This window comes from Parus major, chromosome 2, assembly GCF_001522545.3.
Source record: "Parus major isolate Abel chromosome 2, Parus_major1.1, whole genome shotgun sequence".
NCBI lineage: Eukaryota > Metazoa > Chordata > Aves > Passeriformes > Paridae > Parus > Parus major.
In genome coordinates, this window is record NC_031769.1 from 13,911,276 (window position 1) to 13,983,364 (window position 72,089).

General features: G+C 39.1%; 1 protein-coding gene across 2 annotated transcripts; it reads left to right on the forward strand.

Annotated features, from left to right (window-relative positions):
* The first annotated feature begins 7,580 nt into the window (after positions 1-7,580).
* ITGB1 (integrin subunit beta 1) lies at positions 7,581-50,385 on the forward strand. Of its 2 annotated transcripts, none has more exons than XM_015619051.3 (16): positions 7,581-7,793; positions 27,237-27,306; positions 27,566-27,651; positions 29,143-29,365; positions 31,329-31,499; positions 31,814-32,052; positions 33,250-33,405; positions 34,409-34,504; positions 35,335-35,424; positions 36,063-36,203; positions 36,323-36,525; positions 37,517-37,755; positions 39,195-39,417; positions 40,171-40,403; positions 42,038-42,204; positions 49,116-50,385. In XM_015619051.3, the coding sequence occupies exons 1-16, from the start codon at positions 7,785-7,787 to the stop codon at positions 49,179-49,181; spliced, it is 2,412 nt and encodes an 803-aa protein (XP_015474537.1). In that variant the 5' UTR covers positions 7,581-7,784; the 3' UTR covers positions 49,182-50,385. The 2 variants fall into 2 exon arrangements, with proteins under 2 accessions (XP_015474537.1, XP_033376475.1); XM_033520584.1 differs by lacking the exon at positions 7,581-7,793 and adding an exon at positions 27,031-27,048.
* The last annotated feature ends 21,704 nt before the right edge of the window (positions 50,386-72,089 follow it).

A 72,089-nucleotide genomic window follows, 5' to 3' on the forward strand; every position in this document is an offset into this window, starting at 1 on the left:
TCACTTTGCCCATGGAAAGTTAAGTGACAAGTATGAACTGGTTGTTACACTCAAGGGAGAGAGATGCAAGACTTTTCAGGCACTCATCTTCAGGCAGCATGAATCACTCTGTCCACTGGCTGGTATCAGCCTAGAATCCAAGGAGCTGCCTCTGGCTGAGACAGATCTCAGGGAAGGTTTGGTGCTGGCTGATTGCAGGATGGATCGCGGGGTTCCTGGTCAAGCTGCCGATAGTGATGGGGCCAGTGGAGCTGTGGAAACGAGCAGAGGTGAAGAGCTGCCCTTGTCTTTACCAAGCTGAGAATCCACTGGCCTGAGTACACCAGATCTGTTCTTCAGGATGCCTTGCAGAATAGTTTTATAGTCCACAAATAGATATTTACACCAGTATAACATTTCTGCTTTGGTATTTGAAAAATAATAAAAGAAAGTAAATTAATTTAAAATAAGGTGTTAGCTTTTCATGATGTTTTCACAAAGAAAAAAACTAAAAGGAAGGGGGTTGGGACAAAAATGCCACAACTTTTTTTTTTTAAGGACTTATGCTGTCAAAAGACAAACTATCAAAGTGGATATGTTTCAAAGCTAATTTAATATATGCTATTAATAATGGCTTTTAAACTTACTCTGTCAGATCTGCTTAGACAATGAAATGACACAACACAGACCAATTTTAATTTGGGATTTACAGGTTATCTCACAGGTATGTCACCTAAGAGAATATTTAAATTGAACAGCATATTCTTTTTCATTTTACAGCCTTTTACAAATCTCAGTTCTAGGAAATTCATTAATATGACTTCAGCAATGTCTCTGCAAATGTACAAAACTAGTGTGTAAGTATTACTGCCTTCAGTCAAGGCCAAATTTCTGTTTATAACCCCATTTTACCTATTACACAGCTTTTCTATATTCATACATCTGGCTGAAGGCATCTGAGTAAATTCTCCTGTAGTTGTGTGTTTTCCTTTGGAAAGTAAAAGCCTGCCACTTTCAATAAGGTAAAACTGAGATACAAAAAATGAAGTTAAAATAATTCCTGCAACCTCCCATCCTCAGGGCAAAGGTTTTAAAACCATTAGAGACATCCCTGGCCTTTCTTATGACAGCTTTGTAAATCAGGCTGCTTTATGAGACTGGACACATAAATTTGATAGAAACTAGAAATTGACATTTTCCAAAGTTCTGTTTATAGCATGCAGACTCCAGTCTGGAAAGCAGCTTGGTGGAGTTTTCTTGGAACCTGCAGGTTCATTTTCAGAGGACACTGTGTGTCTCAACAGCTCTTGGAATTCATCTTTTCTGAATGGGACCAGGGACAGATCAGGGCAGCAGGAATGTGTAAGCATGAGATTGTACATGCCACTGGCAAAAGGAGCAGCCCAGAGCCCACAATGTAGACCAAAAAAGAGGACTGTTCAAAGCAGGTGAGGAAATCTGAAGGATCACAGATGAAAATGGGAAGAATAAAAACGAAGGACAGGGTAAGATAGAGGATGGATCATATAGGGTATAAGATCTTTTGTGATACAGATACCAGACAAGCAAAAAGAATTAAGATTTATGTTTACTAGTCTGAAGACAGTTTAATTTTAGCTAAACCTCAGCTACAGCAGAAAGCTGATGCCACATACTCAAATATGTGGTTACAGGAAATACCACAAATCCCAAGTAAGCTGTGAAGCAAAAGGCTGAAAGCCAAATGCCTTTCTACCACCTGAGCAATGGGACATCCAGGATGGCCTACATGTGCATTAGAATCATAGTAACTTTAAAATACATTTTAACCTCTACTAAAGTGATCAATTCACCTCTTTGCAATGTTCAACTTTCTTCTTTGTGAGCTTTTCTCAAAATTGCTTGTGAATCTCTGTTGTACATAAGTTCATCAACAACTATCTTTTCACTTTCATTCCTTTTTGGTTCATTACACCCAGCTAAAATCAGAACTTTGCATTTTTAAATATATCAGCTGTGGCCAGAGTATCCTACTGCCAAGGATACTAGCAAACTACAACACTCCCTACTTGCTGATGAATTTCATTTAAGAGCCTGCACCTGTAGACTGAGAAACTAAGTTCTTTGCTTGATGGGTCCAGTGAGTTACACAGCTTACTGCTGCAAAATTACTGCAACTGCTGTCAGAATCATAAAGAAGGCAATAAAAGCTGGGTGAATAGAAAACAGAAAGTCAGAATTGCTTTGTACAGACTCTGCTTAGATGACAAGGTAGTGGGATAAATCAATATTCAAGCAAAACTGCTATTAACATCCACGCATAACCTCTTAAGAAAAAGAATATTGATGACACTTGTTCTAGAAAGATGACATCGTATGGGGATCATTGAGAGTGCACAAGTGAGAGATTCTGGGTGTAAATCTCTGGCATCTTCATCCAAATATCATTACTGCCAAAGCATTTTAGATATGAGCCTTAAAAAAAAAAAAAACTTTTTTAAAAAGTCAATGAAATTATTTGAAGAAACACAATCATGAAAATAACTTTAGGTGTGTAATAACTGGGAGGATAATATGAGGGTTTCAAAACAATCTCAATATAGGACTCTTCTACTTGACAGAAATAGTATTAGAAAAATATTCTGTTCTGCATTTTTGCCATTGTTTTTTACTGCAACAGCCAATCACCTTTTACAATAGTAATTCTATTTGCCCAAATCTCTTTTCCCAGTGGTACCATTAGTATCTATTTCCTTCAGACTATTTCTGTCTTTATTCTTGCCTACTAATCTTGCTTAAAATATTCTGTTTTCCACATGGCTCCTCTTTCTCCAATATATCAATGAAGATGAAATCTGTCCTTACTCCTGCTCTCACGACAGACTCTCAGTACTAACCGACTGCTACCATCTCCTACTTTTCCTGCAGCTGATGATACCAAAATCTTTCTTTCTTTCTCATTTCTATCCTTCCTCTCCTCTGCAAAAATCTAAATTTCAGTAATTTTATGCACTAATAACTACTGCATTGAGCTTAAAATATTGCAGGATGTCCCTCTGGGCAAAACCAAAGCAGAAGAATTCTTCAAGGAAAGCTCTTGTAATCATCCTTGTTCATTTCTTTGGGAGCAATGGAATTCATTTTTCCCCTGAATGAGCATGAGCTGCTTGTCTAAACAGTGGGAATCCCCTGAGAAGGAGGGAACAGAATATGTAGGCATTTGATCTCAGAGTCTCGCAGAATAAAAGCAGCACATGGTAAGAATTAGCTAACTGCTGAATCTCAGAAATTTACTGTGCATTCAGAATTATCATCCTTTGGGGATATTTTTAATCTCCCATAGGCATCTTTTCTTGGGTAATTAAACACTAAAATATCTTCAAGCCCTAAGTTTTTAAATCTAGTTCTCTAGAAAACATGCTTCATTTCAAGCAACAAAAGGAGTTGGTGCAGAAGTTCTCTGCCCTGTGTTATCATGAGTATGATTGCTTGAACACAAATCTCAAAGACTCTTCACTTAACTCCTGCTCACTTCTTTACTTTGGAACACAGGAGGCATCCTTAGGCATGTGGTTCATGCCTAAGGATGAAAAAGGATTCCTGCCTTGCTTATTGAAGATATCTTACAGAATTTCTGCATAAAACAAACAATCTTCACAATGACCTAGGAATCCCACAAAAGTGCTTTGGAAGATATAAGTCCATGTAACAAACAAAAAGGAATGTGTGTACTAATGGCAGCAGGGATTTTAACAGTGACAGCTCAGCCTACCCAAACATACGCACAGAGGGGAGAGACGCTCTTCACTGAAGGAAGTACAGAAAACGAGTCAGAGGAAGGATCAGAAGGCACAGTGCAGCTGTAACAAAAGCTGTCCCCCAGCCCTTCTACTCCAACAGCCTGCTCTGTGCCAGCAAGGGCACAGTCCCACCAGAAGGGCCATGTGCCCTGGTGACCTCTCCTTTCTTCTTGCCTGACAGCCTCAAGTTGCTTTTTAAATGCTGGAGAGCTGAAGGAAGGGCTGGGTGGACTCTGACCTTTTCAGGCTCCTGTTAAACACAGGACTGTCAACTGAACAAAGCAGAGATCTAAACATTGATCATAAACCCGGTGTTAATATATCAGCGTTATTGCACCTAAGTGCTGCCCATTGCTCCCGTGAGCAACAGGGAGACAGCCTTGCACAGCAAACCTTTGCCCGCAGGATACAAACTATGGCAATCTCCTGGCTGAATATTTGTGACTCACTTCACTCCTTGTGTGGGGCAGGAGAACATGGCTCCAGTGTAAACACAGCATTCCATATCCTGGGCACGCTGTACATGGCTGACAGGCTGCCAGACTTGCTCCCTGCCTGCCTCAGAGAAGTGTTGCTCGCTCCTCACGAGGAGTCAAAAAGAGGCTGTTATCAAAAGCAATGACCACAAACACTTAGCACCATCACTTCCTGTACTGAGTGACCCTTCTAATAATACTTTCTCTATGAATCTTGTGTCCAAGCCCTAACACCTCCTCCATCCTCCACACTGGAAGCCAGAGCCCAGTGCTGACCAGCTGCCAGCGAGGTCTCAGTGCTCACTGTGCCCCTTGGTGACTGCACAGCAGCTGCAGCTGCAATAAAACAGCAGCTGCAGCTGCTGCTGCTCTGCTCCAAGGTCAGGCCAGGAAAACTGGGTGCTCCCGCAGCCAGCTCAGCCCAGGTGGCTGCAGTCTGATGCGTTCCCAGAAGACCTGCTTTCTTCTCCTGGCTAAATTGCTATCCTTGGCAAAATGACTTTGACTTTCTGTTTTCTCTCCCACCCTTTACTTATCTTTTGTGATTAGAGCATGACTTTTTTACCATAGGTTTATAATCTGGTCTTCTTTAGTTTGGAAAGAAAAAAATACTTTAAGTAGGGCAGGAGCATTTTGAAAAGTCAGGGAAGGAAAAGAAAGTGGAAAGGGAAAAAACTCAGTAACAAAGTTTGTTGGGAAAGTGGAGCAGTACAGATAAATTATCACTCCCTGGGGCAGAGGTGAGCAAGATATCTAATACAGTATGAAGAAGTAAAGGTGGAAGTGTTAGTGGCTGGTGAGATTATGAAGTTGCCTAATGGGTGCCCTTGATGGGAGGCATTTGCTTTTAGGTATTAATGTGTACTTAACCATGGCACTCCTGTGCTTGTTATCACTGAGGCCCCAGTTGAAAAATATCTCCCTTTAAACCCTTTGGAAGCTGCAGAAGTGGAGTAGATGACAAAGAACAAGGTGACAGCTCCCTGGCTGTGTGGGCTTTAGTAAGACAGAGTTCAGTGGCTTGGCAGCAACATGTGGCAAACTGGAAACTGCAGCCAAGGAAATACCCTGGTAAGTGGTTAGGAGCTGCTGCAGCTTCTCCTCCCACCCAGTTCCTGCTTCTCTGGAGGCAGTGGCTCCCGAGGCACCCAAGTGACCCCTCACCCCAGAGGTTCCCAGCCAGGTCCTGGGAAGGATTGCAGTAGAGCTGCCTGGCATAGGGATACTCAGCTCCAGCCCTGGAGTTGCAGCTGGGCACCCCTGATTTACAGAGCTGGCTTTTTTACTAAGGCAGCACTGGACACACCAAAACCTGGTTTGGGATTCATGTTTGTGTAAAAGTTATAATAAAATCTGTATCTGCAAGATAAGTTAACAGTGAACCGAACACTTCCCAGCTTCCCACTCTATCAATGAAAACCCATCTTTTCTTGAGCCCTCCTGTGCAAAACTGTTCACTCACTCTCCCAGATGTCATGTACACTGCAGTACAGAGATGCTACATTAAACATTTTGACATCACCTACAATTGTGTCTCCTGGCTCAGACTCCTCCAGCACTTTTTTTTTTTTTTCTCCTGACATCTTTAGTACTTCAGAAGTGTTGGAAAAAAACAAATTATTTTCATACCCATCTGTGCTCTCCAAAGGAGTCCAGAAAGCAGCCAAATAATTCAGTGATTTTTTTTTTCACATTTTTTTTGGTGAGACTTTTTCCTGTCAATTTCCTATTGCTCAGCACAGACAGCCACTGGCTATTTGACACAATAAGATCTGAGCTGAGCATTTGGTAGCACTTGAACCAGTCTGTTGAGCAGTTTTATTTACTCCTCAGAGCCCCAGTGATCTTGGTAACACATTTTTGCCACCACTTCTTTGTGGTACACTATAGTGGGCAGCTGCTCACTGTTTGCATATTCTAGCAGAATCACAGAATATTCTGAGTTAGAGGGAACCCACAAGGATCATTGACTCCATCTTTTAAGTAAATGGCCCATACAAGGATCAAAATCTGCAACCTTGCTGTAACTAGCACCACATGTGCTTTTTTCCCCTGCAATAAAGTAGCAGAGAAGAATACCTTGGATAAAAGTAATTTTTATCTTCCAATAATTAAATTTCTCACATTTTTGGCAGATCGCTATCCCTCCACCATTTGCTTTTACTTTGCATGGCATTAATTTTTACCATTTCTAAAACTTTGGCTTTGGCTTTCTTCTTTCCTGGTAGTACTAATATTATATATTGATTTACCTATTAAAACATATAGTCTCTGCTGTCCTTATCCCTGAATGCAAAAGTTATTTATCTACCATTTCATTTGTCCAGTGTTTGCTTTTGATGGAACTGCTAGGAGCAGCAGTCTGTCATTTCAATCTCTTTTTCCAACACCCCTAAAACAGTTTTGCAATTACAGCTGTACCAGCATTAAAAGCTTCTGCTAAAACAGCTGTTACGAGCCTGCACCCTAAACCACCGCACTGCCCAAGTGGAACACAGGGCTCAATCACAGGACACACTTAGTAAAGCAGAAACATAATTCCTTTCTTATTTCCGAATGCAGCTAGAAAGCAAGCAGTAGAAAAGTGATTTAAACTGTGAACAAGCTGCAGCACTGCTGGTTAAGTTAAGCATATAGAAACATGAAGTGACACAAGCTCCAGTAGCCACAAATAGAGGCACAGTGCTTCGAGCTCTAAGCTGCGAGTTCATAGCTTGAGTTTCCCAACGCCTTACTTTCAAAAAGGTGTTGAATGGCACCGTTTTAAATTTTTTTAATCGGTAATTTCCCAAGTACCTACTTTAAGGGGCACTTCAAAATACCAAGGGCGTGCTCCGAACACCAGCAGGCTCCGGCCGTGGGACTTGGAGAAAACCACTTTTTAGCTCGGAGCATGTGTTAGCATCAGACAAGCCCACTTATTGCTTAGTGACTTCCACATCCATCATTCACTTAGTGACTGCTTTTGGAAACAGCTGCCAGCGAGAGGGACAGCGATTCCCCTTCGCCCAGATCGCCCGCTGTCTCCACGCGTAGAGCCAGGCAGGGAGGGGAGCAGGAGACCTCAGGAGAAGGGCTGGGGTAGATCAGCCTTTCAACACCGGCGGGGGCAGCCCCAGCCCCGTCCGCAGGCACCGGCCCAGCCCAGGGGCTGCAGCGCTGGGGCCGGGCCGCTGGCAGACCCCGCCAAATAAGGCGCTGGCGGGCGGCACGGATGGGAGCGGGAAGGAAGCGGGCATCGAGCCCCGCCTCAAGCACGGCTCTCCCGTCCCTGCTCGCCGCGCCGCAGACGCCTCCCCGGCCCGCTTGACGGCAGCGGGGAGGAATGTGTTTCCGGGGCGGGTAAAGCGGAGTGCGGACCTCCCCTCCCCTCCCCCGCGGGCCGGGCTCCCGCAGCAGCTCGGAGCAGGCGGCGGCGGGCAGCCAGCGAGGAGCGAGCCCGGGCGTCCCGCCGCGCCCAGCCCAGCCCTGCCCAGCCCAGCCCAGGACGCCGGGGCACAGAGAGCCGCAGCGAGCCGGGCGGGCCGGAGCGCGCCCGCTGCCCAGAGCCATGGCCGAGGTAACGGGAGGACGGGCGGGGGTCGCAGCCGGCCGGGAGCGAGAGGAGCGGTGCCTGTGGCCGCCCCGGGGCTCAGCGCCTCGGGCGAGCTGCGGCGGGCGGCGCTGGACTGCGAGCGCCGCTTCCCGCGCCGGGAGCCGCCGCCGCCCCGTGTGCGGGTCGCTCGGCGCCGGTCCCGGGCGGAGGACGGGGCGCCGCCTCCCGCCGTGCCCGCCCGGCGCTGTGGGCGGGAAGGTGTCGGGCCCAGCCTGCGGCTTCCTGTGGCGGCGGGACGGCGGCCTCGGGCCTCCCGTGCCGCCGGGGCCGGCCGGGCCTTTGTCCGCTCGGCGCCGGCCCTACCCTGGCAGCGCCCCGAACCCCGCTCTCCCAGAGGGACGGAGCCCCTACCCTGTGCCGTAGCCTGTGCCTGCCGCCGCCTCCCGCCGGTGGTGCCCGGGAAACGGGCAGCACTCGGCTGGGAAAGTTTCGGGCGGCTTCCCGGCAGTGCGGGCGAGGGCGGGTGTCCGGAGGGGGAAGGTGCCTTCCGCGGGAAGCGGGCGCTGGAGGAACAGGAATGGGAACGAAAGGAGTGAGGCACTGTAGGACCTTGAGCACCCAGGGTTTTGACCTGCCCGTATCTGCAGAAGGCGAGCGCTGAGAGCGGGCTGTGTGCAGTTTGAATGACGGGATGGTCGCACTGCAGCGTTTGGCTGCTCCATCCGTCCAGACTGGCTCTTAGCCTCTATAGCTTGCTATAAACTTGTGTCGGGATGTGAGGCCTCTATGCCAGTCCCCCATGGGGATTTCTGAAAAATCTTACAGAAGGAGCGCAGTGCTTTCTCTCCTATTGCCTTTATTTACTGGTGGTAAAAAAAGTGATGAGAAATTAATTCTGACTCACTGTTTAGGCCCATGTCAGACGTCTTTATGTTATGGAATAAGTATCTGACTGCCTGTTAAACTCAGTAGGTAGTCTTTGTGACTGTTTATGAAAAAACGTTGATCAGCATTCATGTTTGCTTCTTCATTTGTCCTTGATAGAATACAACAGTCCATTCATGCCAGCACATGTGCACATACTTGTTGGGTGAAAATGTTGATTTTTCTGGTAGATTTGCCATTGCTGCTACAGTCCCGTTCATGCCAAGATACACAAAACTTTAGGAGTAAGGATTGTCTCCATTTAGATTAGTGGAACCACTCACGGCTAATGCTACTTGTGTGCTAAGGTGTTGAAATGAAGCAGGATTTTATGTTTGTGTAAACAGATTTAAATAACTTGTATTCCTGGCACACAGATAATTTGGTAGGTGATGGTAGTGTGAGAGAAATTAGTTTTGAGAAATGTGACAGCTTGGTAGCAGTGAGGACTTTGTAGTTCCTGGTTGTATGTAGGGTTTTTAAGTAGTATTACACTACTAGAAAGATGTAAGTTAGGCTAAATTAAACAAGACTAAGAATAGCAAAGACATTCATTGTCCACATCCATCTCAGCGACGAAACCAATGATTCATTCTCCTGTCACAAAAAATATTACTCGCCTCTGGGGAATGATTAAGTAGCATTTTGCAAGCTTGCCTAAGGCTCTATTTATAAGGGTTGCAAAAACAGTGAGCCATTGGCAATAGGTTGGCAAGACAAGACAAGTTTAAGATGTGAACACCTTCAACTTTTGTCCTTTTCGAAGATATTTCAGCTGAAAGGTGAAAAGCTGACAGGCATGCATAATATTACCTGAATCAAAGTTGGATCTGGTAAGTGCTGTATCTGTTTGCCAGCCACATGATAAATGAGCCATATTTATTTCAAAATTAAATGTCAGCAGTTAAAACTGGTGTTCTTTGTGGGTGCAGCCAGGGAGTTCATGCTGCACTCTGTATTCAGGAGTCTGCTGTCCATGTCCCTAGTAATGCCCACCCTTGTGAAAGACTGATTTGGAGGGATGCTTGTTTCTCTGAGAATATGCATGCATTTCTGATGGGAGTGCAGAATTTTGTCTTGAGTGTTTTAAATGACTCAAGTGGTTAGCCTTACACCACTTCCTTTGGGAAGTGATTCCCAAAGCTGAAAAAAAACTCTCTGAGAACTTTTCCTGCTGTTCTTTCTTCCTGATTCATTATTTCATTCCTCTCTCTAAACCATCCTCTCTATAACTCTCATTGGGTAGTTATGCTGTAGGTCAGATTTGAAAAAAGCTTGTTTGCTATAGCAGCAGCTCAGGAACTAGATAACTTGGGTAGCAGAAAGGCAAACTTGGGGAGAGCCATGCACACATGGGCTGGGCACGTGCTGTGGTCTCCCTTGCCCTGAATGTAATTCCCTTGCTGCTGCTGGTATGAGTGCCCATCAGTTGTTTGTAAATAGTTGTCATGCCTACCTTTCCACCCAGTCTCGATTTAGTTGAGTGATGCACACTTAGCTTGTGGCTCTCCCAGCTTCTCATCTGCTACAGGCTTCGTGCTTGGCTATGGCTCTTGGTACTGAAACAAGGTACAGCAGCTGTGATGGCTCAGCAGGCTGTTAAGTACCTTCTCTTGCTGGGACCCTTTTAGTAAGCAAAGGCTCTAGTTCTGCATCGGGCTCCCTTTCCTTCTAGTGGACAGCCATGCAGAGTCCCTGTTGTTCCCCTCCTGCACGGGGTCCAGGAGCTTGGGTTTCTTCATTGTGGACCTGCTCATGATGCCTGGTGCAGCCTTTGCTCATGTCACCTGTCACTGCTGCACAGGACGAGGATGTGTGAGCTGTGCTGCTTTCTCTGGTAATTTCTCACGTGGTGTGGGGGGTGGGTTTTGTGGAGGAAGGCTGGATGGAACTTGGTGGCCATTGGTATACCTGACCTTCCTCCTCATTCCTTTACAGATGTGTTTGGTACCCCTTCCATGTAAGACAGATTATTGTAATCCATGAGACATTGCACAAATGAGGTTCAATCAGTATTAATCACTAGCTTTAAGGTTGCTCATGCCACCTCATCTGACACTTGGAAAAGACATTGATTTGACAGACCCAGAAAAAGACAGAATCCATACTTTACAAGAGCAGAGCCTATTCTGCCTCCTTTGGTTTTTTTAGAACATCATGTGATTTATTTTTTCCAACTTTTGTTTTGGATGGCCAATCCCCTTGGCATCCTTTTAATTCTTGGGAGCTGCCGTCAGCCCTCTGAGAGGGAATCCTTGTTGTGAGTGCCTTTTTTCTACTTTTTTTTTTGCTTTGCCTTTTAAGCTGCTTCTATTGGTAGAGCTCATAAAGCAATTACATAAATTAAATCAATCCCAAAAATGTAATTAAGGCAATATGTAGTTAGATTTATTTTGGAAGTGTCATTAAAAAGTACTTGCCAGTATATGTACTGTTCCCCCATGACTAGATTTTTAAGTCAGCTGCTATATTCTGTGCCCAGTAGAAAATTTCCGGTCTCCCCACAGCAGAAAACTCAGAGTTCAGTCTGTGTTTTCCTGCTTCTCATCTCCCATCTGTCTTTATATTGCTGATTCTACAAATTGTTTCACTTGCCCCACTCACCTTGCTTTGAAATAATGTTCTAATAGCAGCATTCTCACTGCCAGTTCTAACATTGCTGGTTTGATACTCAAGGCTTTTTACTCTGGTGTAGGAGTGCAGGGACGTTTTTTAGACAAAACACATCTCAAAGCTGTACATGACAATAAGTTTTTTTTGTAGGGGAGCAATAGCTGTTTTTTTTTCTGAAGAGGAAGTTTGTTTGCTTTTCAAGAGGGAGGGGGTATCACAGATTTGATGAACAAATTCTGCAGTTCTGTCTCCTGGATTGATACTGGCAATATCTGTGTCTGATTTAATGCTCCTTTTGTGTTAGAAAATTTAAATCTGTTGGGTAGTTCTAATGCTGCTGAATATTGTAATTTATGGTGGCAAATATGTTCTCCTTTTTTCTGTGTAGTTCCTCCTTGCTCTGCTCTGTGGTGTATTGTGTTGCAAATTTTCTAAAAAGGATGCTGTTCCTTGTCATGCGGTAACCAGAGGGGACCACAGTATTGACCAGTATCTGTCAGTTGTTGTGGTTATGGCATTTCTGGGGTAGCCTACAAAGCCATTTTTGTGTTTACCCACAAATGGGAAGACAAATTCTATTTTTTTTTTTCTTTTCTAACTTGTCCTGCGTAGGTGTGGTCCAGTAACCTGAACTCCTAAAATTGCAAGTCAGAATAAATTTATGAGAAGACTTTTTCTCTGAACTTTTTTCTCTCCCACCAAGTGAATTATTAGTGTATGTACCAGTAAAAAGTATATGCAGCTTCATTGTAAGAAATTGTCCTGTGCTTTAGCTGTGTGAGTTTCTAGCCCAGTTTAAGACATGTAAGTTTGCTGAAAAGATTATCTTGGGAATATTACACAGAAAACGAAAATTCTAACTTCCTTTGAATGAAAAATGAGACACTAGGAACTTCGTTATACATCACTAAATAACATGATTGTCTTTTTCAGTACTCAAGGTGCTCTCTTTAGCAGAATGTTGTTATTAAACATCTTGTATTTTTGTAATAACCCCCTTCTCTTACTTACTTTTCTATTCGTAAACTAATCAGAGTGGTTAGTGGACTTCCTGGGCTGTTGTATTCTCTCATTAATGGATTGGATATGTTCAGAGAGATGGTAGAGTCTCTAATCTATAACAAAATTTGCATATAACCAAGCACATGGTAGGGCAATTAGCCTGATGAGTTTATAATATTAATGTTTGCTTTTGCAAAAGGTAAACTCCTACTTGGATGTCACTGAGCAGAGGCTCTTTAATATATCAGTGATTTTTTTTTGCTATATCTTTCTCATTTCTCTTTACAGTCAGCTGCAAAATGGGTTATGAAACATGCTTTCTATCTTAAAAGCAGTTTCATGTGTTTTTTTTCTTTTCCAACAGCAGCAACAAAATGCCACTATTATTCTTGTGGTTTTATTAGAGGGGAAAGTTTTGAGTAACAAAGCTGAGGCTGGAATCTTAACTTTGTTATTGCTCGTAAGAACTAAGAAGATACTGATCTTCTCTCACCGTCCTTTTCATTCCTTTATATCACAGAAAAATATTTTGAGAATATTTGTTAAATTAATGCAGTTCTCACATTTTGTCAGCAAATCATTAGACTATAAAAGTTGCTTTCTCAAATATTCTAATCAGTAAGACCATGTTTAAGTGCAGACTCCTCTTTATAATGCTCATAAACTGCAGCATATACAATATCTAATCCCAGTATTTCTGCCCCCAAAATGATTGTCATCGTATTTGTAGTTCTCTTATTTCTGCTTTGTGTTTTGTATGAGATCACTTACTTATACTTGACTTAGTCCTAGTTTTGACTTACTTCGTTTTAACTTCTGCTCTTGATATATTCTAGTGCAAAAGCAGGAAAAAGGGGTGTTTATGTAAATTCTTGTTGTTTTAAACTATAAATTTCTCTGTAGCATTTATACTACAAAGAAGTATTTACATGTAGTTAATTTTCTGTTATAGCTATTAATATTTTTTTTAACCTCATGGATAGACAAGTAAAAGCATTTTTTATATGGAAGCTAAACAGAGAAAGAGAAATCTTTCTTTTCTCATCCTTTGTGGTAGAATGAAAAACAGTAATTATATATTGGGCTGAACTGAAACACTGAACTTACTCTCATTCAAAGATGAGTGATTTGTGGTTATTTAGAAGAGAAGAAAAATAATTATATTAGATTAATTTAGAAAGAGTCGGTATTTCACTTAGGAAATGGTGATGAGTCAAAGGTGGTATTTTGAATATCGGTGCATACTTGGTCTCTGGAAAACAAACCTGAGACTGGGATGTGTAGTTTGGCATAATCTTGCCCTTGAAGTAAGTATTGAGATAAGGATGTGCCCATTCTGCAGGGGGAAAAGGGAGATAAGCTGTCATTCTGGTGTTTAATTTTTGTTGGCAAAATTGTATTTTAATTTGTCTTAACGTGTGCTAACCTTGGGCAATGGCACCAAGAGTCACATCTTCCCCCTGTGCAGGAAGCTGCTCTGCAAAGCTTGACCTGTCCATCTGGTCTGTCCTCATCTGCTCTGGGTCCTTGTAGGCTGGCAAGACCTGCTGGGAATGATCTTCCACAAAGCAGAGGATGCTCTCCCAGTGAGCAGCGGAGTAACCAGAGCATCCTGGTGACCATGGGAGGTCATTTGAAAGACCTGTCATTCTAGTAGCTTGGCCAGCACTCTCCAGAAATCCAGTTGCTTAAGTATTAAATTGGCAACATCCAGTTCTGGCTAGACCCTCAGCTGTCTGGTTTTCCACCTCCTGGGTAAAGAGGTTTTATAATGATGAGTTCACCTAAAAGGAAGGCCTATTTCTGAGGTGGAGATAAATATGAAAGAACATAATATTTTTTATGTTAAAGCACTCTTCCAGGTGTCAAAAGATGACACGCATTTTAGTAGTTCATTATCGATAAATTTGGAATAAATTTTGTATCGGGATGATTTCTAATATTGCTAACACATCTTTGGATACATTAACAATATTATGTGAGAATGAAGTGGCTGAAGGCTTGTCCAGTCAGCAAGTGAAATGCTCCCTCTTCTGTTAATGAAAAGGAGAAATGAGGAAATCTTTGCTATCATTATCTGCAAGGTTGGCTAGGGTGAGCATGGTTGATGTGCTGCCAGTGAGTTCTGGCTGGTCTTTTTTCTTATTACACTAATGTTTTATTTTCTTGTGTATTAGGAAATTAGTTTTAGTGAGCTGAAGATAAAGTCAAGAATTACCTTCTCAGAGGTTCCTTTTGCACTTCTGCAAGGTTGTATTTAGTATGTATAATTGTGATGCCAGGTGGAGATTGTCCCAAAGCTGAAAGGCATGCTATGTCCCATCTGCATAAAATACAAGGTTTGACAGTTCTTGAATTGTCAATTTGCTGCTTTTGTGTCAGAACAGATTAAAAATCTGTCTTTCAGTCACAAATGAATATAATTTATGTGCATTCCCAAAACATCTGAAAGTATAACATTTTAGAAAATAACACTTGTTCTTTGCTTTTACTGTGCAGTTCAAAAATGGGGAGTGATTTTCTGTGTTGTTTTGTCCCTTCTATGCAAATACAAATCAGCGTGAGAAATTAATGTACAAGAACTTCAGTGTAATTTTTTTCTGGGTGTGGACTTGAGCATAAGAAAGGAAACAGCAAATTTCCTTTTTTGGAAGAACATGCTGTACATATCAGCTATAGGTTGTTAAATATGCATCATAAAATCATTAAACAGCAATAAACAGTTTTTTCCTATGTATGTGATAACTCCCTCCACTACACATGTTGTTGACATAATTTTTCAAAGGCTAGACTAAAATGTTACACAGCCATGTTACAGATATCTCACTTCAGTGAAAAACAACTTCAGCTTTAAGGAGTAACCATACTGTGTAAGATTGCTGCCAGCATTTTTACCATTGCCAGCTGTCCAGTTTGGGTAGTAATAAAAGAGTTTGCACAGATACTCTTGCTTTTTGGTGCATAATTCACAATGCAGTTTCACTTTCTAAATGAATATATGTATTTAATATGATTAACATTTGCTTGTAGCTGGAAGCAATTTTAATGCTATGTCTCTGCAGAATTAAAAAAAAAACCAAGAGCTCACTCATTAGTAACTCAAAACTCTGCAGCAGACAATTGGTTTTCAAATTTACCTGAATTTCATCGTTTGTAAAATGTTCCAGTGGCTTTTGAACCATGAATTTAGCTAAAATTGTGTTTAATTTTCACAGGAATGTGGTTCTGTAGCAATTTCTACCAGCTGTAGGTCTCACCGGTCCCTCCTCCCTGTAGCTGTGCAGTTTTGCCATCTTGCTTGCATCAGCCATGGAAGTTACAGTGCTATACATTTAATTATTAAAATAACTGTTCTGGTTGAAAAATTGTTTGGCAAAAAATTAATTTTCAGTTAGATCAGCTGTTGCATCTGGAAGACCACATGCATTGCAACAGATGTGCTTCAGAGTCTGGGCAAGAACGGGAAAACCTGCAACTCATAGCGAGAGCGTGTGGCACTGTGCCACTCCAGAGATAGGTTGGCATAAACTGCTGTGGAACCTCTACACATCTGCTCGTGCCTGCTTCAGTGCTCTTCTGACTTGAGTAATCCATCTTAACTTGCGAGATCAGGTGAGAAATCACTCAGCAGGCTGTTATTGCTCAGCTTGTTCCACTGACACAGCTAAGAGGTGAAAGTACCATCCACAGTTGGCACCAGAGAGATAAAGGGTGCAAAGTGGGGAATTTTAGGGTCTGGAGGAGTAGAGCTGTTTCCTGGGTTTCACTAGTAGCAAACTGGTAGATGTACTTGGCTACTATAAGAAGCCACATCTTTTATTATCTTTTGCAGTGCTCTTATAAGCAGCTTGTGGACTCCAGGCTTAAAATCCTGCTCTGGAAAGCAGCAGAAGTGTATGAATAGGCAGATTGTTCAGGCCAGGACTGCTTTTTATGAAATACTTTCTGACGTGTCTGGGTGGTTTTGGTTTTGATTATTTTTATTAAAAAGTCTTTTAAGGTTGAAGTTATCTTTTTCCTGAGATTGATGAGCTTTTTTGCAAGTGTTCAAATTTGCATCAAAATCTGGATGAAGTCCACTGTTTGTTTCAGTTTGTGCTTCTGCCTAGTTATTACTGCCATTGAATTAATAGTCATTGTTAGTTATGTACACAAAAATACATAACATATGTACGAAAAATTAAATATATATACAGAATCAACTTATATTCAGAATCTCACAGATGCAGATTGTTAAGGCTGTATGTAGTTCTGTGGGATGACCAGTTTATTATTTCTGCATAATCATTTTTCTGGACACTTACCTGGCATTAAAAGAATGCTGATGACAAGAGTTGTTTCAGTAGAAGTCTCATTCTGAATTGTGTTTGAATAGTGAATATGTAGAGAATGTTTTAAAAACTTGATGTTAAATATTTGAATATTATCTGTAAATATTATTTTATGTTTCTGCTGTTCAAATTCTGAACTAAAATATGAACAAGCAACTACAACAAACCTAAAATCCTTCAGTATTTTGCTCTTTGCTTGTGTTAATTTCTTCAGCCAACTAATATATTCTGAAAGCATGTAAAAATAAAATCAGAATAGTTCCCCAAACTGGCTGGCTGTGTTACAGAACATTTATAGACAGTTCATCTGAGATCAGCTTAGGATGGTTGGCCTGTGACATCCTGAATTTAGGCTGGTTTAGCAGCAGAGAGCCCAGTGTCATTTTAAAGGGCAGTCAGTCTGACAGCCACCTGCCCCTTCTTACAAGGTGCTTCCTCAGCACTCCTCTGTCCATGTGGAGGTCTGGTTTTCAGTGAGGCTTACAGAAAATGGCTTTTGACATGGAGAGGAAAGGGATGGCTCAAGATCCTGGCTTGGGATAAAGGTGAGGGAGGTCCCAGAGTGCTAGTGCAAGGTCAGAGGTTGCCGTTTTGGTGATGCTGCAGCACTGCTGGTTCTTTCAGGTGCAGTTAGCTTTCATCTAGGTTTTGGCTGCTGAAACTGTACCCTGTGTTAATGATAGCTCCTGGTGGGTGAGCTCTGCCATGTAACGACAGATGCGTTTCCGCTGAGTTTGCTGTGTGCCAGCTGCTGGCTTCCTGCAGTACCCGCAGCAACAGCCGACAACACATTTGCAATTGTTTTTTCTTAAAGAAATAGATGAGTGAGATGTTGCATTAACTGAAATTCTCTAGCTTTTTACTTAAGAACAGACTTCCTCTGTTCTGCTTTTCCTTTAACAAAAAAGCCTGGATTAAAGTAAAGTTAGCCAGATGTTGTGACAGTCATGAAGGCAGTACAGCCTCGGAAGCATCAGTTACAGTCAGCTGTGTAAGAGCTATATTTATATGCTTAACTAAACTTTTCGTTTCCCCTTGTGGATAAATGTGAGGTTTAAGTTGCACAAAATTAAATAGTATCTTTATGGGAGTAGTAAGCAGTGCAGAGTGTGCAGGAATTTAATACTGCAACACAAAACAGACCCCCATGTTTTCTACTAGAATGGATTAAATCATTATATGGCATTCCTAATTGTAATCTGTCTGTGATGGAAGTGCTAAACTTAGCCAAGAACTCTTGTAGGCTGGAAAAAACTATGTAATCAAGCTAAATATCCAGTTCACACTTTCTCCCACCGAAAAATGATGTTACATTTAGACTAGAGAAGAAATTAAGTTATTATGGCAAAAACAACTCGGGATTCTAAAAGCATTTGAAAAGTATTGAAACAACAGATTCTTGAAATTGTTTTAATCACAGTCGTGTGAAGAGATGCTTGGAATAATAAAAATCCTGAAATATTTGTTACTGAAAAATGCCTACTCATAACAGCAAGATTGAGTATGGTGATAATTAAAAACTTCTGAAGAAAACGTGCTTTGAGTCAGTAAGGTTGTGATGAGCTCTTAGAAGCTTGTTTGGAAGAGTATGGAAAAGGTATATTTTTGACAGTGACAGTTGTAAGGGGGGAAAAAATTACATATTTTTGTTATTGGAACATGTCCACATTGTATATTTTTCCTTAAACAGGAAGATTTCTAGGTGTGCATATATGGGGGTGTTGTAGATGCAGCAAACACTTTCAACCACAGTATTGATAGCAGTGGGCTTGGTGTGTTTTAGTGGTTTAGGCTTGGAGAGGTGCTGCCTTTGCAGGGTGCTTGCATGTCAGCATAAGCAGCACAGGAACAGGTTCTATTGTTTTGTCCTTTCCTAAAATTCAAAGAGCTTCATCGTATCTTCGTAGGAATCCCTGGGTTCTGTGGGCAGGATGCACCAACATGGGATTTCATAAGCACAACAGTTTGAGACGTATAGAGCAAGATGTAGTTGCAAACTGGATTGTCAGAGATGTAAATGTTATAGCTTAAATTGGATATAAGCCACTGGTAATCAACACATAAACACATTGCTGATCTTTTAATGAGGTGTAGCTGCAAGTCTCTGCGTGCTCTGATGGAGAACATGCAGAGTTGTATTTCTCTCCTAATTTAGTGTTGAACATTAAGCATAATACACCTGTTTGTTAGTCTCGTTTTCCAAAATACAGCTGTCAGAGTGCTGTAAATTGCAGTTTGTGGATAACTGCCTGGTAAAAAAATATTTAAATAGAAAGCAACATGTTCATGAGAAAGAGTACCTGACTTGAAAAGTTTGGTATATGTGGTCATCATGCACAGGTTGCTTGTTCTTGTGAGCTGTGTCTATCTTTCAAGCATTGAGATGCTTTCCAAAGCAGCTCCTGAACTGTGGAATCTTAGCTTCAAATTATGATTCAATACGTCAAGAAAGTGTTATACAAATACCCTCTTCATGTACATAAAAACCAAGCCAGGGACAAGGATGGTTAATGCAGCAAAGTAGTGTTCTTAAATTGGTAATGATTTGTGGCATGGTAGTACTGGGAAAAGCTTGTCAGGAATTACAAGCTGTCTGTGCATGGCAGTGTGTACACATGCTGTTTGAAAAAAAAGTCCTTCCTTCAAACATGATGCTGACTAACCAGTGTTAATCCTGCCTGCACTGCAGTGCTCTCCAAAAAGCCTGAGAACAAAGGGAAGAGATCAAGGTTGCACTTGGGGTTTGCTGACTAAAAAAGAAAGATGAAGTCTCTTTGTCAGTTGCTGGATCTTCAAGTTGCCCTATGCATCTTTTTCCAATTATTTTAGCTTCTGTCACCATCATCAGCATGAAATTTGGACATATGTGGGTTCTGAAATAGAAATATTTCTGGAAAAGACAAATCATGATGTGATTCTTGGGACTGTCCTGTGCAGGGTCAAGAGTTGGACTTCAGTCATCTTTGTGTGTCCCTTTCATCTCAGAATATTCTGTGAATAAATTGAGTGGGCTTTAGTAGCAGTAGTCTTTTTTACAATTTGCTATGGCATTTGTTTTTCTTGTGATGAGTATTACTTAGGTGTGGAGCCAATCACAGGAGTTTTTCATTTAGAGAAATTATCAATAGATTTTGCTAGTGAAAACACAGAAATACAGTGCAACACACATAGAAATAAAATTAAATCAGGCATGGTGTGTAATTTACCCTGTCTTAATAGTTTTACTATGTTCCATAAAAGTCTATGTACTGTTGTTTTTTCTGTCTTTCCAGAAACTGCCTTTCGCTCATTTTGCTTTTAACTTAAGTCCCTAGACAAGTCTATACAGTTTGGATTGGCCAGGTCTGCAAGTAAAGAGGGATTTCAGCCCAGTGTGCACTGGTCAGAGTGGTCATCCCCAGCACACGAGGTTTGCAGTTGAGGCTCTCTTATGTGTCTGTATATGAACATACATCTGTTTCCCTTCAGTTTCCTTCAGGGTAGAGCATTTGGTGAGAAAGAAATAAGGTTCATACTCCAAATTATGAACCCAAATCTCTGGTTTTTGTCATGGACAATATGTGTGAGTCTGTAAATATTACAGGGGACAGTAACTAGAACCCCACTTACACCTTTTTATCTACCTCCTGTTATATAAGCCCTTCAGTAGGTAAACTATCGACAAAACTATCAGCTCGTTTTTGTCTCTGTGTCTTTTCTTATGTGTAGCAGCTTTGGTTTAATTAAAGCTCTTACTAGTGTGTCATGTAGGATGATAGAGCATTCCCAGGAAATGGGAATGCAAACCCTTTGGGGCTGAGGAGGGGCTGGAGCCCAGTTACCTTACTTCCTCTGTATACCACAGTACTGTAAAATATCTGGCATCAATTACCACCTTCTGTCATGTCCCAACTGGATCTACTGCATTTTATCTTTCTCATTGTAGAGAGATGTCAGATACCAGAAAACTATCATTTTCAGTTGTTTTGAAACCCAGTATTTGTATTTTTTCTGATTATAGAGGAAATTTATGTCTTCCATTAAGAAAAATCTTCCCCACTGTAATTCGCTGCAGCCAGACACCTATCTTGGGCAGATTGGTTTCCACTCCATAATTCAAATCAAAACCAAAAAATACTTTGCATAGAAATGCCCAGTTGCTTTTCATTCCATTATTTAGAGCCATCAGAAAGTTGAGACCTCCTGTGAAACCTAGAAACAAATACCAGCAAATTCTATGCAAAAGCAATAATCTGGTCAAACCATGTGAGTGCTTGTGAAGTTAGTGTTTCAGTCTTGAAGCAGCTGTGTCCAGCATAGTCCTATATAAACTAACAAACACCCCATACTCTGGGGACAAGATGATACCATGAATGGCCTTCTAGCTCTGTTCTCATGAGCTGTGGCCTCAGCCTGCTCGTAGTTGTACATGACCATTTTCATTTATTCTGCAGAAGAGGCCATGTGATGTGAGTGCCCATGCTGGGATTTCAGCAAAAGACACAAAGTTATTTTAGAATCTAACACCTACTGATTTTTCCCACTGCATTCACTCTTTTGGTGAATTTCAAGCTGCGTGATTTTGTGGGAAAATTTTTAGAGCTGTATGAATCAACTGTGGATAGTAATGTAGTGTAACTCAGAGTTAGTTGAGTTAGACTCTAGACTTAAAAAGCAGTTGCCGTTCTCTTCATGTTTGTCTGGCACAGGAGCAGGGCACAGTAGTTCCGATGTCAAACTTGCAGAATTGTGATATCTTTTCTCATGGTTTGGGCATGCAGAAATGTGTATTTTCATTTGTATTGGAATCCCATCCCAGCAGGAGAATCTCCTGAACTGACAGTGACACACTAATTGTGGCAAGTGACCTTATAGGACCAAACTAGAATGGAGGAGCTAGTCTCCCTAACCTAAGCAGAAAATGAGTTTTCTATAGATTTTAACTCTTGTTGAAACTTAAGTCATAACTGGTTTATTATATATTATTTTAATATATGATGCCCTGCTAAAACAGTGTATATGGAAGTGATTCTCACGAGTATTTGGAGACTTGTTTTATTCCATTAACTTAGAAATAGCTGACAGAAGTTAAGTCCAATGTGAAATACTGTCGATTCTTTTTTGCTGTAGGATCACGGTAGCTGAAGTGGTTATGCCTTTAACTTTTCTCAGGAGACATTTTGAGTAACAGTCCTGATGTGCTGAACTTTTTTGTGTAAAAGTTATTTCAGTGCTAAAGAATTTTTTATTTTGCACTTCAGTCTGGGATAACATCCCATTCTTTCCATATTACTGCAAGCAGTTCAAAACCTGCTGTGTTCATGTCTGAAGTTACCAGGGGCAGAAGGAACACTGTGGCCTTGAGCCGTGCTGTTAGGCTGGTAGATAGATAGGCTGTTGAAGGAAGGCTTACTTCTAGCATTCCCATTTGTTCCTGCTCTTGGGACTGCACTTCTGTTGTCCATCTTGACTTTTCCCTACATGGGGATGCTCTGCTAGCTCATCCCTGATGGTGCAAGGTCAGGAGCTGGGCCTCTGTGAAGGGCAGCCATCACAGGGCTGTTCTGCATCCAGGGAACAAATAGTGTTACAGGCTGAGTTTAGGATTGGGTTCTTTGATTAAAATTGCTGGCAGTTCAAGCAGCAGTGTTTACCCCAAATCTCTGCTTGTTTAATGAAGAATGCAGCACGTAGTTTCTTAATGGTGGTCCTGGAACTTACTGTGCAGTGTATTCCAAGTATACTCCAGTATCACAGTAACACTGATTTGGTAAATACGATAGCTGTGAAGGTCATAAATGAAGAATTACCAATTTAAGATTGGTGGGGAAATCTGTACCACAGGCTTGAAAGCTTTTATCAAAAGTAGCTCCTTCATGTAAAACCACTTTTTTTTTTTTTTTTTTTTTTTTTTTTTTTTTTTGGTGCCTTACTCAGCAATATGCTTCTCTCAGAACAGAACAGCAAGATACCATTTTACTGCTTTCTTTTATAGTAAATTGCTTCTCTACAGTGAATAGTTGTACAAGCAGATATGTTTGAGTTGTTTCATGCGCAGGTAACTTGAGGATTGTAATTATTGACATCTGTTGTGGGAGTTCTGCTTTCAAGAGTATTTGCAGGTCATTGCTAGAGGTTTGTAGTGTCTGTGTAAGTGCTGTCCCATGTCACTAAGGTTGTTTGGTTCTTCAGTTCCTTCTTTTACCCCCCCGCTTTTTTTTTCAGAAATGTCAGTGGGATCCATTCTGCCAGTCAGTAAAATTCAGACTGAAAAGTATGGCCCTCAGCTAATGCCAGGAGCCCTTCTGGAGGGAGGGAAGAAGGAACTATTTTAGCAGGGTAGCCATCAAGTTCTGAAACAGGCATCTCCAGAGACTATTTCATTCTGCTTATTTTAGAAAAGTGTCTCTTCCTGCTCCTTTTTTAACTGGAGCCTTCATGCCTGGGGGTGGGGGCTTGGCTGTGTGACCAGTGTAGTCCAGCACGCAATCACAGGCTCTGGCTGAGCAGCAGGAGCCTTTACTTACCCACCCACCCCAAGTTTTCTTTTTCTTCGTCCTCATCTCGCCACTTCTGCCACACCAGGATAAGTGGGTTTTGTACCCAGGTGGAGGAAACAAGACACTTTCTTTGTTGGATTAGTTTCAGACAGATCTTTTCTTGCTCCAGCCCTCCTGTCGGCCACAGTAATGCTGGCACTGAACAAAAAGGAAAGCAGTAAGAATAATCAGCAAGGAGGCTGATTAACAAGACTGAATAATCAACAAGGAGGATGGGGCAGCTCTCTTAAGTGACTTTCCATCCTTGGACTACGTGAAAGTGGCTGTAAACATAACATCATCTCTGGGAGGAATTAATTCTGTGCAGCATTTCTGAACCAGGATTTAAACCCATGAAAATACTGCTCATGCTAAGAAGTGTTAGGCTGCGGGAGGCATGAAAGCGAGTCCAAAAGTGTGAGTTGTGTATTCATTTCTAGGTTTATAAATGCAATTAGAGCAGGGTGTGGGGATATAAATTGACTTTGTGGATACTGCCTCAAAAAGGTGGCATCTGCACGAGGGCTCAGCTCTTACTGCAGACTGAAATGTTTCCCCTGTGGTCTGGTTGCGTGTTTCAATGGAAAGCTTTGCAGTAAGGCACAGTTCAGAATACAGCAGGGGCAGATGTCATGAGTTGTTTTCCTGTGTTTGCCATCAGCTTGGTGGGTACTGTGTTACTGGGTGAGATGAGGAGCAGCTTAGTTGAGGGGAATAATACTGCAGGAACCTAACATGTTGTTAATATTGCCTTAATATCTGTATAAACTGTGGCAGTGCTGAGCTGGAGAGTGATGAGAGGAGAGCAGCATAGCCATCAGTACTTAATTTCAAAGGAATAAATGTGTGTATAACTCTTACGTTTCTTCCTCAATACCATTTGCCCTGTTAATTTTCTGCAGGGATGCTATTGCCATTCTAATAAATAAATTTAAAAAGGCTTCAGTACTGTGGAGTGGTTAATTTCTAAATGTCTTGATGATTAACAGAATGTAAAAGTTCTAAATACTTAATTTACAAATTCAAAGTTCTATGGTGAAATAATCCTTCCTTGTTTCTATTGTCACTCAGTGAGTCTCTCATTTCAAATTAAAAGCTCCAGAAATTTCCATCAAAGCTGATTTTATAAATTAAAAATTTTCTTCAAGCATTGCTGTTTGTCAAGAAAGCAACTTGGAAAGTATTGGATCTAAACATTTAAGGTTGTGTCCATGTTTGTTTTCCTAAAATATTTAACAAACATAGATTATGGTTCACAAATGTGGAGAAATAATTTTAAAATCAGTTTTTCAACAGCACAGCATTTGCAGCCTTTTAAAAAGGATCCAAGTGGTGATACAGTTATTAAAGAGATTTCAATCTCTTGGCTTTGAGTTGCTTTTTTTCAGGGAAGAAAAAGACCCCACTTTTTCAAGAATTCTGGAATATTTTTCAAGGATTTAGAAAGGGGAGAACAAGTATAATAGAAAATAGTTAAATGTTGTATCAAATATGAATTTATTTCTTGTAACGATTGGGGTTTTTTTTCTGTGTTCAGTAACCTGTGGTCGAATACTGACACAACATTTTGTTGTAGCTCCACACCAAGGGTTTCCAAAGGCTTCCTTTGGCCATTCAGTGTACTCAGGAGTTATTTGTTTGGATTTATTCCCTCAGTGGAAAAATCTGCAAGAGGGCAGTTCCCGGTGCTGACTGGGGACTTGCAGGGGAGTGCATTTGACGCTGCAGCTGCGGCAGGAGGGTGGGAGGATGGGGGTGTGCATGGCTTTGCCTGCATGGGACAGCAGTCAGAACTGAATCCAAAACAGCCGATCTCTGCTGGTGTTTTCCCAGCACTTGGCAGCTGGAAAAGCCATTAAGCTGTGGAGGTAAAGGAAGCGAGCTGTGTGCGTCGCTCCGGGAGAGGCATTGGCGCAGCCATATATGGAAAAGGACATTTTCCTTCTTAACTTCACCGGGACTCTGTGCCCAGAACTGCATTCATCATGCAGATGCATTTCCACTGGAACGGTTCTCTTCCAAATGGTCTTAATCATAGCTTTAGCACTGTGTCAGATCTTTGCTGACTTATTTATACAGTCTGTGTGGACTTGCTGTGCACCCACTCGTAGTGTGCCCTAAAAAGGTGAACTGTTTATAGTTTTCATGTCTAGGCTGACAGAAAAGATGGTACTCAGCTGGTGCCAGCAAGCTTACCTTTTGTCTTACTGAAAAGCCCAGCCCATTCTGGGCTGTACTAAAAGCAAAACTTCTCAAATAACAAAATATCCTTTCACTTGTGGGAAGCAAGATTTGCTGGCTACAACAACATACCTACCATAAAACCAGGAAAGAAGAACGTAAAAGTTGAGCAACCTGGTAAAGACTTGCTGTCCAGACTCCTGCTCTGGTAGGTGAGCTCCTAACCATTGTAACCACTGTCTTTCCAAGCTTTGGTTTAGTCCCTTCATCTGTCTTCCACCTGCTCACATTCTTTGGGTCACCATTCCCTTCTGATCTAGGTTTGTGGTTGCACACGTTGAATTTGGGTGATTGCTTATACAGGGACTTAATAAAAGAGTGTTCTTGGCTGAAAGTTTTTGTGAATGAAGGACTGGGCACTTGCAGCAATGTGCAGAGAGAAATTCTAGTTGCATATATACGGTCAGTAGTGTTCAAAAGTTAAGTAAGACGTAATTCACAGTTCAGTTTTATCCTCTTTTTTGAACCAGTAATTTATTTTGTGCTTATAATATCTATCAAAGTAGTTCAACAGGATATTCTCTTAATTCTCCTGTGTCTAAACTCCACTGCCTGTCCTCTCACCATAGCATCCACCGAAAAGCAAGCCAAAATGATTTATCAGAAAAATATGAGCCATCTAATACTGTTGTTGGATACAATTTGTCAGCAAAGGGTTGGCTTCTGTTTGAAACTTTCCCCATCAGATTTTGGAGCAGCCATCCCTTCTCTGATAGGTCTGGATGGATGTGCAAAGTAACAACTGTGTTTCAGCATGCAAAAACCAAAGCTCAGCTGCTGTGCTAATTTGAGCATTGCTTACTTCATTGCTAATTTGTACGAAAAATAGTACATCTTCTAGAAAAAGTACATGTTCAGTTTAGGAGATTCTGCCAAATTCACTTTCCCTTGGCTGTACTGCAAGATATTTTTTAGAACAAAAAGTTATTAAGAATACTTTTGTTTCCAGGATGACTGGAGAGGCTTTAATTAGCAACAACTTCTTAGGGTGTTCAAAGAAACGCCGTTATCATCTAAGTTCTCAGAACTCTTATAACAAATAAAAGATAAATGGAATTTAAAATAGTATCAAAATTAAAAAAAACAACTGACCCTGGCTAACTACCTGCTATTAAGGTAGAAAAAAAAATGAAAGGCTAATATTTAGCTTTTCATTAATACTTACAGCACTGAATAAAGTGTTTTTTCGTTTATATAGGTGGTATCCATTAAATTTCTGTTGTCTAAAGAAGAAAAAATGGGTAGAGTTTATGTCAGGGATGCTTTATGGTGCATGTTTTGAAAGGAAATTTCTAGTTTGTTGTACTAAGTGCAAAGTTAATCTGTAAAATGCCCTTTGAAGATTCCTAAGAAAATGTTTTGTAAAGGGCATTGGTGTTTATCTTGAAACAGAGATGCGAGTATAGAAGCTCTGTTTCCGTCCTGTATTGATGTGGTAGTTTTATTTAGACATCTCTCTGTGATAATACTCAGAGCATAAATATTTTTTTATAAGGTGTTAAAAGATTGGTCTGGGTTCTTCCCCTCAAGTGAACAGTGTTTTCAAATTTCTCATTGCTTTCTGGTTTACCTAGCAGAAGAGCATTTCATAATGATTTAAGAAGCTACCCTGTTTGATGTCTTCTAAATACAGTGTAGACCACAAATATGGTTTGTATCAGGGCAAAACTGTCTAGCTGGTACAACTAACATAATTAGATTTGCATTTGTTCTGTGTTCCTTGTCTCCTCTCAAACAGTTACATGTCCGCAGCTTTGTGGGGGTTTTTTTTGTTTTTTTGTTGGTTTTTTTCTCATTACAGTAAATCATCCAGTTTGATTTCTGGTTTTGTCTTCCAGACTAATTTCAAATTATTCACATGTGCTGGTGTCCTCTGTTGCTTGATATGGAATGGATTTGCCCAGCAAGGTAAGGCACTTGATTGCACTGCAGTAGTTAATTGCTACTTTAGAACTGTATCTGTTTAGCAGTTATTTATGTGGATAAATACATCCTCACTATGGTAATAGTGAGACAAATGTTAATGGCAGTAGGTCAGTCATATCTCATGTTAATAACCTCTTTGTAGTTGGAACTTAGCTTACAAAGCTAGAGCGAGCCAAAGTGAAATGCTGTTGTTGTGAACACCTTTCTATGAGTGAAGTGACGGATTTGTGCTCCTCACTAGGTGGAAGTGACTGCATAAAAGCTAATGCAAAGTCATGTGGGGAATGTATACAAGCAGGACCAAACTGTGGCTGGTGTAAAAAAACAGTAAGTGTTGCAAAAATCTCTTTATGGTTTGATTTTTTCCCTTGGTTTCAAACTTTAGTGAATACCCATTTAGAAATGTCTGTTTTCATTAATAGTAATTTCCTCTACTTCTTCAATTCAGTACTTATTTGTACTTAAAAAATCAAATACTATAATTTTTCTGATTTAAATATAAATGTTTTTTACAATGTGTTTAGTTCTACTTTTCTAAATCCTAAGTGTATACAGACCCTATAGGCTATCTCATAGTTATTTAAAATTGTTCCAATGTGGACTCAGTCTGAGTATGCTAATTATATTCTTCCAGTGACATTAGAGTAAGAGCTAATTTTATACAGATGTAGGTGGAGCAGGGAAAGAGATTGAAAGGGGTTTTTTTCTTTTGAAAATTCAAAAAAATTTTTCAAATTTTTGTTTTCTGTTGTTGGTAGACTTGAGGAGTAGGAGATAGGTTTCTGGGGGTGGGTAGTTTGTTTCATTATGAAACAAAAAGGGTATGTTCTTAGATTAAGAAAAAATTAAGTCAGGAAACTACAAAATATAAGATATGTCAGTGTATGCTGGCATATCATCTTCAGGTTAGAAACAGAAGAAAATGTTTTCTATAGCTCTTCTTTGGTTTGCTAATGGATACTGACAAATTTTCCTGTTTCTTGCTAGGAGATAATAATTCATCTTTATTTCTATATATTGCCTACTTACTATTCCCCAAACCAGTTTATAAATTTGCAACATTTAATTAAACTGACTGATTTTGTAATTTAGCCTTGATCTATCAGATTTCCTGTAGGTCTGTGTCATCAAAAACTGACAGGTTTTAATATATATTTATTTATATGCATATTTTGGGGACGGAGGCAGAATCAGAATTGCCAAGTTTCTCAATTAGAAGCTTTATTTATTTATATTTGAGGTTAGAGCTTTTTTAAGGTTTGAAGTAATGATAATTTGTTGTTCAGAACAAAGTTAAGGATTGGTTTTGCTTATGGGTATTACTTTCTGGCTGAATTTCCCAAAAATAAAGATTTGTCTGTCTTTGCCCTGCTCTGTTAGCATATAGCTGTTACTTTGTTGTGGAATACCAAGGTATACTTATACAATCTTAATTAAAAAGGAAAGAACGTTAAAAGCATGCTGTATAAGTAGGTTCACATTATTGGTAACTGTGTGAAAATTTTTCTACTTGCAGTCAGTTTTAGAGTAGCCACTTTAAAGAGATGTCCCACTTCTGATGGAGGTGACATTGGGCTTTTTTTTTTTCTCATACTTGCATCTTATACACAAATAAGTATTAGTAGAGGCAAACTCCTGGAGTAAATAGTAGTCACTGAATGTATGTAGTATCATTTAATATATTTCAAGACCATGTGTTTTATCACTGAACTTTGAGGAAAAAAAAGATGTGATCATTGTAGAGAGAGCATTTGTGGGTAGAATATAACAACTTTCATATAGCTGTGAACTTGATACTCTTTTGCCTGTGTTTTCTAGGACTTTTTGCAAGAAGGAGAGCCAACATCTGCCCGGTGTGATGACTTAGCAGCACTGAAGAGTAAAGGCTGCCCTCTGGAAGATATAGAAAATCCCAGAGGCAACAAACAGCTGCTCGAAAATAGAGAAGTAACAAATCGTAAGAAAGGTGCTGCAGAGAAGCTGAGACCAGAAGCCATTACACAAATTCAGCCACAGAAATTATCACTGCTTCTAAGAGTTGGTAAGCACAGTTTCGTTCCAGTTTTGGGATGATTTTTCTGTCCCCACCACATCTGCATTTTTTTATTTGTGTGTGTAACCATTTTGTTTCAGAAATTACTATTTTTCAGATAACGTGAATGATAGCAGAGCCATTCAATTCAGCTCCAGGTGTTTGGGTACTCCAAATACTCTTTTATTTTTAAGAAAGATTAGATGCTATCACTTGTTCTATTTTCCCAATAGAACTTAGGAGAAAATTGATACAACATGGATTGTTAGATGAATCAGAAAGGTAAAATTGTTTTGTTTTCAGTATTTTGTAGTTGATTTTCTACAGTGTGTAGGATGAAAGAGGAGTCAGCAAAAACTTTTACGTTATGAGAGTGTTTCCTTTTGCTTGAAGTGCTGCTTTTGCCTGAAAGTCTGTGTGTCTGAACAAAGTGGTTTTGTAGTTAGGCAGCACAGTTTTTGGATTGCTAGGTAAAGCACTTCCAGAGACTAAAGATGTGGACATAAAACCACAGTAATGAGAAAACAAAGTAGTTGTGCACCATTTCTAGCCCCTAAAGAGAACTATGACATTCAAATGAGGGGACAGGGAGAAACAGGACTGTGGCTCACTTGAGCACAATGGAGGTTGTCTTCAAGGAGAGTTCTTAGGTACTGTAGACACATTGAACAGCTGCCTTGTATTTTCCTGGAAGAGCTTGTACTTGGGGTCAGCTGCTTTTTGGTAGTTGCAATAATAATTGGAAGGTGATGTGAAGCAGGCTCAGCATGAGGTAGAGAGGGAAGTAATCAAAATTATTTTGCAATTTTGGTATGGCTCCTTTGTGAACTTTTTTGCTTCAAACCCAATTATTGTTCCTCTGTTGACACAGAAGTTTCTTCATCAGAACAAAGCAGGGACCTGGGCAACCAGAATCTAATTACCCAGAAGATGTTTGTAAGCACTTCCATTGGTATAAGTCCTCTGAGGGACTGTGTACTTGCAGAGGGGGATACTTGCTTTCTGTGCAGGTTTTTTTAAATATTAGCTGAGGAAAATTTAAATATATTTTTGTGCCGGGTTTTTTTGTGTTACGGGTTTTTTTCCCCTTTGTTTTGTTGTTTGGAGGTCTTTTTGTGAAAACTGTGTTATATACCTGTGTGATCCATGTGCTATTTAACTTGCCCATATAATGTTTTTCTCATTTATACTAATTTTGCTGATGTTTAGCAAATGTTTCCTAATTATTAAACCAACTTGAGTAGCAGGAATATTACCATTTAAGCTCAATGACCAAGGGGAGCAGGAAATGTTATTGCTTTAATTCCTTATTTCATAAATACAGGCTAAATAATACAGTTCCAGTTTCTGGGAAAGGGAGTGTGTGGTATGTGTGTGTAATCCTTCTGTCTTTCAGCATCAGTGTGAGACTACATTCTTCTGTAGGTAAAATGCAGGGTTTGGGCTTAAAATCACAGCAAATACTAACTTGCTATTCTCTCACTGCCATTTCTATGCTCTGAGCTTGGTAATTTCAAAGTAACCTGCAATATTCCATCCAGAACACATTTTACTTTTATAAACCTATTTAAAAAATGTGGTTTTATAACTTTTGAGAATTACTGAAGTCATCTTGGATGAAAATAGATGTTGAAAAATTGTGTTATTAGGTCTTACAGGAATATTGTTAGAATGATTGCAAGTGTGAAGATCTGAAACTGCAGCAAGTACAAGAAGCTTGGGTTTTGGCATGCTGATTTTTCTGTGGGGAGATAAACTACCTTGGAAATATGAAGCTGAACATTTGAAACACTTGTTGACATTTTTTTCATCATAATTTGATGTTAAGCATTTCAGTCAACAGGAGAAAAGAATCACCTGTAATTCAAAACCCTCGTAAGGATTTTCCAGCCTTTCCTTAGAAAGGCATTTTTCTTGCCAGTGCAGTTATGGAATTTTTAATGGCTTGTTTGTTATTTAATCTCTGAAACAGGGGAACCCCAGACATTTTCATTAAAATTCAAGAGAGCTGAAGACTACCCCATTGACCTTTATTATCTTATGGACCTCTCCTACTCTATGAAAGATGATTTAGAGAATGTGAAAAGTCTCGGAACCGCTCTGATGTTAGAGATGGAAAAAATAACTTCAGACTTTCGGATTGGTAAGAAAGATTTGCCTATTCAAAAAAAGAAAAATTAAACCCCCCCAGGTTTCCTTCCTGATGTTTTTCACATGATTGTATATGAAAAGTATTTTTTTTTTTTTGCAATTTAGCAGTATTATGGCAGATGTTCTAATACATAGGACCTGTTGAACAGCATAAAAGTATTTGGCATTGGCGGAGAAGATGGGACATAAATATAAGAACTATTTCTGATGTTGGTTAAGTAATAATGCATTTGAATTCTGTTGTGTGATAATAGAAATGAGACTTCCATTCTTCAACTTACAGGGATTTTATTGTTCTTTTCTTAGGCTTTGGCTCTTTTGTGGAGAAAACTGTGATGCCTTATATAAGTACAACCCCAGCCAAACTCAGAAATCCTTGCACAGGGGACCAGAACTGTACAAGTCCATTTAGCTATAAAAATGTACTCAGCCTTACCAGTGAAGGAAACAAATTCAATGAACTTGTAGGTAAACAGCACATTTCTGGGAACTTAGATTCTCCTGAAGGTGGATTTGATGCAATAATGCAGGTTGCAGTTTGTGGGGTGAGTGTATTGTTTTTTATTGTTCTATTAGATTAAATTGTTTGAATGCAGCATTAGTGTTTTATGGTGGCTGGCATTTGAATATGTCACCTCCTGCAAGCAAGACAGGGTTGGTGAGGAAGAATTCAGTGAGTGAATGAAACTGGGAAATGTGAAAGTGCTGAACAGAGGTTGTGATCACAGCATGTAGAGACAAAGCTTTTAAAGTTGCTATAGAGAAAGAGTCAGGTTTGCTTAAAAGTGTCTGAGATCCTGAGTAAGCAATTATTCTCAGATTATTCTAAAGATCTGTAAGTTTCTTGTGGTTGTGGTTGCAGAAATTTGGTGTATTGTAACTTCTACTAGTTTCTCAGAAAGTAGATGGAAAACTGGTTTTTTACTTATTTTTGTGGGCCTAAGGATTCTTTGTTTCTGTCCTTTTGACAGACTATTCTATGTACAGAATGGAATCTCAAAAAAGCAATATCTAAGTTTATTGCTTTGTTACTGTATTATTTTTGCTGTTGATCAATGGATTCAAGACTTTCTGAAATGATCTGGAGTCTTGGTTTAAAAGTGCAGTGTTAATCTTCGAGGGTTTTTTTGGTGTTATCTGTTAGTATATGACACTTTTACATGGTCTTCTTTCATTAAATTAGCTAGGGCTTCAGCTCCATGGAAAAATTAAAAAAAATAGGAAAGGGCAGTTTAGATAATTAAGCCCTGCAGTTGTGAAGCAGGATGCTCGTGGGCCAGTCCTCTGGCAGGCACTGTGCTGGCTGTAGCACTAGGTTGGCAAAGCCAGGTGATTGTTCAGGGTGTGGTGCTGGGCAGTTCAGTGGTGCAGCAGTGCTGCACACCAGCGCCCTGGGGCTGCCTGGTCAGGGCATGGAGTGGAACTGGCACTGAAGAGCCTGATTGCTAAACCCTGTCACTCTTCAGATACTCCAGTGAGAGCTGAACAGAGTCTCTCTCAAAAATAGTCTTTTTTGCCTTTGATGAAGAACCTGCAGCAGATATTTTGGAGCAGACATTTAATGAAACATAAGTGTTTCCAAGGTTTGCATGAATTAATGTTTTCCAGGGTGACACTTTCGCAGTGTGGCTTCTCCTAAGTCTGTCTCCTTTTCCATGCACTTCCCTCTCAAGTGTTGGTCCCCAGTGCTTCAAAATAAATTTGGTACAAAATACCAAAAATCTGATTGTGTTTTTCCCAAGGAACAAATTGGCTGGAGGAATGTTACAAGACTATTAGTGTTTTCCACGGATGCTGGATTCCACTTCGCAGGAGATGGTAAACTTGGTGGAATTGTTCTGCCAAATGATGGGAAATGTCATCTGGAAAATAATGTGTACACAATGAGCCACTATTACGTAAGTCTTTATATCATCTTCTAGGGAAATGAATATTTTATGATGCTTAAGATCAAAATAACTCATTAGGTTATCTGGTATAGTTTCAGACCACTGTCTTAGAAAGTTCATCTGTTTACATGAAGTGACTTTAGCTAAACTAATGCAAATGTGCAAGAATTAATCCAGTCTTAACTGGAAAATTTCAAGAAATGGCACCTTTCTTGCTGTGGTTATGTGTTGCTGGATTTTAACCTTTTTGATGACTAATAATCCTGTATGCCACACTGAATCACAGAATATTCAGAGTTGGAAGGGATGTACAAGGATCATAGATCCCAACTCCTAAGTGATGGGCTTGTATTTCCACTAGAAAACTGTGATGGCTGTTTCATTATTTTATCATTTCACCAGTTTTCATTTAGAATAGCTTATTAGTGAAAAATACTGTAAACTATCCGCTTGGATAGTTTTTTAAGACTGAAATTGTATGATGCAAAGTTAATGGTAAGAGTATGGTTAACATTGCCTTTGTGGTTTACTGGAAGGGAAATCAGTCAAAAATGCAAAGAGAAATATTTACCAGATGGGGTAACCACAATAAGCTTTACCAAGTTTGTGTGTTCATATATTCCCAACTTTGAGTGAAAATTGTTCAATAAAGGCCTAAAATTAATTCAGTTTTATTTCATCATTTCTTTGTGAAACAGTGCAAGAAGTAGTGGTTTTGAGGGACTGAAGATAATTTTTTGAGAATTTAAGGATTTAACATTTTACATGTCATGGAATGTGATAATGTCCATGTGAAGAAACACCTATCTTCATGAGGCACATATGAGATCTTACCAATGCCTGTTTGTTTTCAGAGATTGTTTTTCTTTCATACTTCGGGATGAGCTGGCTAGTTAGGAGTTGTATTTATGTTTCTAAAGAAGATTTGTATTTATGATGTCAGAGTATTTTCAATTATTTTCTAGCAACAAGTTTCAAATTAGAATTTAATTTTATGATTGATTTTTTTTAGGATTATCCCTCTATTGCTCATCTGGTACAGAAACTCAGTGAGAACAATATTCAGACAATATTTGCTGTTACTGAAGAGTTTCAAGCAGTCTATAAGGTAAAGAAATTACTCTGAAGTCATTAAAATTGACTTATTTGAAATTAAAGTAATTGTGGAAGTAAGTGATCATGGAAGTAATGTTTTGCTACCCACATACTTTATTATTAAGGTTTTTTATTTCTTCAAATGAAAAATGACTGTAATTTCCAGTGAGAAAGTGCCCCTTCTCCTTGCTATTCATTATATAGGTATGAGTGAGTGGAGAACACATTTGCAGTTCTAATTTTTGTGAACATTTTTACAGCAAAATAGCTGAGGGGGGTGTGGACACTAAATCCAGGGGACACAGTTATGAAAGAACATATTTTGTCTCTTGTGCTCTATTTATATACCCCATGTTTAAAATTAACTAAACTGCTGGATGTGATTGTGCAATAGGAAATGACTCTGTAAAGGACATGCATATTTTTCCTTCTTTTAACCTGTTTTTTTGGTTTTGGGGTTCTTTTATAAACTGTATTCAAATTGTTGGGGGTTTTTTGGTGTTTTTTTTTTTTTTTTTGTTGGAAAATTATGCCTATCTATTTTTAATGTATTCCAAGTGTGGTTGAAGAGAGATTGTGGTCAACATGTACAAGAAAAGGGCTTAGTATTCTGTTACCAAAATCAGAGTTAAAATGCAAAGGAGAAGAAAAGGCTGGGAGTTTGTGCTAGTAGGGCTGTGTATAACCTCAAAAATTGTATTCATCACTGGCAACCCAGCTTTGTTTGCTGAAGTACTTGACTAGTGAATCCACTAACACACTATATCACCATTTAAACTGAAAATTATACTTTGTTTGCCAGTAAGACTGTACTTTTCCTTCTGTTTTTGTCAATATTGAAAGGAACTGAAAAATCTGATACCAAAATCAGCAGTGGGGACACTGTCTTCAAATTCCAGCAATGTGATTCAGCTGATCATTGATGCATACAATGTAAGTTCAGATTTTATTTATTAATGTTTTTTGCTCCTAAGTTTTTCAAGCAGAGACTCCAAGGTGGACTGGTTAGTATTTTACACTATAAATATCCTCACTGCTGTAAAACCATACTGAACATTCAGACTCTATGGCAATAAGAGGTTAGATGAGTAAAATGATACCCTCTTAAAGCCATTTAAAATGGCATTACAAAGAAAACTAACCATCCACATTTTCACTTTCAGAAGATAAAATTCACAACCCAAACCCACGCTGTTTCTTCAACTTGTTCACTTTTTCCTTCTTTCCAAGTGTTGGCAAAAAAAGCCATTATGCTGGGTTTGGCCCCACAATATTTTCTCCATTGCTGCATTGTGTGTAAATGAGATTCACCTCTCCTTTGGAGCACATGGGGTAAATGAGTGCCTGTGGAAACCTGTCCTGACCTTGTAACAAGTTCAGACATGAGAAGGGGTAACCACGGTGTGACTTTGGGCAGCCCTGGGCTGGTGTTTCTCAGCACATTGGAACTTAAATAATTCCAGTGTGTCTGTGGGGTTGGTGCTTAGACTGGGCATAGCTGTTTAATATCTGTTCTTCAACAAAACACTTCTGCAACTCAGTTTGAAGTTAGGTAATAACTGTTGTTTCAGTCCCTTTCTTCAGAGGTTATCCTGGAAAATACTAAGCTACCAAAAGGGGTGACAATCAGTTACAAATCTTTCTGCAAGAATGGAGTGAATGGCACACAAGAAGAAGGAAGGAAGTGTTCTAACATTTCAATTGGAGATGAGGTAACTCAGAGTATATGGGCTGCTGCTCAAATAAAAAATGCACTTAGTGTCCAGCACAGCATTTCTTTTTAATAGTACAGATGTGTAGTAACATGACACTCCTTTTTTTTTTTTTTCAGGTTATATTTGAGATTAATATAACAGCTAATGAATGTCCAAAGAAAGAACAAAATGAAACTATTAAAATTAAACCATTGGGATTCACTGAAGAACTGGAAATTAATCTCCAGTTCATCTGTGAGTGTCAGTGTCAAAGTGAAGGAGAACCTAATAGTCCAGCCTGCCATGCAGGAAATGGAACATTTGAATGTGGTGCGTGCAGGTAAACAAACAGACGTTTTCTTTATTTTTGCAAAAGAGAAATACGAGCAAGATCTTTGTTTCCTTAATTAGGATTTACTTGGGTTTATTAATTTTTTTTTTTTAGTGAAACAAGAATTGATGTTGGGGGCCTGTTTCTTTTAGGATACTTTGAAATACTGCCGTATCTCTGCAAATAATCCCTATGCTTAAATATTGATCATTAGATCAGCATTATTGTATTAGTCAGAATTCAAATTTGGCCTTGAGTCAGTGCTTTAAAGGATATTGATCCGTTTTTTGTGTTCCTTTTTAAATACAGAGAAAAGATTGTTCTCATCTGTGTAGAAAAACTTCTTTTACTTGGTGTGACTGCCACTGGTGTCCACTTGGTTTCATGTGGGCAAGAACAGGCCTGTGGATAAGCACAGCCTTTTGTTTTTGTAAATGCAGCAGCTTCCCAATGATCTCTTGTCTGTGATGGACACCACTTAACAGTCTGTCGATCACTGATGGGCACAGGAGCAGCCTCCATTTGCTCATCTATATCTTACCCTTGATAATGAGAAGTGCTGATCCCTGAAGATCTCAGTTTGGAAGCTCTGCAGATCATCTGCCCTCCTGCTTAATTGCTGATAATCAGAAACCTTTTCATTGAAATATGTCAGCAGCTACAGGGAATGGCTGCTGTCACTTGAGAAATAATTATTGTTGTATCACATGAGAGAGGGATTAATAATTGTGTGACAACTTAATTAGAGGGGGTGACACATAGTCTCTCACCTGGAACATCAGGTAAGATAATCAGCATAAAAGCAGCTCAGTCCAGTTTGCTCCAGTGCCTTCAAGAACTGGTACATAGCTGTCAGCTGGAAACCTCATTTGAAGTTTAAGTCAGAACATCCCTTGAGAGTGTCATCACTTTTACTCCTGTTCTTTGTGCTGTTCTTGTGGCCTTCTATTGTGTGACTTTCAATTAAGATTATGTTTTCAGTCATGTTTTTACCTTGCAGATGTAATGAAGGACGTATTGGAAGACTATGTGAATGTAGCACAGATGAAGTAAATAGTGAGGATATGGATGCTTACTGCAGGAGGGAGAACAGCACAGAAATCTGCAGTAACAATGGAGAATGTATTTGTGGACAATGCGTGTGCAAGAAAAGGGAAAACACCAATGAGGTGTATTCTGGCAAATACTGTGAATGTGACAACTTCAACTGTGATCGATCAAATGGTTTAATCTGTGGAGGTGAGAGATGCTTCAGCTTTCTGCAGGCACAGCTGGTCAGTAGTTTGCAAGTCTGTCTTCTCTACCCAGCTGAGTAGGGATACTTAGCTAAAAGATCAAAGCCACTCGATAGCAGAGATGAGGATACTCACAGATTTAGTGATTGCAAACACTTGTCTATTAATAAAACAGCTCTCTGAGCATGTAGTCTGTCAATGCACATTTCACCTTCCTTGAATCACAGCTCCAGGGGTGTAAAGTGAACTTGACTTCTGCTGTTAATTGCAGAATTACCCTCGTGTATTACAGTAAAGAGGGCTGAAACAACTCTTCTGAGATTGTAATGCTATACTGGCTCAGTGTAACCACTGTGTCAATAGAAAGAGAGAATGCCCTCAGCTTACTTGTAATAGTGAATTCTTGGCTTTGGTGCTTGACAGGATACCAGTGAATTGCTTGACACTGTTCTGAAAGGTAAATGAAGGCTAGAATGTGCAAGATCTAGAAAAACACCTTAAGCACTTGGAGACTGCTTAAGACTTCAATGATAATCAATTCCTGAAATCAAAAGCAATTTAAAAAACATTCAGCAGCCAGTGTCTAAATTATTTTGCTGCTTTGCATGTGGAAATATCCAGCAGGAGTATAACTACTAACCTCAGTGTTGTCTGTGATGCAAAAATAAAACAGAGAAGCCACTAAGCTCTGAGTGATGAGAATACCTCATTTGTTTGATTTGGTCAGAATCCACTCACTATTGCTCCACAAAGGATGGGAGCAGTGGTGGTGATGTTCCAGAATACATGGTGACAGGAATGTCACTGAAACACTTTATTCTCTTTGGCCATACCGCTCCTTCTCTAATGATCTTTCCTTGTCTTCCAGATCAGTATAAAGGCATCTTGTTTCTTGTGCAGGGAAGTGTAAGGAGCATGAAGTTGGGTTGGGTGTGTGAGATCAGAAGTACTGCAGCTGAACACTGGTGTTCTGTGGAGCCAAAGCTGTTTCAATTTTCTGTGTTTTGAATACTCAGTTAGTGCACCCCTCATCTTTTTAAGTCTTTATACATTTGTGTAGTGATAGATATGAAGACAGGAGCAGTCAATTTATCTGTATGCATACAAGATTGAGAACTGAAGCTGTGCTGTAATGCTCTCCACCTGGGGAATATGGTCATCACATTATACTAGTCTTCATCTGATATTCCCAAGTCATGTTATTCTGTTTATGAAAGGAAATCTGAATGTACAGGAAAATGGGAAAAGGGATGAATGCCTGTAAGTAGTCTCTCAAGAAGCTAATATTTATTTTGTACCTCTTAATTCATTAGAGTATTCATTGTCTTTCCACCATGGTTTCTTTTTCTTTTATCTACCCTGAGGTGGTACACCTTTATTTCTCACTGTCACTGGTTTTTTTATATTAACTTGATTTCTCTGCAATACCTTTTCACTGCACAGGAAATGGGATCTGTAAGTGCAGAGTGTGCGAGTGTTTCCCCAACTTCACTGGCAGCGCCTGCGATTGTTCCTTGGATACTGCACCGTGTATGGCATCGAATGGGCAGATTTGCAATGGAAGAGGAACCTGTGAATGTGGCACCTGTAACTGTACAGATCCCAAATTCCAAGGCCCCACATGTGAAATGTGTCAGACTTGCGTCGGTGTCTGTGCAGAGCACAAGTACGTACCCAGAAAAACAAGTCCCAGCTTCTATGTGTTTTGAGTTTGTGATGTGTGAGGATTTTTAAAACAACGCTTTTGATAGTTAAAATTTCAGCTAAGCTTTTTGCTTAAAAGAAATAGTACTGAAATTACTAACTTAACAGTCAAAAACTAAACCTAGAACTGTGTGAGCCAGTGAAATTTGCATCCTTCCCTTTAGAAGTACAGGTTTTTATACGCCTGCATTTTCTTCATGAAAACTTTGAAATAAGTTTAGGATTAATGGCTTAGCAGATTCCTGTGCAACTCACTTTGTGCTGAGAAAAAGCTTTGTTATTTTTAGTATAAAAATCCTGTTCAATCTGCTTTTTTCAATGAATTATTCACTGATACCCTGCTGTAAAGCTTGTCACTGCGTTTGTTCTTTATAACCTGTGTTACCCTGTTCTTACAGTGGCTTTTCTTGAGAGTATTCATCTCCCAGGTAGAGGTGTTGAAAAAGTTAGGGGTTTTGTCTTTCCTTGAAGCCTGTGAGTCATTCAGGGAAAGAGGAATTCATGAAAAGGGCTTTTATTAGTCTCAAGGTATATAAATGTTCTGACTGGTACAAAGCCATGTCTTGCTTTATTTTTTCCTAACCTCTGTGGCAAAGGGGTTGGTTTTCTTGGACTTTTTTCCCTGTGTTTTCTCCTTAGCGTTTCTTTAGATTAAATGCTAGATATCTTCCATGAACACATTCAAAAGTACTACTTCTGTTTTGTTCTTGCCCAGGGACTGTGTTCAGTGCAGAGCTTTTGATAAGGGAGAGAAGAAGGAGACGTGTTCCCAGGAATGTATGCATTTCAACATGACGCGCGTGGAGAGCCGGGATAAGCTGCCGCAGCCCGGCCAGCCCGATCCCCTGTCTCACTGCAAAGAGAAGGATGTTGATGACTGCTGGTTCTACTTCACTTACTCTGTCAACTCAAATGGAGAAGCCAATGTCCACGTGGTGGAGACCCCAGGTAGGAGCAAGCTGTTGCCTGTTCCTCCTTAGTTGTTAATTTGTGCAGTTGTTGGGTGCTACAAAGTACCTGTGGTTCATTTGGGTGAGTTAAATGCATTCAGAAACAGGAGCCTGTTCCCCCAGTGAGAGTTGTGCATGTCTGAGTGGCTTTAGAAAAACATATGTCTCCCTTGGTCTAGATTTTTCAGAAACAAAAGGTAAATCAGATATGTGTCTTTGTTGTAACATTTCCTCTTTGCACTTGATGTACTCGGGCTTATTTTATCTCTCTTGTAGCAAGTCCTATTTAGATAAATTTTGATAATTTTTTTTATTAAGCTTCTGCTACAGGTTATAAACAATGGCTCATAGAAATAAATACTGCTTCAAATTAGAATGTTTTAAATTCTCTACAAAAGTAGTCCACAGTATGGAGGAGGAACTTGAGCTCTGTCTCCTGGGACAAGCCATACATGTCCTACGCCTTTGGGGCCTGACCTTTTCATGTGTAAACTGCTGCTGCCTTAGCTCAGAGGTGAATCAAGCCCATCATGCAGGAGGAGGCACCTTAATTTGTGCCATACAAGTGCTGATGGAACAAGCTCTGGCCAGTAGAGCTGTGTTCTGTGGAGCAGACACTTGTTCCTTACTGGCTCCCAAGGAATTCCTGTCATGTCCCTTCCCAACTCCCTCGTTCTTGCAGAGGCAGCTATGAAGATAGGGAGTCTGCAGTGTGGGGGAAGCTGTGTTCTATCCACAGTTGTTCTATTGCACAGGACTTGCATTAATTTGCTGCTGACTCTTTCAGTCTGTGCGCTGAGCTCTGCAAAAGCCTTTCTTCAGTTTGTGATTATTGGGAATTCTACGTTAATAGTGGAGTTGGGTTTTAATTTGGAGGATTATTATTTCTGTGTCAGCCATTTTAAATCACCTTGCATCTCATCACAAGGGAGCAAGGAAGTCTACAGCTTCCTTGTGAGGGGAAGAGGAAGGGAAGACCTCTGTTGTGACCAGTGACAGGACCTGAGGGAATGGCCTGAAGTTGTGTCTGGGGAGATCTAGGTCAGGTATTAGGAAAAGGGTTTTCAGGGGGTGGTTGGGCACTGGGACAGGCTCTCCAGGGAAGTGGTCACAGCACCAAACCTGACAGAGTTCAAGAAGTGTTTTGACAGTGCTCTCAGGCACAGTGTGTGACTTTTGTGTTTGTCTTGTGTCAGGGCCAGGAGGTGGACTCAGTGATCTTTGTGGGTCCCTTCCAAATCAGGATATTCTGTATCTGTGTGTGGGGCCGGTTTTGCTGCTCAGCATTTGTGCTCCAGCTGTCACAGCTTTGACCTGGAGCTCTCGCATGTTTAAATACAATTGCCAGTTATTTTGCTCTTAATACTGTAAATAAATAGCAGTGTATACACTTTATCATCAGAACAGGTTGTTCTGTTGCTAAGATCAAACACAAATTAGAAGGATAAAAATAAGCTGGAATGTTACAGGAATTATGTATTCAAAAAATTATGATATTTGCAAGAAAAATAGTATTGGCATATCTGATATTCAAGATACTAGCTTCAGTACAAAATCAAATGTTAACAGTTCCTGGATATGCATTACCTTTACCATTTTGTAAAATCATGTTTCCCTTACTTTGCTCCCCAGAGTGCCCCAGCGGTCCTGACATCATTCCCATTGTAGCTGGTGTGGTTGCTGGAATTGTTCTTATTGGACTTGCATTATTATTGATTTGGAAACTACTAATGATCATTCATGACAGAAGAGAATTTGCTAAATTTGAAAAGGAGAAAATGAATGCCAAGTGGGATACGGTGAGTCAAGAAGCTTTTCTATGTATAAAAGCTGCAGTAGCGGAGGAAAAATAGAAGATTTTTGTTCACATGCTTTAAAGTGTTTCAGATTACAACCAGTCCTCTTAGAGAAGTATTTCTTGAGGCAGAAAGGAGAGTAGTAACTCGGGTTTAAATAATATTTCAGAAAGAAAATGTGATGGTGACACAACAGTTCAGCTTTGCAAGTTCTACCACACTTTACAGCATATGATGAGAACATTTATTATAAAGATGAGTCACTTCTGTAGAAAGCAAAGAAGAAAATTTTGCACTCATTGAGTAAATCTTATAAATACTCACACAGATTTAGTTGGGAAACTTCCATAAAGTCTTAAAATCACGGCTGGTGCTGGTTTGTTGAAATCTTCCCAGCTCTTTGCCAACAGAGACATGTGCAGGAAAAACAAGCCTATGGTCTACAGGCTTTGGTAGACTACAGAGTTGCTGCCTCTGGGCAGTGTCAGGAGTCTGCTAATCAAGAACCTCTTCACTACAGTTCTGTAGAAGTCAACGCCCCCATGTGCTTGATAAGAAAATATCTTTGTAAAAAGTTCTCCTAGGAAGCCTTTTGGTTTTATTTAAGAAAATCGATTAATCTCGTACTGGGGGTAAAAAAATTACTAACACTCTATATACAGCATGATTTTTTTTCAGTGATAGTTGAGAATGTTGCTTTTCTTTTCCTGTTGAATTATTCGACATTGACCATTTCTTTTACTTCAGCAAGAAAATCCAATATACAAGAGCCCTATTAACAATTTCAAGAATCCAAACTATGGACGTAAAGCTGGTCTCTGAGTCTCAGTTTGTATCTCCTTTCATTTTCTTTCCTCTTTTCCCCCTTTGCATGTCACTTCAAACTCATTGTGTGTCACAGTCAGTTAATCACAGTTTGAGTCTTGCTCAGTGTACCTGCTGCTGCTTTGATTGTGGGGTTTTCAAGAATGCAGCTTGAAAATTTTTAACTGGTTTTGACAGCAAGATTGCTTACTTACTAATACTGCCAGTACTGGCTTCAACTATTCTACAAGCAATTTTTTTGCAGATGTGTGGATACATAATAGAACAGCTCTTAAGATTGAAGAATATTTTTGGATTGTAGAGAGATACACAGGGGATGCTTTGTCTTCCATTTCTTGAAATCAGCAGTCAGTTTGCTTAAAATCAATATTTTTGCTAAGCTAGATTAGATACTCCTAAAATATCCCAGCTAACAAATATCATTTGTTTTATTAGAATGGTTCTGTGAACATGCAGAGTAGCATTACTTTTTTTTTTTTGTAAACTGCTTTGTCTTATTAACCTAGTATAGACCTAGTCTGTAATTATATGAAATTGTATTGTATTGTATGAAATGCATATACTCTACCATATAATTAAATATGCACCTTATTTTTTTCATCCTTAGTTCTATTGAACCTGGTAATATCACAGTCCTTGTAATGTAGCCAGCTTTAGGGTGTCCATAAAAATGAAACACTAATAGGGCAGGAGGAAATATTCTTGTCCCCTCTAGATGCATTTTTCATTCAGTTTCTTACTTCCCCCTAAACTCAGCCTGAGCACCTCATTTGATTGGAGTTGCTGAGGTCAGTTCTCTTCATACCCAGCACACCAGGAGTAGCAGCAGTATCCAGGAGAGGAAGTCAGTGAAGCAGAAGTGATCAGACCTTCTGCAGACTCTCAGATTGCCCTCCATGGGTGCTCGAGGTGTTCTCCTTCCCTGGGACCTTCAGCTGCTGGGGAAGGAGTGAAAGGGGGGCTGAGATGCAGAACAGATGCTGCAAGAGCACTAAGAGAAAGTAGTGCAGAGATGAGACTAGAGGGAGGGGAATAAAGAAGTTGGAAAGGCAGCACATCCATTAAACATCCATGGATTTATTTTTTTTTTTAGAATCCAATGGAAGGGGAGGATCTGTATCTCTAATTTTATACTGTCTGCTGTCTCCTTTTTCAGTGTTGCATTCGAAAGATTTTGTAAAGGAAAAATTAGGGGAGAAAGCAGAAACTGAGACTATTTAAGCTCTTACTTGGTCTCACTGTGACAGCAGTTCCAAATGCTTTGTGTAGCATTCTGATTAAATATAGTTTCCTTTTCTCTTTGCAATCATTTCACTTTCCAGTGCATCCAAAATAGATTGTAAAAAACATTCCTTTTGCCTGCTACATCAACCACATTCACCTCCTTTTTATTTTTCTCCCAGAGCCAATTGTTCTGGGGAGGAAATTGAGTTTTTAGTCCTTTCTAACACCACATACTCCATCTGGTTAAGTCTCTGTTACCTGTTCTTCTGCCATTCACTTAACTGTGTACTTTCTGTTGCATGCAGGACAAGCACCTAACAAACCATACGGTGTGTAACTTCCATTCTGTGCTCTTGTTCTCTGCCCTGTGACTCTTCAGGATGTAATGTCCTTGGTGCTGCCATTTCTCCTCAAAATGTATTTACTGCAAAACTTTCTTCTGGTGTAAATGGAGGGATTGACTTCTGCCTTTTTGGTTTTCTCAGATGTGAAGGTTTAAAGTGTGAAAGGGTGTGGTTTGGGTTTTTTTAAACTTGACTTTATAATTTTTGATATTCATAGAAATATTAGAAGTCTCGGGAGAGAAGGGAGGTGGGATTATTCTTATGGACCACCGGAAAGGAGGGGGTCAGAATTGTCAGAGTAGGTGAGCCATGAGATGTAAAACAAGGTCCTGCTTTTCTCTGTAGGTAAGGTTTTCTGGTGGTTTTAGATAATCGCCATAGCCTCCCATTTAGATGAAAGTTGCTTTGTAATGTCAAGGCAGGAGAGTCATCTAAAATCCCATTATATGAAAATTACACTGTAGTGGATTCCCTCCAGGTGTGTGCATACACAAATAAACTTTGTGCAGTTTGTGACCCTTCCTTTCCCACAGCCTTCATCCACAGATGTGCTGGTGAGGGAACTGCAGCACCATGGAGTTTGTCATGGACCAGGTACTCAGACATTTCCATGGTGGTGCAGATGATGCCACAGCATCCTGGTGGTCAATACTCAAGGCCCAGGTTCTACCCCAGTCAGCTATAAAAGCTTTGGTGGAATCATGCTTGTAGCAAGTCTAAGGATTCTTTTTCTTCTGGACTGAAAAGATGCATCACAAATTGAAAACACAAAGCTGCTATTCGTAGTGAACGCCATTATCAGTCCTGCATGGGGATAGCTTGTGCATTGCTAGGCATCTTCAAACAGACTCCAGATTCAGTCAACTTGGATTTCACAAGTGATAAACACATTTATATTAGACACTAAGTCTGTAGTAATTTGGTTAGCCTTTTTAGCAGCTACTGGTTAAAATGCAGAAGAAAACCACAAACAATTCAAAGCGCTCAAAATTGCAGGGACTTGTTCTTCTGATTTGGATTTTATGCCTGTGACTTACCTTGCTGCTGAATGATGAACGTGCTCTGGATGTGGCAGCACAGTTGGCGTGTTTTCTATCCCTTTCATGTAAATTCCTGTATTCAGTGACTGCTGTTTGTGGCTAGTGGATGGAAATAGTCACAACCAGCTCCTGAACAATGGGTGTGCATGAGTTTTAATTCTGCTTCTAACAGTGACTTAGGTCTTAAACCCACTATGGAGATAGCTTCAGTGGCTGTTGAAACAGTGAGCCCCTGGAGCAAAAGGAATAAGAAGGGTAATTGAACATCCTGTAATAGTTTCATATTTATGCAACAGTGGACTGAACTGTTGTCCTCTGAACAGCCCAGTCTAGTTGTAAGTGAATATTGTTGCAAGAGCATAGCTCTTTATTCTCAGATTAAGGTACTTTTTAAAAGTACCTCCATCTTTATTTCACTCAGTATTTCACTGAGTCTTGTATGTAGCTACTGTTTGTTGATTTAATTTTGGTTTAAGTGTGCATGGGGTTTTCAGTAGTAGGGGCATGTGGCAAATGTGTTTTCCCTAACTCTGCATGCTTGAAACTGTATTTTCTGCAGTGCATAAAGAAAAGGGGATATTTAAAACCATACTAGTTGTCTTAGACAGCAAGTGTGAAATCCCATGTTTTAGAACCCAGTTAAAAAACTGGAATGCTTCTAATGTCTGAAAATGTATACCCTCTGCCAGTTGTGAGGGTATGAGTAAGGGGAGCATCATGTTGGATTAGTGGATATTTATTTTAATGAAGAGGTGTCTGCAGGAGACCCTGCCAAGCCAGGCCCAAGACAAGGCTGGGGTGTGGCTGGAACAGCCAGGGAGAAGCAGGGAAGGAACCTGCAGATCCATCAGGTGCCTGCATTGCAGTTATAGGCAGTAGAGCCTCAGGAGCCATTTAGCTGATCAAATGTCAGGTTGGGTTAAGCTGAAGAGTTGTGAATATTGACTAAATCTCCAGTGTTTGTAATGGGAACTGAGACACTGACCTGGGGAGACAGCTAGTCCAGTGCTTTATCCAGTGACCTAAATCCCACTGTGTGCTTCTGAGAAGTACAAGGGAAGGCAGGACAGAGTTTCAGTATCCTTATAGGGCTTGTGCTAAATCAAGAACATGAAAACTTCAATTCTGACTTCTCTTCAAAAAGCAGTATAGTAAAAAATTTCCAATCCTATTATGCAAATTGTATTTTAAGCCTGATTTCAGGTTCAAGTTAGTTGTATGAGTAGTACCTAGCAAATTTCCAAGTTTTTGTCCTTACCTTTAGACCCATTCCTAGACTATCTGGTAGAAGTTCTGTCTTTTACAACTAGATGTGAGTGTATACCCGCTATATGTGCTGGGGGGAGTCTGTTCTATAAAATGTTGGAGGCTAACAGCACAGTGTGAGAAGTATTACATAATGCCTTGCCATTGAAGAGTTCTACAGTAACTTCTGCTCTGCATATGATGCAGCCTCTTATGCTTACAGACTTCCTCTGCATCATGAACTTTATTGGTTTATATTTATATTTTTAAGAATTCTCCATTAAAACTCGTCAAGGAAATAAGCAATGTACAAGAACTTTGAGGCATAAAGAGAATACTTCAGTACCAGAATAAATCCCTCATCCCTGGATGTTTTTCCCATTTTGTTTGCATATTACTATTGCAAACCTTCTGCTAAAAATATCATGGAGGGTTATAATTTTGCTTTGATTAATTAGTCTGTCTGAGAACTAGCCACATCACATGATTGTCCATTATTTAAAATTTTAAAAAACCCAGCCAAATGTTACTCCTCCTCCCTTCCCAGACCAGTAGGTGACACAGATTTAGTCAAGACAGCATTTGCCTGGGAACTGACAGCAGGGGGAAGGGACTTTGCTGTTAGCTGTATTTGTGAAGTACAGGCAGCACTGAGCACCCAGCTGCTCCTTCACCTCTGTCCAAGTAACACTGACTCAGATCTTGAGAAGATTGAACACAGAGCTTTTACTTCCATTGTCTGGCAGTCCAGCTTCTGGCTGGACAAGTCTCTTGGATCTAGGCAAGACTGGATGCCCCTCCTTGTTCTTTGCATGTTGGAGAAGCTGGCTCTGAGGAGAAATAACCTTTTCCTGCGAAAGGAACCATGGCAGCAGCTGCAGGGTCTCCCTCAGCAGCAGCCACTGTTGCTGGGGTAGAGCAGTCACTTCTCCTATGCTGGGCCTTGCAGACAGAAGGCAGCAAGCTTCCCAGGAACTGTGATGAGAAAACCAATTGAGGTTCTTGCTTGCCTTTGGCACGTTCTGTGGTATTCCTAGCTGATTTTCCAGGTTTATGACCCTGAAAAATAGACACCTGATGTTTGTGTGTCCTTTAATTGAGTGCAGGAAAAATTGGTTTAACCTGAAATATTGTAAATCGAGTTGAATATTAATAGAGTTGAATCAATGTGGTTGTATAGCCCATCTCAGATTGCATGGGAGGAACTTCAAAGGGACAGAGGTTTCCTTACTGCTGCTGAAGGCCAGATACAGCCCTGGCCGGAACAGCACTCGAGCTGGCAGCTGCACTGAGCTGGATTTTCTCAGGAATCAGTTGTGTGTGCACAGAAGAGCTTCATGCTGGCAGACAAGACTCATTTAGGCTGAGGTTCAGGCTGTGGTAAGAGCTCAGAGCTGCAGCTCCAGGCCATTCTAGCAGTGGTCCTTGCTCCTGTGAAAATTTATCTGTTAATTTTGAGTGCACGCTGTTCATCTGAGGTGTGCAAGGATGTCATAAATGGAGTAAGATTTATTGAGATAGAAGAAAATCTGGGAAAAAAAAGGAAGCTTAAAAACAGCTTAATTTAGAGGGTTTTAAATCTCAGCAAGAGATATGTAAGCAATTGTTCTGTAGGCTTGTCTCATATCACTAGAAATATTTTTTTTATTACAGCATCTGCACCAGTACAGAAGTTTCTTTGTTTTTTCTGTACATTTTGCCCTTATATGGGGGTGGGGAGACCTACAGGAATAAAATGAGAATGATGAGTACTGAATGTTCACTGTAAATATTGACTGTGTATTAGCAAAATACTAGAAGTCTTGCCACATTGTTTCTAGAATTCAATTACAATGTAAGATAAGCTGTTTAAATGTTTATTATAGCAGAATGTGGTCTGTGGTCAGACCTGGAGTCAAACAATGTTGTTTACAATTCTGTTCTTCTTTATAAAATGTTCTGGGCTGAAGAGCTCTGGGTGATAGCTGAGCCCCAAGATGAGCCTGCGAGGTTCAGCCTCCTCCAAGGAATTCTGTGGTGCAAATGGAACAGGATCCTGCTAACCCTTTGCTTTATATATTAGCTGTGCATGCCTTTGTTCAAGTTACTAGAAGGAAAATTAGTTTGACTTAAGCTGTTTGTGTGTACAAACAAAGCATTAATGGGTAATTTCTCATGCTAATTTTTATGCTTCTTGCAAACACCTATCTTTTTTCATGTCTTCAAATGCTAATATATTTTCTTTTTCTTTTTCTAGGGTGAAAATCCTATTTACAAGAGTGCAGTGACGACCGTGGTCAATCCTAAATATGAGGGAAAATGAACACTGCTTGTATAACTTCACAACACTGTATGCAGTATAGCAACTTTTGTAGTCACAATAAGATAGATTTAGGGCAAACTGCAGTGATTTTACTAATTCATTACATATAGGTTTGTTTTCCTGTGTGAAAATGTACCATATGTAATTTTTTTTTTTTTTTAATTTTTTAAAAATTTTTTTCTTTTGGTTTGTTTTTTTGTTTTGTTTTGTTTTTTGCAAATAAGAGTACTTGGTGCCAGAGGTTGGACAAAAAAACTTGAGACTATGTAGCCTAGTCAGCCCAGGATCACATGGTGCCTTTCTGACCTTTCCCATTCCCATGCTGTGAATCCAGGTCTTGTGCAGGGCGTGATGCTGCATGGCATGACTGGGAGGGAAGGGGTTAAAGCAATCAGCATGAGGGCTCTGCCTAGCCATTTAGTATTAAACTTTTTAGCTTTACAGGGAAATCAGGGCTTGAGTTTGCAGATGTAATTAAACTCGTGTAGCATGGAGCTGGTGGTTAATTGGTCTTTGACGTGCTGGACGTATGATTAAGTATTTGGTAAGTTGAGTGAGCTGGAAGGGAGCAGTGTAAAAGACTGAAAAGCGTGTGCATACTTACCTTTGATTTTCAAGTTGCCTATTGCCAGGTTATGGTTAAAATGAAAGGTTTTGAGAAGAATGTTAAGAAGGAAAAAATAGCTTTAAAACATGTGCCATTACTGAAGAAGTTGCTGACCAGTAACTTGCTTAGTTTTTCTTTGTAAATTCAAGCCCTGGGTGGCAGTATCATGAAGTACCTTACCAAGACATCCTCAGATCACCTAAGGGCCTTACGTGATGCTGTGTCTTTATTCTGTAATGTTTCTTTGCTTTCAAGCCTGGTGCTTTGTCACCTTCTAATCTTCCTAACGTATTTGGTTGCGATACTTTTTGTAATATTTTTGTATCAACACAAGCTTTTTTTTCCTTGGTTTTTTTTTTTTTTTGAGCAGTCTTAGCTGTAAATTTGCCTTTACCCTGTAGCTAAGATTGCATAGTTTGTCATATGACGAGTCACACATCATTCTTGACATGTGCCATGTATATTTGCCTCTGACCATTCAAACTGCATCATAGTCATATTCTTGTTTTAAGTGCCTTTTTATTTTAACAGATGTTCACTTTTTACAGTGCTATTACTGAAGTTATTTATTAAATAAAAGTACCTTAAAATACTTGATCTTGTCTCTTTATCTTGTAGAAGTTGACACTATTCAAAAACCTGGGAATTGTGTCTCTGCAAGGTAATAATTGTAATTGTAATAATACCAAATATGCCCTGAAAGGAGTTAAGTTGATCTTGGGTGACAAATATGAGCTGTTGTAAAATGCCCAGGGGGTGGGTGCAGCACCGTGTTATGTGCAGGGGATGTTGGTGTAAAGCCCTCTGAGCTCATTTGCTTGTGTGCTAGAAAAGTTCTGTAGTTTAATAACTGTTCCAGCAAATGGGCTGTTTGGTTAATACTCTTTCACCACATGCAGCAAATTAGAAAAATTGCTGCATTTTGTAGGAAAATAAAGTCTCCTGAATTTTTTTAAGAGTATAATGTTGTTAGATTATCACAGACACTTTGTAATAAAATATGAAGTATATTCATGGAATCTGTATGGTCCATTGGGGCTTTTCTAGCTCTTGGTACTTCGATTGTGCTGAGGCACTGTTGGGATCTGTTCTGAATGACCCATCCCAGGTCAGGAGCCTGGTTTCCATGCAGTGGGAGTAGGGAGTGAGGGGAGGATGGGAGGTCGGTCTGTCTGTCTGTCTCCTGTCTCTGAGGGAAGCAGAGATCCAGGAGCAGCTCCTGCCCAGGCTGAGTGTGCCAGCCCAGCAGCAGGAGGGATGGGCACTATAGAGGTGCCTGCACTTCCCACCCATGGGGCTTCCTTCTGGTCAGCAGGAGGGGACAGGGAGGAGGCTGTTGTCCCTGTCTGTGTGTCCTGTGTGTGCACAGATGTCCTGTGTGTGCACTGCCTGCACAGCCTCGCTGGGAATGCACACTCCAGCTCACCTCGGGGTGGACCTGGGGCCGCAGAGCTGCTGCAGTCTGGCTGCCTGTGGGCTCCTGGATTTGGCAGCAGGAGCATTTTTGGATATTTAGTGACAATGAGAGCAGACTCACTGATGGGAAGGTGTGCAGTAACTTAGCCTGTGGTGCCTCACGACATAGTCCCACCTCAGGGAACCAATATAGCTTGAGAACCAAGCCACAAGACCAGATACAAGTGGCAGTGGCGCCTCGGTGTGCAGCTCATGTTGTTTGTTCCTCTTGATACTGACTTTACAGAATCGCCTCCATAATGGATGAGATTTTATCAGGGACCTTTGAGAACTTCCCTCCCTTCCTAATGCTTTGGTCACTTCCCTAAGAACATTTTGAGGATCTTCAGTATCTACATAAGATGCAGAAATTTCTTCTAAGCACGTTTTGTATTACTTGTCCATGGCCACTGAGACAAAGCAGCTTGACCAGAAAGGATAGTTTCTGACACTTTTACGGCTGTTGGCTTGTCAGCCTTGTAGAATAGATCAGTTTCTGGTTTCGACTGTATCAAAGTCCCCTTCAGATCTGTCTTTTTACCCCGCTATCTTTCCCAGACTGCAGAGCTATTCTGAACTATGCAGAATTAATGTCACACAGAACCATTAGGAACACTGACCCCTATACAGCATTACCAGCACTCCCAAATTAGGCAAATACTTCATTACATATGCATCAACCTGGTGTGTCCACTCATTGTTACATGTTCTGCAGTTTCCTTAACAAGCCTGGTTTCAAAATGCTTTTGTGGATTGGTAGGCTGCTTTCCTGCAGAGATGCTGAAGGCTTTGAATTTAAGTGGCCCATTAAGAGAGCTTTTCTAAACCCTTGTCTGAACTGGGTTTCCAGTAGGCGCTTCCAGGCAGATGGAAGCTGCTTAATATCTTCAAGTGAACAGTTGCTTAAATGAGAGAGAACAGCTGCTATCCTACAGGATCAAATTCAAGATAAGTGTCACAGATTGCGGGATTTGCTTTAAAGCAGGATTGGATGATCCAGCTAAGAGAGAAGATATAGTTCAGATAGGATAAAATTTAGATGCTGGGAAGCAGAAGTAGTTGTGAATCCTTGGTTTGTAAATAGTGTCCTCAGGTACTTACCTGGATTCTGCCAGCTGACAAAGCAATGAACTCTTACAGTCAATAGCAGTGCATCGACTCAGAGGTATCTGATCCCACACAAGCCACATGTAAGATCCCAGCAGTTTCTCTGTTCTAAAATAATTACAGTTAGTATATCCATAGTCTCATTATCCTTAATCCATCCATTTCCTCAACTCCTGTCTCGTAACTAAAGAGCAAAGCTAGAACTGTTGTGTGGCAGTTGTAATAATCAGGGTTTCTTATCCTGGACAGAAACTAATGACAAAAATACAAGTCAGCTGAAGAAAATAATTCTCTATAATCATGTGGTTTATTAATGAACTAATTTTGCACTAGTATTTTGAGCCTCCTGCTTAAAGCTACCTGTGAGTCTGCTTAGAAAGTATTCTTAGCACAATCTTGAGGACCCACACAGGAGGAACCTGGACTGGTAAATTTATGCTCTTGGGGTGCTAATGGGGTTTTTTTTCCTTTTCTGTAAAATCAACGATATGATTTTTTTACTGTAACAAGTAAAAAATCATTCTCAGACAAACATAGAATGCAAGTAGGATAAAAAGGAGGAGCTTTTAGTTAAGTAAAATACTGATGAAGTAGAGATGGTGAATATGTTCTAGGTACACAATTACACAATTTTCAGGGTGTTTCTTCAAGCACTTCTGGTTTTCTTTTTGAAAAATCTGTTGCTGCCAAAGCATTTAACTAGCAGAAAGGAAATATTTATTAGCAAGTATGAATACAACTACCAGAACACAGATTGCTGGAGTGTAATTCCAGTGATTGTTCATTAATGATAATAAATACATTAACCCATCTCAATAAAATGGATAAATTGCAGATAAAAAAAAGTAGGACATCATTTTAAAGTACTTGAGAATGTTTTTAATGAGGGTGCTGACATAGCATAGTATCAGAATAGCAATAATACAATCAGAATAATATCAAACTCTAAAAATACGGAATTAAGATATTATCATTGCAAGACATTGAGAAAAAATTAACTCAGGGAAGTAACTATTAAGCATGTTGGGTTGGAGCCACCGATTTTTTTGTGGGTACCAGAGAACCAGTTCAAGGAAGATTTAGAAGGATTACAGAAACAGAAGTCTGGATTAAACAGGCAGCAAAAGCAACTGATCGAAGAAAGATGTCCTTGAAAAAGCTGAAAATATAAAATAATATAAATTTAAACATTAGAAGTATGCTAAAGAGGATTTAGTTCCTCATGAAAGGCACAAGAAATAATAAATACACTGCAACAAGAAGTCTGACACCAAGATTAAGAAGGGCAGTTGAATAAAGGACAGAATATGTCAACTCATTCTTTGCTTCTATATTTCCTGTGAAAGTTTCATGAGATAGCCAACCCAACATTCCCCAGCAGAGGGCAAATACCAGAGAAATTATTCAAAATGAAGTGTCAACAAAATATTCTAGGGAGGAATCAACAGAAGAAATAGCAGCAAACTGCCAAAAGCCAATGCTAATCACTTGAGAAGGGTTAAGGATGAGTGCCAGGTCTCATTGCCATATGAATGGGAAATTATTAACATACATAGTCTCAATTTTTAAGAGGCTTTCTGAGACTTAAAATAAAAAAGAGTTACCCAGATATTTCTACCACTATCTGGTAGAAATTATAAGTGGACACAGGGATATGTGGGACATACTGTGGAGGAATCAGCATGGGTAAAGGGATGTTGTATCCACAAATGTGAACTTGGAGGGAATCAGCAGCATGCAGAGAAATCATTTCATACAACTGGACTTTCAAAGCCACCTAACAGTGCTTTGCATCCAGGACCATTGCAGAAACTTCCAGGGGATGTGAAGAAAGTCTTCAAAAGGATAACAGCTATTAAAAGACAGAAGGTTAAAAAACACAGCATAGGAAATCCATTACCAGTTCTCTAATTTGAGAGGTGCCATGGATGTCTTTGACCTGCTGACCCCTCTCAGTGCAGTCCAGGACACCACTGGCCACCTTTGCCATGAGGGCACTGAGTCACTGCCCTGTCCTTGTGTTGTCACCAGGACCAGCAAGGTTCTTCTGCAGGGCTGCTTTCCACACTCTGGACCCCAGCGTGTGCTGGTGCTTGGTGCTATTCCTCCCCAGTATTGGCGCTTCCCTTTCTTGAGTGTCACAAGGTTTCTTATTCCTGATTTATTTCCATTCCCAGTCTGCCCAGGTGCCCCTGCAGCACCAACCCTGCAGTGAACCAGCCACTCCTCCCAGTTTTGTTCGTCTGTCAAGGTGCTGAGGGTTCAGCTCATTCCAGGGGATGTTAAACTGGGAGGGGCCCAATGTCGAGCCCTTGGATACACCACCGGTGACTGGGCTCCAGATTTGTGCCACCAGTCACTCAGCCCTGGCATTTCAGCCACTTTTCAACCCGCCTCACTCTGTCATCTGACATGAACTCCATCACCCTGCCTGCAACAATGCTACAAGCAAGCACTGTCTAAAGCTTTACTGCAGGGGAAGTAGCATCCACTGCTGTCCCCTTAGAAAACCATATCCATACATTTAAACCAAGCTAAAGGGCACAAATCAGTGGTTACCTGCATGTATTCAGTGACAGTCTCTGAACTACCTGGTGCCTGCTCAGGAAATAAGATACAGACCATCAGTTTAATGATCAGTGACAGTCAATAGAACACACAGTATAAGTGGAGATTACTAGAGAAAGAGTAAAAAGCAAAACATAAAACAGTAATTTTTTTTTAATTTTTTTTTAAAGGAAAAAGGACTGGTGTGACTAAATCTTGAGTACCACTTCAGTTTCAGCCTTCTCAGCAAAGATAAAGTAAAATGAGAAAAGACACAGGGGAGGGTGACACAACGAAAGTTGCATACCAGTTTCTGTACAGGGAATTACTAAATACAAAGGGATTTTCAGCCTGGAGCAGACAACAAGAATACCATAGTGACTTTGTGTGAGAGGCAGTGGAAAAGGTGAATAGGGAAAGACCAAGAGTTATCAGATGAAGACAGCCCCAAGAAATAAATGTAAGGTACATCTTCCCATAACCCACAAGTTGTAAAAGATTCTGACATACTGTATGTATGTACTTAAAATTAGCAGATAAATTCACAAAAGAGGAATTTATTATGGGATATTAGCTACAGAACCTAGAAAATATTGCTTAGCTTGAAATTGGAGATTATGCTGGGAAGAATCATATTTTCTTTTCTACCCATTTGCTTGTGAACACAGATGGAAAGAGGTCACTGGATTATATGAACCCTTAAACTTACCCAGGAAGGTCAGAAACCTTTATATTCTCTGGTATTTACCATTCATGTCCCAACACTGGCCAGCTGTAAGAGCCCCAGTTTCTTGTAGACCTTTCCAGTTTGATTCCAACTGTAAACAAAAGTTTTCAGTTACCTTCTGCATTTTCTTTTCTATTACAAGATAAATACTTTGCAATAATTAGAAGCAAATTACACTTACTGTTTTAAAATATGAATCAAAAGAAATAATGGACTAATTTCAGTAAGGCTGTCTGCCCTGTTCCTTTGTGTCACACTAATGGGCTCATCCAAACATCCCTCCCAGAAACAGAAAACAACAAATTCTTTCAATTTCCAGACACTCCACTAGATGTACAACTAGAGCACTTTCCCATAAATCTCTCAAACAGCAATAGGATGTAGTGTGTATTGAGAGACCTGGGAGCTGTTGCAGGAGAGATTCCTGGCAGTAAGACACTTCACTTTAGTCTGATACATCAGAAAAAAATATCCAGGCTGTTACCAGTACCTGACTAAGGAGACACCACCAATCCACTGCTTCACATTCAATTTTTCACATGATGCATGAATTCTACTATCAGAACAGAAAGTGCAGCCATTTTGAGGATGTTTACAGACTCTGGAGTTTTCAAAGCTACTTTTAACTTGGCAGCATGAAAATACATCTACATTTCTGTAAGAATTGGTGTTTTAGTGAAATGACCCTAGCGCAAAATCATTTAATCCCCAAACTGAAATACGATCATTCTCTGCTTCTGTTTGAAATATTACCTACAGTGAGCAAACAGAAAATATTAAAAATTAAATTTTATGTAAATTATTTCCTTTCACTTCATCCAGAGGATCCAGAGCCCTGAGTCCTCCCCAGGAGTGGGCAAATACGATAGAGTTCAGTGGCTGGAAAACACCCCAGAGTGAGAGGGTTCTTTTACTCCGTTCCTTGTTGAAACTGGATCACTGTGCAGTCAGAAACCTGGAAATCTTTTGGATAGTTGAAAACCAGGAAGGCACGTTACTCTATAAATATGTAATTATTTGACATGTTCAGCTTTTGTTGGGCTGCTCTCTTTGACTTGGACACCTCATTTTTCTATGGAACATTGTGCCTTAAGTGCCAAAGCAGGTAAGGTCTGACCTTTGCACTGAATTCAGGGTTCTGCATAACAATGGCCATCATGTTTTCCTCAATTAATTCCTTTTGAGATAGAAAATTAAAATGAAAATAAGCTATTTTAGTTTTACTTTGGTAAGGAACACACCACAAAGCTGACAAATATTCAGCTGGAATTACTTGGCAGAACAGTTAATTCCATATTTATCTAATTTTGTAGTAAAAATATCTTACTGCAAAACTCTACTAACTTGCAGATCTCAGCTCTGCCTGCATGATAACTGCTATTAATAAATAGGGTAACTTCAATACTGCTCAAAAAGAAAAAAAAATTAAGTTGGTTTGCTATTGGATTTTGTGAGAGAGACGAGGCCACTTCAAAACATTTAAAAGTGTGATTTATTATTCTTCTTCCACAATCTCATGAAGGACTGAAAACATCTTCACCTTATTCACCAGGTGTTCTTGGTCAGTGGTCACAAGACTACAGATCACAAAGTTTTTTAAAGGTTAATTAGCCAATAAACTTCTGCCACAAAGGAATGTTTCTGCTTTCACACCAATAGCTAATTCTTTTGTCTGGTAAGTCTGCCACAGTGTGGACATTCTTAACCAATCATATAATGACACACAAAACTATTTGTTGCACTTTAAAACTTCTTACAACCTTTTAAACTACTTCTATATCTTAACCTTAAAACCTTTAAACTTCCCACAACCTAACTTAATGCCTTTCTATTTAAACCCACATTCTTGCTTATGATTTTAAATCCGGAAGCCTTTTCCAAGGCTTCAGGTCAAACCCTGTGTCCATGGTTTATATCTCAGTTTGCATACACAAGATTTTGAGGGCTTTCTGTGCTTGGAATTCCCAGTTTGCATCTTATCTTCTATGAGACAAGAATGAATAGTATCAGCTGTATTTCCTTCCCTTACCTTAGTTTTTCTATTAATATTGCCCTGCTAAATTATTCTATTCAATATCAAGCTGATACTGTCCCCTACATTAATTTAAAACACTAGCACAACCATTGGTTTTAAAACACTTGCACAGCAGTAGCTCCATTACAGCTTTCTGAAAACTTTCCACAGTTTCAAGAATGACAATAAATTATCTGTCCAAGCAGCTACACATGCATGCACTACCTGTGCCCTTGTAGTACAACATTCTCAGGGTAACAAGGCTAATTTTTTCTGCCACGTGAAACATCCTATCAGTTTCATTAGAGTTTGAAAAAACCAGAAAATCAGACAAAAATTAGTATAAAATGTTTTCTGAACAAAGCTTTTCCTGCTCATGGAAAATCTTTCTAAGATTTATTGTTTATTTCAGTAATTCCTGAATAGATATTACCAGAATTTATAGTCTATCAACAGTTTTTTACCAAAATGGTTTCTTATAACTACAATATTTTATCATCAAATTTTCACATTAAGTTCATATACTAAAATGTCCCTTGTGACATAACAGTTGCAGAGAGTAATATTTAGTTATATTTAGATATAAAACATGTCCCAGCCAACACCTGAATCATAGCACAGTTCTTCAGAGGCTTGCAGAGGCAAGGCAGCTGCAGCTGAGCAGAGAAGATGAATATAGCTTGTAAGGGTTCTGCATCTTCAGTAGAACTGCAAGGACACAAAACAGCAATGACTGCAGTGGAAAGAACACAAAGAAAAAGTCTCCATAAATTAGCTCTGCCTCCTGTGCCTTAGAACACTGGTCTTCAAAGAATGTGGCTGCAACCTCACAAAATTGTATTTCAAAACTCATTGAGAACTTTCAGGTAAATTTAATTAATGTTAAAAATACTTCAGTACATATTTGGATCCTTGACTTTATTTTTTATGTTTTATTAATTAAGTTCTGAATTAGAAAGGAAGATACTTAGGCATCTATCAAAAAAGGAATTTAGAGTCCCTTGACTTGTCTTCCCATCTTGATAGAGCAAAAGACTCTTGAGGCTAATTATCTTTTATAGACAATTATCTTCATAGATCAGTTTAGTGTATTGACATTTCATCTGACATATTCCAAATCACACACAAGTGTTAATAATATGTATTTTCAGTTAAAATAAAATTCAAAAGTAAAGAATGCTTTAAGAATGCATCCTAGGACTGTCTACCAAAGCCATAATTTTACTGTCTGTACATGCAGCTGAATGCCCACAAAGCATCTCACCCTCTGACCCGTGTGAACTTGGCTGATCTGCTACAGAATTCCTCATTTTGCTGCAGGTCTTTCAATTTTTCTTTCAGACTTGCAGCTAAAATTCTTTTCAGCTCATATCCTTTCTTCCCTATAGGACATAGGAGATATATAACCCAATTTAAAGTTTTACAAGCTTTTGTAATTTAAGATTTTAAGATAGAGTGCTTACTGTTGAAAAGTTGCCTTTGCATTCTTACAGTAAATACAGTATAGTGAAATTAGACACAGAAAATATTAATATTAAAAATGCTTAAAGTGAAGGTCAAAACAAGTCTATAAACCAAAATGTAATACGGCAACACCCTCTCTCTGTACAGCTTAGAGAATAAAAATAAGCAATTCCTACCTGCTGAAATTTATACCTTTGATAACATTTTCCATTATAGTGACAATCTAGTACTGCAGACACAGATCAGAAGTATATTTTTATGCATCTTCAACTAATATGCTCCTAGGCTATCAGTCTTTTAATGTTTTTTCTTTAAAAATTCTGAAGTAGCTCTCAGACAATTTAAAATATCATTCCCCCATATCAGAAGTTCAGTCAATGACCATTTTCACCTATGTCAAAACAGATATTCCCTTCAACTTCCTTTTCTTCATATCTCAAGGGAAAGAATTCTAAACATTAAAAATTGCTAAAAATAATTTCCATGTTTATAAAAAAGCCAGCCTTGCACTCTTACGCCTGAGAGATATGAATGTCTCCACGGTTCTACTCCACGGACACACATGGATAAATAATACAGCATCAGACTGCAGCTGTGTGTTACCATTTGTGCTGCCTGCTTGGCTGCCTGCCAGACCCAGGCTTTCCTGCAGGTCTTTCAGATTTCATACCAAAACTGCAAGAAGCCTTCACTGGATTGATAGCTCCTTTAGCTGGAAAACTACACAAATATTTTTCTTTAAAAATTGAATCCTAACAAATGGATCTTGAGCTTAAAATTTATTTTATGTTGGAAATAACATCCATGATAAATTATTAACCTGTGTTGTGAGTGATGTTTAAAAAGATATTTCTAACCCTTGAAAAGAAAGCTCACATTTAAACAATACCAAAATTTAAAAGTGCAGAGGGAATGGAAAACAAGAGCATTTCTTCTATCTTGTTAACTCTTCTCTCCTGAATGTGTTGTACTTTATATTTAAGCCCTTCAAAGCACAGATTATATTCTTGTTTTTATCACAACGCAGCTGTCATTTTCATTCCAGCCTCCAGATCATAATAATTTATTTTCCCACCTTAACATTGCAATAGCCAGAAGGAATTATGGTCAGACAGAGGCCTGAGGATGAGTTCCTGATTCTAATTAAACAAATCACAAAATTCCCATTAACATTTGTGTCTACCACAAATCTTTGAATACAGTGAATTACCTGAGCACAGCCTGTTCTCTCTGCCAGGGGCTGAGCTGCCCGTGGTCAAGGCTGGCTCTGGAGTGATGCAGCTGGGGAGAAAGCTGAGGGAAGAGCTGTGCCAGAGCCAGTGATGAGAGGATGGTCCCTTCTCTCCAGTGTAGGACCTGTGAGTCCCCAGCTCCTGCCCAGGCTCCTTTGTGGGTTTGCCTTTGCCTGGCCATGGCCTTGCTGACCTCGCCCTGCTGAGCTGTTTCCCTGCCATGATTGGGGCTGCCTTGTCATTGCACTTCTGACAATCACCAGACTGTTGATTGAACTTGGCTGCTGTCAACAGCCCTGATTCTGACTTGACCTCAGACTATGTCTCATCATTTTGGACTTGCCTTGTGATCTGGACTGTTGGGTGACACCAAAAACCATAACCCAGCTCAGCTTGCCTTGCCCAGCTTCTGCAGGATTGTGCCCCTGTCAGTATCTCCAACAATCTGTCATCTCCCAGAGGGTCCCCCCATGTGGGAAAGCCTACTCCTGATGCTCCTTGACTACATAATCTCCCTGTCCTTCAGCCCCATACTTTATTTCTTTCACCTTCTTCCAGTTTTTGATGCCATTTATCATTCTTGCCTTCCTGGCATTTTACACCCACTAGACTTGAAGATAGTTTTTTTCGCTCCAGTTCTTTTCAAGAATATTCTTGTAGTTAATCTTTTGATGAGTGTTTTTGCTCTTTCTGCACTCTCATTATTCCCCAGGGCAGTATCTATAGCCTCTTGCTCATCTTACATTATGTTCTCTCCAAGCAATTTCATCAGCTGACACATCCGCAGTTATCATCTCCATGCTGATGACTAACAAATCAAGCTGAGAATCATTAATTGTCTTCTAGCAATATTCTCCATCTGTCCTTCTTTCAAATTTTGTCATTTCAATGTTTTATCAGCTTTAACCAAACTTGAGAAAAAGAACTAGTACCTTTCTTCCAAAAACTTGCCATACCTTTACTTTCTGCACATTCAGTGTTCTCAGGATACTTTCAAAATTTTTTTCTCACATTGCTCTTAAAAAAGAAAATCCACATGCCATTTTTGGGTCTTCATACTCAATATCCTCCTTCCTTCTTTGTCCAAACAGAAAGGGCTTCTTTTAAGTCCCAATAAAATGTTATAATAAACCTTTTAAAAACCCTTTCAATTTGTTCATGCAACACCCTTGCCTCAAGACTGTACCATCTGAATTCTTCCACCAGGGCCCAGTTCCCTTTGATATCAAACTTACATTTTTCAGTATTGCTTTCCAGTGTTCATGTGACATACATTTGCATCTTAAAAATAATAAATTGAACACTATACAAGATAAACTATATCTAATTGCCAAGTAGAAGAAATATATGAGCTAGTTTTAGATTAGAACCAATAAAGTACCCCCAGCAATAGTGGTACTGAGCTTCTTGGCAGGATGTATTAGCTCATGCACAACTCTCCATGCATTCATGGGTATTCTTCTTGCTCATGTGTATAGCTCGACAATTCCCTCTAACATATTTTCTCATTAAGCTTGGTGCCTATTTATATTTCATACGTTCTGCCAGTGTTCCCAGTCTTATGTAATTTGACAGTCTGTCATCTATGTATCAAATGAAGTGTTTTACCCTATTTAAGTTCCTCTTAAAATAATTCTGCTTTTCATGGCACCTCCAGTAACTTTCACTAGAGTCTGTTTCCTCATCCTGAGACTGGGAGTGGCCAGAGCAGTAACATTTCTTGAAAAAGTGCCTGTGAGGTGGTAGAGTAAATTAAATTCTAAATAATAGAATACAGATCTCTGTATCTCTGCTACATTTAGCAGTGCTGCTGTCTGTTTAACTGTCTTCAAAAGCTCCTTTGTCTTTCAGACCTTCTGTACCTGATGACAGCTTAGCAAGTTTTACTGTGCCAAAGCTCCACTGTTTCCTTCGAAGAGATGAAAGCTACTCAGAAAGATGTTCAATAGAGAAAACATCTATACAGCGTCTGCTTTTCCTCTTGAAACTGGCACATGGTGATTTCTGAAAAGAGCAAAGAAAATTTCTATCACTCCTAAGAACTGGCCTTTCTGGCATTTCTTGCTGCAGGCCCATGCAGTCCCTGCATTTTCATTCAGTGAGGAAGGCAATTAAGAACCATTTCTGACACAGGAATTTGGGCCCATTTTGGAAAGCATTTGCATAGCACAGAGGTTGGTAATTTCATCCCCAGATGAGAATTTCACATTTCACTTCTTTACCTCATCCTTTATTATACCCTTACCTCATCTTTTAGTAGCCATTTCATACAGATAGACAAGGAACTGGCACAAACTTAAGATTTTGTGGAGTTGGTCAAGTTTCAGTAATAGCTGGGGGAAAAAAACCACAAGAAGTTAAATAGCACTTCACTGAGGGCAAACTGTCGACATCCTCGTGACATGTTTAATGTTCTCTAATCAGGAACCTACACAAGCAGCTTTCCATTTACCAGTTACCAGACCAGCTCCTGTTGCTGCTGCTGCTTGTTGGATTTTATCACTTGATTTATTAATGGCAGCCTTCTGCCATTTAGTAGAAGTTCTACTTCCTTGGGAATGATGAAAAAAGCAAAGGTTACATTAGAAAAACATGCAAGATTTAATCTATGACATAGAGTAACATTTTTTATTTTAAAACTATGTTCTATATTTAATTCTATGATCTTTTTGGACCACAAGATCTTATATGTAAATACATAATACCTCACAGCCTTGATAATAATTTACATTAAAACTACGACATACTTTCCTGCTAATATAATGATGCTTTAAAATAGCCAAAGCATCATTTAGCACAAAACAAGATCAAGAAAGGATTAATATATATCACGTTTCTGTTGTTATATATTTACCTAAAACCAAGATTTAAAGTTTTGATATGTTGTTGCAAGCTTATTTGCAAGATGAGAATATGTCCCCAAGCAGGCAAAACTATCGGCAGACATAAGAATATGTAATTATCTGTTTTTACAGAAGCAAAATCTCAAGGCTCAGGGGACAGGGATGCGAAAGGTCAAGAAATAAGTTAATTGCCAATGTGGAAATATCAGTGCAACATCCAAACAGTATCTTTTTTTACAGTCTGAAAAGAATGAGAACAGAGATAAATTCCAGATTTCTTGTCTAACTATTGAACAAAATTATTTCACTAACTTTTAGAATTTTAAAAAGTGCTTATGTTGCCATATTTTTAGTCCATAAACAAGGAGAATGTAAGGCTGACAGTAATTTCAGGAATTGCACCAGAAACTTTAAATGGCCAGGTGTGTCTGATTTTCCTGATCACCCTGCAGGTTCAAAGAGTTCAGCAATTAACAAGATATAATGCAGTCATTCAAGGAAAACTAACTGCTGCAGAAAATAACCCTAGTAATTTCTGGAGTCACTTTGAAAGAAATCATTGTCATTGTAGGGAACCTACACTATTTCTTGTCTGGACCTAATTTAATTATGTGTATTTTCTGCTTCTGGTGTAGGCTTCTCATTTGACAGCTATTACAGAAGTATAAGCTTTACTTGCATAAATATTCCCCATACAGCAAAAATATTTTTAATGGCAAGACAAATTAATGCACATAAATTTTCATACAACTTTCATCACATACTATGTTTTACAATTATTTAGCATTCATACTTTCTGTATGTCAGCAAGACTGAATATCTTTTATATATAATCAGCGCAGTTGGAAACACATTCATTGCTGTAACAAATTCCCAGCACATCAGAGAGAAATGGTCCTCAATATTGTTAAAACACTGGGTTTGGGAAGGATATTCAAAGGTCTCTGGTGATTTTTGGCATGATAGCAATAGTTACAATATTTACAATAGTTACAATCAGATGATATTCTTTCTAAAGAAAAGAGATTTATCTTTAACATCTACTACTTCCTTTTAAAATAGTCCATAGAAGATTTTCTTCTTCAGGTAAGATGGTTTCCAAAGTTAATTATTTATTAAGTTATTATACCAAGTTCCTTTTTTCTATAATGAAAAAATGTAACATTATATTATATAGTTTTTTCTTATTACAACATCAGTCAGCTGATAAATGTTTTCATTTTAACATATCCTAATCCTGAGTAAACTCATTCAAACTACAAATTAATGAGCTATCTTTAAGAACTCAGAACTAGTTAATTAATTTAATAAAACTAATTTCAAAACTGATGAACTGAATAATGTTTCCTTTTTTTTTTTTCCCCTCAATTTTATTTATACAAATTCACAAAACCTTATTCAGAAATGGAGTTCCTTCTTCATTTTTTTCCATCAACTTTTTCAAGATTGAGAAGTCTGATATGAAATCAATTGAACACTGGCAGTTGATAACTTAAAAGAAATTCTTCAATATTTGGAAAATTACAGAATATATATTGTTGTGGAGGTATTGGTATGTATTTTGAACTGCTGAATCTGGGAACAAATATGACGAGGAAGAGACCTTTCACACAGTAGTGCTGGATGGGTGGTTTCATCTTCCAAAGCTCAAAGGAAAACAGAGATAATAAAGGGTTGCTGTAGGTTACCACTTCTGCTGTAAACCCCTTTAGAATCATATTCATTGTTTCCCAATGGCTAGCAACCATGGAAGTATTTTGCTCCAAAACATGTTATTGATTATATTTTAATGTTTTTAAGGACAATCCTATAAATTTGAATTTCTGTGTTAGGTTTTTACATTTGTCCATCTTGAGATTCATGTAAGAGGCTCTGAAATCAAATACTGGAGTATAAGTGCCACGTAACAATCCAATACATTCCACTACAGTCTCTGTTACTGTCATGTAGAGGAATTTATGAAGTCCAAGACAGAAAGTATTTTCATGCAAAAGTCCCCAAAAGCCAATCATGCTGCGTTCAACTGCTGAAAATTAATTTATGGGAGGCTTATGCAGTTCACTATAGTTTAAGGAAGTAAAGCTCATTAATATGTTCAAACATGGGAACTAATACCCAAGAGCAAACAGATTGTTTTGGAAATAGAGGAAATACTCTGTTTCACCTTATAAACTAGAATCAGTTCCCTCATATTTGTATTTTCCTCTCACAAAACAATGAGAAAAGTTTAAGTTAAAGTGAAACATTTTCAATCCTTGGAATTTCACAAAATTGAAAAAATATTAGGGCAGGTAGAATAACAAAAGAATTCCTTCTCCTGTAATCAATTTCTCCAAGTTTAAACAGCTGCAGTTCAGTTTATGGACAAGACAGCTTTCTCACGGAATTAAGCTAAGTGTCAATTGCTAACAGACAGAGAGCACTGACACAATGATACTGTAGTAATAAAAAATTATTAAATTCACCTGTCCAGTGTATGAGAAAATTTAATAACATCTGTCCTCATTTGCTTCTGTTTCTTCTGGAATATTTTACTACTATACTAAGTATATACACTATACTTACTATATACTATCCACTTCAGTATTGGAATAGACAAAATCCAATGCAAATTTGCAGGTAATGTGATGATTAACATCTTGGAAAATAAGATATCCTAACATTTAGTTCCTTTAGACTAAAACCACCAATAAAATACATCGTGCTGTAGCTGGACTGAACTGAGTAATTTGATCAGGTTTTCCTGTATTGGGCTTGCCTTAGGCTGCAATGTAACCAGAAGGATGTATCCTGTTATCAGCTGTTAAAACCAGGTGGGGCAGTTCTTTGTCTCTTCCATGACCCATCCTCCCTCCAGGGAGATATCTTCTGTTAAAGGGCCATTGAGTCTCACTGTGACTGATAAAATCACATCATCCCATTGGGAGATGCTCCACCCAGGGGGAGGAGCCAAGCATTCCTACCTGGATATAATCTGAGGCTTGGAACACCACAGCCTTTCTCCACTGGATCCCCAGAGGAAGACAGGACCCATCCACACCACCACTGGACCTTCAGAGGAAAACTCCACCCTTCTACAGGATCATTGCTTCAACAGAACCCCATCTGTCACTCCAGAAGGACTGCAGCCACCACATAATCGGACTGCTACCAACACCCTCACCATTGCTGTATCCTGACTCTGTCAGTGTTTTTTGTACTACTGCATTTTATTTTAATATTCCTATAAAGTTGTCAGGGGTTCTTTTTATTTATCCATACTAGTAAAGACCTGTTATTCCTACTTCTATATTTCCGCCTGAGAGTGCCTTAATTTCAAAATTATAATAATTTGGGGGGAGGAGGTTTCTATTTTCCGTTTCAAGGGAGGTTCCAGACTTCCTTAGCAGACAGCTGTCTTTTCAAACCAAGACAGGGCTTCTGCCTATTTACAATAAAACAAAGGGAGGTAGTTATCATGGCTGATTCTTGATACTATATTAGCCAGAAGGAAAAAAAAAGAGAAATGTATGGCTTCTTTGGAAAATGACAAGCACAAGTATCATGTCCTATCCCATCCTCCATCAAAAGCACCCTTTTTTTTCCAAGAATACGAAGGAAACCTGACTGAAGGCTGGATGAATTTAGAGTTTACATGACTGAAGTACAAGGTTTTCTATTCAGATGGAGAGGAAAGAAATAAAACAGCCACTGAACACAGATATAACTCAGCACTATCATTAGAAGTGCTATAAATTATAGTGACATAAGATACTTTCATGGCAGAACCTAAAGTATTACCTGTGAGAGCCTGGCAGAATTCTTACCCGTCTGTATCACAGATTTCACCTGCAGCAAGTGGATAAGAATGCTTATCTTTATAAATATTTTTAATAATTTCAGATTTAAATTATTGTATGAATCAGCCCTGTGAATGCCAAAGACCTGCATGCAAAATGCAAAAGCAGCAGTTTTTTCTTGTCTGTCTGAGATTAATTAGGGTGCATCTAATTCCTTAGGTTTATCCAGCTCACCTTGCTTCTGAATATGACGTTTTTTCTTAACTTGCCTGCTGAACCCACATGATTGCTACACGTCCTTTTCTCTGCTAATCATTATTTTCCTAATTTAACATCTTTTACTGAGGTGGTACTCCAACTTGTTCAGTTTCTTCCATTCATGTAGGACTTTTTTTAATAGCTTGTTTTCCTTAATTTACTACTGCAAATTTCTGTACTAGTTCATCAGTTTCAGTAATGAACTTGGAAGATAAGACTGTACTGTTGCCTTCACTTTTAAGTCACTTTTTTGTCCTCTCTCAGATAAACCTTCAGCATATTTTTCATAGTAATGTCAGAAACACCAATGTGGTCCTCTTCTATATTTTTGTAACTAATTTTTCTTAAAAACTTGTGTCTTGAATACAACTAGATTTTGTGAAGTTGCTTGTTGGCCTTTGAAGGTTCCTATTAAAGTATATATTGTAAACATATTTGCATTGAAACTCTGTTGCTCAGGTTCACTTCAATGCATATAAGTACTTCCTAAATCCCTTTTCAGCTGAATAATTCTTTAAATTTTAATATTGTTTAAGCTTCAAGTCAAATATACGCTTAGTATCTGTAGCACAGCTACAGCAAAGCACATTTAAATATGAAAGTAAAAATATAAAAAGTGGTTAAAATATTATGTAAAGCTTTTCAAATAGCAAGAATTTAAAATAGAAAAGTTGAATTAAGCTTTTATGAGAAATTACTGAAAATTTTCCCTGATTTTGAGTTTAAAGTTCCTCAATTTTTAAGTTAAAACTTGTTCAATACTTTGAAATAGAGCACCTTCCACAAAAAGAATTATACAAGTTACAAAATGGAAGTTTAAAATGAAAGCTCAGAAAGACAAATGAATATTCCAGTATATATAAAAATTTACCATACTTCTAAAATTGTACATTGTTACATTTACAGAAGTTAGTACAGAGGACATGACTGATCAAATTTCCATTTCTTGCCCTTTCTTTTAGGCCACTGTGTTTCAATATTCCATCAATTCTTTTGGTGTATAGGAGATATTTCTCAATGTTCCAGTTAAAAGTATGGCCAAGCTGTAACCTTGTGTAAGATTACAAAGAATCAGTAATTCATCTCATCCAGTTTACATGTCCACATTTGAATTAGTCTCTAATTAAACTTGTTTGACTTTCTGGCAAGTGAAAGGAAATGGATGTTTCTAGAATGTAATTAATCTTGCCCCAAAATAGATCCTTAAACAGTTCAGATAAATTGGTCATTAGAAATGCCTGATTATCTCTGTTAACTATGGAAAGAGTTTAGTAGACCAGCTCAAATACAAATGTCTGTATGACAGACCTCCAGTGTTATGAGAAATTAATCTCATGTTACATTTCCCATTTCTTTGAAAGAGAAACAAAAGACTCCAATAAGGGGATTTTTACCACCATCTAGGAATTTATCTGCTTCTTTTCCAAATTTAAAAATTGTTGTTCCTGTTAAGAAAGGTATCAAAACAGTAACAACAAAAAAAAAAAAATAAGAAGAAAGTAAAAGCAATATATATATTGATATACTTTTCCAAATTCTGTACTTGTAGTGCTTCTTCAACTTTTCCTCAAGGATTTTTTTCCTCTGATTCAATCATTCTTTGGTGAGTGAAAACTGTGCTGCTGATATACCAATTACAACAATGCCTTGACAAACCAATTTATTTTGAAACATTTAGATGAAGTTTTACCACAATACAAGCAATAGACAGCTTTGCTTGAAATAGAAAGGTGTTTTAATGTGGCTTGAAATAGTTTTGTAGGTAAATGGATCAGTAGAGATTAATATCTGAACATACACTGATGCTAATCTATAAATGTCCTCATGTAAAAATAACAGCCATGCTGTTGCAGAGATTAAAGGTGATCCTATATGAAAGGCCTGCACTGTCTCAGATCTGCTAAGCGATTTTAGATCATTCAAATAAGCTCTCCATGCCTCAGTTTCCCCATCTGTCAAATGAATATGTCTGTCACTTCACGGAGACGTGGCAACATAAATTAATATTTGTAACATATTCAAATACTATATAACCCATAAATAAAATACACTGCATTCTAGTTTAATATTGTGATGTTCATAAACTGATGTTGGTAATGAAAAATGCATTCACAGAAAAAAGAGCCAGTACCAGTGAATGACGTCTTTACAAGCTCACTGTGAAAAACCCTCTGTGCTCCTATGCAAAAATAACCCAAGTGCACTGCTGTGCACATAAGTCATGACTATAAACATAAATAATACAAATCAAAAGCATATTTAAGGTATAGAGAACATTAACAGAATGAGACATGATCCACTACCTGTGTGAAAATGTTTTTCTAATGGAAGGGAAGTGATCCTAGAAAGAACAGTAAGTGAAGCACCCTCAAGTTGTCCTATTTATTTCTAAAATGAAATAGTGAATGTCTAAATAAAAAAATTATACTCAATCTAACCATAGCAGGATTCAGATTATACCCACTTTTTTCTCTTTCTGTGTGTCATATATATAATATAACCAATTGTGAAATCTGATGGGGCAGGTTGTGGGCATGGAGGATGTGATGGTCACAGGAGCAGCCTCCAGCTTTTCAGCAATTTCCTTCCCCAGTCTCCTGGTCAGAGACCCCTAGGTCAATTTGTGTAATTTGCTTGCAGAGACCACATTGTCCCAGCATCTGTGCAGCACCAAGAACCACAGAGCTTTCCATGATGAGTGTGGAGGAGTCCAATTATTTTATTGTCCACATAATATCTAATGATTAGTGACTAACAACAGGACAAGCTTAAGATACAACACTACAGTGCAGTAAACTCATTCTCTGAAAATTTAAGGAACACTCCTTGACATGCACATGTCTTTTCTGAGTGCTCAGCTCCAGTGAGAGAGAAATCATCCCTGAATAAACAGAAGCCCCATCCCTCTCATAATGTCCACAATACAACAGAGTAACATTTGCACAATAAATTGGGTAAAGCAACAGCAAGCAATCATAGCTAATGATTTTAAAATGCAAAAATATGTAATCTTTGCAGCTTCATGTTTATTTTATCCATTCACTCTTCATTATAATGTATCTTTACTAAGATATAAATCATGCTACCAGGCAAAGATATGAATGTGATGACTCACTTTACAAAGGTGGTTGCTGAGCAGCCTGTAAAAACACATGGATTAGGTATTCAATTTGCATATTTAATACAACATGGAGCATAATCCTGGAGAGATTACTAGGCTGGATTATAAGAATTGAATTTAGAGATATGCTGTGTTTAAATATTTATTGTTGTGTGATGCAGGTTAGAAAATGCCATAACTGAAGTTTTCACTTGTAATTTCAATTCCTGCTTCTTTGTGCTTGATGTGTCATAGCATCTCAAGTGAAAATTAATATGTCATCATGTACCTGAAACATCTTGACTTTACATAGTGAGTGGGAATCCCTAAACCAATTGCTATTGATAACTTCATTCAAATTTTTAATGTACATTACACATCTTGCAAACAATGCTTTGGAAATGGATTATCTCTTTCTGCTGGCTTTTTCCTCTTTCTTTACAAGGCAGGTCACCTCTGGGAGTACTTTAAAAACATTAATTAATTCATTTTCAGAGATACTTCATATGATGGATGAGGTGATGGTGTAATTTTATACATGAGTGTAAAGAGAGCAAAGTCAGTAATGTCAACCTATTCTGAAAGTCTGAGGTGAGCTTTGATTTTTTTTCCCAGTGTTAACACTGTGTGTTCTGGGTTTCCACTGACTTCATTTTTGATATTTCCAAACTGTAACTTCCACCACTTTTCCAGCTTTTACTAGAGTAACTGGGCCAAAATCATACAGGAAGACAGAATTTCAGTCCTACTGGGGGTCAGTGCAGCTGCCTGAACCCTTTCTTTTCTGAACCATGTTTCTGCCTCATTTACTGCACATTCAGTTTACATATTCTGAAAAGAAATTATCTGGGAATATCAGAGACAAATTCATTCCATGAGGACCAAGTTTCATGCACTGTAGGAAGCAGGGATCTTGTAGAAAAAGTACAAAGTAACCTCCTGTTTTCAGTTCTCCAAATGAAGGCTGCACACGCAACACTTTCTCAAACAAGAAATATCCGACTTTAACATGTCTCAAAAACTGGGTTTTGAGCATTGGTTTTTATTTTGCTCTAATATGAATCTAAAAATCTGAAGGAAAAAAAAAAAAAAAAAAGATAAGGAGAAACATGTATTACTTTCTCTGCCCTGCCTTTCCAGAAATTTCTTCATGTCTAAATACAGTTATACCCACATACAATACTGGACCATTCAAATTGACAGTACAAGGAAACTGCTCAGCAACTTGTTGCTGTCTCCTACACAGAGAAATCAGAAGAGATCACATACCTTTTCATTAATTTCAAAGCTATTTGATGATAGCAGATACATACATTGACTCCAAGAAATACAGATTAATTCTAAGATCCCAGAGGGGTTTCTCCTTCTTCTTTGGCCATTCAGCTCTTGGTTTTTCCTGCTAACCACATTCTCTTTGTCTTCTTTTATATGCAGCTGCCCAGCAGACCTGTGTAGCCAGTCTGCATCTGCAAGGTCTCCACTTGATAGTGTTTGAACAAGGAAAGCCTGAGACATTACCCACAGTCTCAGTTTTAGCACCACAGTAACTTTCAATACCATGATGGAAATACTGGGCATTCTGCTGAGCTCTGGAGCCCTCAGACGAAGCCACCTCTTTGCTAAGCCAACAGTGAGGCAGGGATAGAGAAACAGCTGTAGGCATCCAATGACCTGACCCCACTTCCTACAAGGCACAGCAGGGTGAGTGTATAATTAATATTTAGGAGAATGTAATGGAGATTGTCACATATAGCTGCAATGTTTCTAAAAATGAT

Excerpts from the sequence above, each read along its gene's own strand:
- ITGB1 (XM_015619051.3), top strand. Across the intron at positions 27,652-29,142 it reads GTGGCTGGTGTAAAAAAACA|GACTTTTTGCAAGAAGGAGA; the intron begins GTAAGTGTTGCA and ends TGTGTTTTCTAG. Across the intron at positions 32,053-33,249 it reads TGCAGGTTGCAGTTTGTGGG|GAACAAATTGGCTGGAGGAA; the intron begins GTGAGTGTATTG and ends GTTTTTCCCAAG.